The 72,089-nt window shown below is 40.5% G+C and overlaps 1 protein-coding gene across 1 annotated transcript; it reads right to left on the bottom strand.

Moving 5' to 3' along the window:
* Positions 1 to 14,308: 14,308 nt before the first annotated feature.
* Positions 14,309 to 56,434, bottom strand: LOC140195360 (protein SPMIP7). The gene is made up of 9 exons (XM_072253541.1): positions 55,749 to 56,434; positions 40,486 to 40,583; positions 40,248 to 40,324; positions 34,014 to 34,152; positions 18,162 to 18,235; positions 17,038 to 17,079; positions 16,843 to 16,950; positions 16,350 to 16,457; positions 14,309 to 15,878 (listed from the first exon to the last, which is right to left on the bottom strand). The coding sequence occupies exons 1-9, from the start codon at positions 56,161 to 56,163 to the stop codon at positions 15,746 to 15,748; spliced, it is 1,194 nt and encodes a 397-aa protein (XP_072109642.1). The 5' UTR covers positions 56,164 to 56,434; the 3' UTR covers positions 14,309 to 15,745.
* Positions 56,435 to 72,089: the final 15,655 nt, after the last annotated feature.

Raw genomic sequence — 72,089 nt, 5'->3', positions numbered from 1 at the left:
CAATCTTCAAGGTGAATCACTTCACATGCTTCTGAGTTGAACTCCACCTGCTACTTCTCAGCCCAACTCTGCATCCTGTCAATGTCCATTGTAAGCTATGACAATCGTCTATACTGTCAACTCCACCAACTTTTATGTCATCTGCAAACTTACTAACTCACTCTTTCACTTCCGCATACAAGTCACTTTCTAAAAATCACCAACAGCAGGCATCCCAGAACTGATCCCTGTGAAATGCCACTGGTCACCGACCTCTAGGAAGAATATGTTCCATTTACAACTACATCTTCAGCTGAAACAGTGTTTCCTATCTGTAGACGCTGCCACCTGCTGAGTATTTCCAGCATTTTCTGTTATTATTGACAGGAGGATGTTAATACTTTTTGACAGTTTATAAAAGTAGCTTCCATTACAAATATGGACATCAGAACTTATAATAGGCCACAAAACCAATCAAAGTATTGATGGACTAAGATAAGAATGGAATATTGCCTAACTATCATTCACCCTCCAGACATGTTCACCTGAATAATTGCTCTAAATTCTGATGAAGTCAAATTTGCATTCTGGGTGCAATAGACTGTGTAGATGCAAATATTTATTTATTTAGTGATACAGCGCAGTGCAAGTTCTTCTGGCCCTTCAAGCAATGCCACCCCAACAACCCCTGACAAACCCGATTTAATCACAGGACAATTTATAATGACCAATTAACCTACCCAGTATGTCTTTGGACTGTGGGAGTGGAGGAGCTGGAGAAAGCCATGCATTCTACGGGGAGGATGTACAGAGACGAAACTGGACTCTGAACTCTGGGATACCCTGAGTTGTTATAGTGTTGCGCAAATCACAATGCTACTGTGTTGCCCATATTACCCGTAATGTATGACATTACATTATATTACCTATAGCTACATGTTTTCACATTTTTCTTATCTTTCAATTCAGATCAATCGATGACCTGAAATCTGCCAAATACCATTAAAATCAGAAAGAGTTTTAAGAAGTAAATTTACACATTTTATTTAGGACAAACTCAAAATGACACACAGGGCAATATATCTGATCCCTTTCCTCTAATCTTCTCTAAACAACCATATAATTATCATTACCTTACTATCCAATTGCTTTTTGAAAGCTCTGTATTCCAGATTATAAGTGCACACAATACAAGTTTATTTCTTTCCTATTTTCATTGTATATTTACCTTCCCACAGACCCTACTTTGAACGTGTATTTCCCAGTCTTTCATTCAACTTTTCTCTATTTATTGTCAGTCAATGTTTTTCCTCACCTTCACCATATCTATTTCGTACATTCAAACTAGTTTTCTCCAAGGAAAATCCAGTTTCTTTAATTGAACCTTGTAGCTGATACTTATCTTTGCTGGAACTATTCAGGCAAATCTCCTCTGCATTATGTTTAGCAGCTCCATATCCTCCCCAAAGTGTGGTGATCAGAACTGGATGCAATACACCAGTAGTGGCCTAAACAGTGGTCTATTCAGGCTCAGTCTAACTCCGTGCTTTATACTCTATGATATTATCTGCGAAACCCAGCATTCTATTTGCTTCACTAATCACTTTCTCCACATGTATGCATACATTTACATGCTAATCCAGTTTGCTACCAACCTTTTATCTCTCATTACAGTATCTCCAGCATCTTTTTCTATTGGTCCTATATCTACCCTTGACTCTCTTTTACCCTTTATATACTTAAAAAAGCTTTTAGTATTTTCTTTGATATTAGTCGCCAGCTTCCTCTCATAATTCATCTTTTCCTTCTGAATGACCTTCTTAGTTTCCTTCTGCAAGTTTTTAAAAGCTCCTCAATCCTCTATCTTCCCACTAGCTCTGGCTTCCTTGTATGCCCTCTCTTTTGCTTTTACTTTGGCTCTGACTTCACTTGTCAGCCACAGTGGTGTCCTCCTTCCCTTTGAAAATTTATTCTTATTTGGAATATATCTGTCTTGCAATTCCCTGACTTTTTTTGCAGAAACTCCAGCCATTGCTGTTCTGCTGTCTTTCCTGCAAATGTCCCTTTCCAGTCAATGTTGGCCAGTTCACCACTCATGCCATTGTAATTTCCTTTATTCTACTGAAATACCAACGATTAGATTTTATTTTACACCTTTCAACTTTTAATGTGAACTCAATCATATTGTGATATTGTTTCCTAAGGTACCTTAATGTTAAGCTCTCTTATCAGCTCCGGATCAATGCACAACACCCAATCCAGCACAGCTGATCCCCTAGCAGGCTCAACATCAAACCATTCTAAAAACCATCCCTTAGACAATTTACAAATTCTCTCTCTTGAGGTCCAGTACTGACCTGGTTTTCCCATCCCACTTTCATGTTAAAAAATGATTATCATGACATTGCCTTTCTGACATGCCTTTTCTATCTCCCGCTGTAATTTGTAATTCACATCCCGGCTGCTGTTTGGAGGCCTGTATACAACTGCCATTAGGGTCCTTTTACCCTTGCCATTTCTTAACTCAATCCATAGAGAGTCTACACCTTCCAATCCTATGTCATCTCTTTCAAATGATTTAATATTATTTTTCATTCACAGAGGCACACCACCCCCTCTACCTACTTTCCAATATACCGTATCTCCTTGGATGTTCAACTCCCAATGACAGCCATCCTTTAGCCGAGTTTCAGAGAGAGCCACAACATCATATTTGCCAATCTGTAGCTGAATTTCAAGATTGTTCATTTTATTCCTTATGCTGCGTGCATTCAAATACAACACTCTCAGTCCAGTACCTGTTGCTTTCTGTTTTAATTGCACTATGCGTCTATTGCCCTCTAACTCAGGCCACTGGCTTTGATCAAGCCTCATCTCCTGCCTGTTCTTTCTATAATCTCTGTTGCATGCTATCTTTGACTTAGTTCTGTTTTCCCCTTCCTCAGCCCTATTATTTCGGTTCCCATCCCCCGCCAAATTAGTTTAAACCCTCCCTAACAGCTCTATTAAATATGCCCACTAGGATATTGGACCCCTTTGGGTTCAGGTGTAAGCCATCCTTTTTATACAGGTCGCACCTCCCCCAGAAGAGGCCCCCATGATCCAGGAATCTGAAGCCCTGCCCCCTACACCAGTCTCTCAGCCACACATTAATACGCCTGATCATGCTATCCTTGCACTTGCTAGCACGTGGCACAGGCAGCAATCCTGAGATTACCACCCTAGAGGTCCTGCCTTTTGGTTTCCTACCTAACTCCCTGAATTCTCTCTTTTTCAGAAAATATTTGATGCCCTACATAAAAGGCTGGTAGTAAACTGGTAGCATGTCAATTAAGGGAATATAGTTTATTAAGGAATACAGAAGGTGTTGTCAATATGGCTTTTCAGAAAATATTTGACAACATCTGCTGTATTCCCTCAATAAACTTCCTCTGTGACTGCTTCAAAAAATTGTATGAGATTAGTCAAGTATGCCTTTAACAGATTTGAGCTAATTCTTTTTTTTTTAAACTCATACTTCTACAATTGCCTATTATTTGTATCCTGGATTTTATTTCTAAACTTTTTCCAACTTTGACATTAACCTAATCAGCTAGCACCTGCCTTGCATTTCCTTTCACTTGAGCTCTAGAATCTCCAACCAGGGAGATTACTAAAATGAAGGAACTGAGTATGAGACATCTAAGGTTGTTGAAGATACAAGGATATAAAGATAAATTGCAAAGGGATATCAACAGAATGTATGGGCAAAAAGAAGACATACCCCACAATGGTGGGAAGTGTAACCTTACCCAGTTTGGTATGTACAAACCTTGACCACATCTGAAGAACTGCAAAAAGTTTTGGTACAGTATGTAATTTAAGGAAGGAATACACTGCAAAGTAGTTTAATCAAACAGATTCCTGAAGTGGAGGGAAGGGATGGGGTTGGCTTCTTATGAGAAAAATGTAAATAGAATGAACCAAAACGCTGGAGTTTAGAATGATGACCTACAAGTACCTGGGTGTGTACCTGGACGATAGACTTAAGTGGAGCACCAACACAGAGCCTGTGTACAAGAAGGGCAGAGTCCCCTCTACTTTCTGAGGAGTCTGAGGTCCTTTGGAGTATGCAGGCTTCTTTTTCACATGTTCTACCAGTCTGTTGTCGCCTGTACAAACTTCTATGTGGTGGTGTGCAGGGCAATGGCATCAACAGGCTCAATAAACTGATGAGAAAGGCTAGCTCTGTTATAGGAGTCAAATTGGACCCACTGGAGGCTGTGGTAGAACAAAGGACCCTATGGAAAACCCTGGCAATTTTGGACAATGTTTCTCACCCTCTGTATTCCACCTTGGCTGAACAGAGGAGCACTTTTAGTGATAAACTAAGACAACTGCATTGCTTCAAAGAGCACAAAGAGATCATTCTTATTCTTGTCCATTAGGCTCTATAATGAGTCAACCTATAGCCAGGGAGTGATGAAGCACTGGAGTACAAACTCCACCCTAATATAGAAATGCATTTTTGCTTAAGATCGATCAACAATATTAATCATCATATCCAGATCATTGTGAGGTGATACATTATTCAGACAAAAGTGAAGTACTTTGGGATGTCAAGTACGAACAGGACATGCACATTCATTAGCAGGAACCTCAGGAATGTTGATGTACAAAGGGACCTGCGGGTGTAAGTCCATAGCTTCATGAAAATGGAGATACAGGTGTACAGAGTAATGAAGAAGGCATTTGGCATGCTTGCCTTCATAAGCTGAGGTACTGAGTACAAGTGCTGGGAAAGCACTTTGCACCTGTACAAAACATTTGGTCAGGCCTCAGAGTACTGTGTACAGTTCTGATTACCACACAACAGAAAGATTGTGTAGCATTAGAAAGAGTGAAAAGGAGATTCACCAGCAAGTTTTTTGTAATAGAACATAGAACATGGAATAGTACAGCACAGTACAGGCCCTTCGGCCCACATTGTTGTGCTGACCCTCAATCCCTGCCTCCCATATAACCCCCCACCTTAAATTCCTCCATATACCTGTCTAGTAGACTCTTAAATTTCACTAGTGTATCTGCCTCCACCACTGACTCAGGCAGTGTATTCCACGCACCAACCACTCTCTGAGTAAAAACCTTCCTCTAATATCCCCCTTGAACTTCCCACCCCTTACCTTAAAGCCATGTCCCCTTGTATTGAGCAGTGGTGTCCTGGAGAAGAAGCGCTGGCTGTCCACTCTGTCTATTCCTCTTAATATCTTGTATACCTCTATCATGTCTCCTCTCATCCTCCTTCTCTCCAAAGAGTACCTAGCTCCCTTAATCTCTGATCATAATCCATACTCTCTAAACCAGGCAGCATCCTGGTAAATCTCCTCTGTACCCTTTCCAATGCTTCCACATCCTTCCTATAGTGAGGTGAACAGAACTGGACAAGTACTCCAAGTGTGGCCTAACCAGAGTTTTATACAGCTGCATCAATACCTCGCGACTCTTAAACTCTATCCCTCGACTTATGAAAGCTAACACCCCATAAGTTTTCTTAACTACCCTATCTACCTGTGAGGCAACTTTCAGGGATCTGTGGACATGTACCCCCAGATCCCTCTGCTCCTCCACACTACCAAGTATCCTTCCATTTACTTTGTACTCTGCCTTGGAGTTTGTCCTTCCAAGGTGTACCACCTCACACTTCTCCGGGTTGAACTCCATCTGCCACTTCTCAGCCCACTTCTCCAACCTATCAATGTCTCTTTGCAATCTTCGACAATCCTCTACACTATCCACAACACCACCAACCTTTGTGTCATCTGCAAGCTTGCCAACCCACCCTTCTATCTCCACATCCAGGTCGTTAATAAAAGTCACGAAAAGTAGAGGTCCCAGAACTGATCCTTGTGGGACACCACTAGTCACAACCCTCCATTCCAAATGTACTCCCTCCACCACGACCCTCTGCCTTCTGCAGGCAAGCCAATTCTGAATCCACCTGGCCAAAATTCCCTGCACCCCATGCCTTTTGACTTTCTGAATAAGCCTACCATGTGGAACCTTGTCAAGTGCCTTACTAAAATCCATATAGATCACATCCACTGCACTACCTTCATCTATATGCCTGGTCACCTCCTCAAAGAACTCTATCAGGCTTGTTAGACACGATCTGCCCTTCACAAAGCTGTGCTGACTGTCCCTGATCAGACCATGATTCTCTAAATGCCCATAGATCCTATCTCTAAGAATCTTTTCCAACAGCTTTCCCACCACAGACATAAGGCTCACTGGTCTATAATTACCTGGACTATCCCTACTACCTTTTGTGAATAAGGGGACAACATTCACCTCCCTCCAATCCTCTGATACCATTCCCGTAGACAATGAGAACATAAGATCCTAGCCAGAGGCTCAGCAATCTCTTCCCTCGCCTTGTGGAGCAGCCTGGGGAGTATTCCATCAGGCGCCGGGGACCTATCCATCCTAATGTATTTTAATAACTCCAACACCTTCTCTCCCTTAATATCAACATGCTCCAGAACATCAACCTCACTCATATTGTCCTCAACATCATCAAATTCCCTCTCATTGGTGAATACTGAAGAGAAGTATTCATTGAGGACCTCGCTCACTTCCACAGCCTCCAGGCAGATCTTCCCACCTTTATCTCTAATCAGTCCGATCTACACCCTGTCATCCTTTTGTTCTTCACATAATTGAAGAATGCCTTGGGGTTTTCCTTTAACCTACTCACCAAGGCCTTCTTGTGCCCCCTTCTTGCTCTTCTCAGCTCCTTAAACTCCTTTCTTGCTACCCTATATTAATCAATAAACCCATCTGATCCTTGCTTCCTAAACCTCATGTATGCTGCCTTCTTTCACCTGACTAGATTTTCCACCTCACTTGTCACCCATGGTTCCTTCACCTTATCATTCTTTATCTTCCTCACCGGGACAAATTTATCCCTAATATCCTGCAAGAGATCTCTAAACATCAACCACACGTCCATAGTACATTTCCCTGCAAAAACATCATCCCAATTCACACCAGCAAGTTCTAGCCTTCTAGGTTCATAATTTGCCCTTCCCCAATTAAAAATTATACTTTATACTTTATTTTCATTAAACAATTCATACCAGAATGTACAATCATCATAGTGATATTTGATTCTGCGCTTCGCGCTCGTTGGGAGTACAAATCGATAGTAAATATTAAAAATTTAAATTATAAATCATAAATAGAAAATAGAAAAGGGAAAATAAGGTAGTGCAAAAAAACTGAGAGGCAGGTCCGGATATTTGGAGGGTACGGCCCAGATCTGGGTCAGGATCCATTCAGCAGTCTTATCACAGTTGGAAAGAAGCTGTTCCCAAATCTGGCCGTACGAGTCTTCAAGCTCCTGAGCCTTCTCCCGGAGGGAAAAGGGACGAAAAGTGTGTTGGCTGGGTGGGTCGTGTCCTTGATTATCCTGGCAGGACTGCTCCGACAGCGTGCGGTGTAAAGTGAGTCCAAGGATGGAAGATTGGTTTGTGTGATGTGCTGGGCTGTGTTCACGAGCTTCTGCAGCTTCTTCCGGTCTTGGACAGGACAACTTCCATACCAGGTTGTGATGCACCCTAGAAGAATGCTTTCTATGGTGCATCTATAAAAATTAGTGAGGATTTTAGGGGACAGGCCAAATTTCTTTAGCTTTCTCAGGAAGCAAAGGTGCTGGTGGGCCTTCTTAGCAGTGGACTCTGCTTGGTTGGACCAATTTTCCTGTCCTCTCTGATTCTATCCTTTTCCATGATAATGCTGAAACCAGGGAGTGGTGGTCACTGTCCCCCAGATGCTCACCCACTGAGAGATCTGTGACCTGACCCAATTCATTACCTAATACTAGATCTAGTATGGCATTCCCCCTAGTCGGCCTGTCCACATACTGTGACAGGAATCCGTCCTGGACACACTTAACAAACTCTGCCTCATCCAAACCCTTGGGACTAATCAGGTGCCAATCAATATTAGGGAAGTTAAAGTCACCCATAACAACCCTGTTATTTTTGCACCTTTCCAAAATCTGCCTCCCAATCTGCTACTCGGGGGCCTATAGAATACTCCCAATAGAGTAAATGCTCCCTTCCTGTTCCTGACTTCCACCCATACTGACTCAAAAGAGGATCCTGCTACATTCCCCACCCTTTCAGTTGCTGTAATAGTATCCCTGACTAGTAATGCCATCCCTCCTCCTCTTTTTCCACCCTCTCTATCCCTTTTAAAGCACTGAAATCCAGGAATATTGAGAATCCATTCTTGCCCTGGTGCCAGCCAAGGTTCTGTAATGGCCACTACATCACAATTCCATGTATGTATCCAAGCTCTCAGTTCATCACCTTTGTTTCTGATGCTTCTTGCATTGAGGTACACACACTTCAGACCTTCTACCTTACTGTCTTTACACCATTTATTCTGCTTCTCTTTCCTCAAAGCCTCTCTATATGTTAGATCTGGCTTTACTCCATGCAATTCTTTCACTGCTCTATCGCTCCAGATCCCCATCCCCCTTGAAAGTTAGATTAAACCCTCCCGAACCATGCTAGCAAATCTACCTGCAAGGATATTGCTCCCCCTCGAGTTCAGGTGCAACCCATCCAATCTGTACAGGTCCCACTTTCCCCAGAAGAGGTCCCAATGATCCAAAAATCTAAAACCCTGCCCCCTGCACCAACTCCTCAGCCACGCATTCAACTGCCATCTCCTCCAATTCTTACCATCACTATCACGTAGTACTGGCAGCAATCCTGAGAATGCCACCCTTAAGATCCTGTTCTTTAGCCTTCTGCCTAGTTCCCGAAACTCACACTTCAGTACCTCATCCCTCTTCCTGCCGATGTTGTTGGTGCCAACATGTATCACAAATTCTGATTGTTTTCCCTCTCGTACCAGGATGTCCTGCACCCGGTCAGAGACATCCCAGATCCTGGCACCTGGGAGGCAACAAACCATGTAGGTGTCCTTTTCACGTCCACAAAAATCTCCTGTTTGCTCCCCTGACTATAGAGTCTCCAATGACGACAGCTCTCCTCTTCTCCGTCCCACCCTTCTGCACCACAGGGTCAGACTCAGTGCCAGAGGCCCTGCCACCATGGCTCACACCTGGTCGGTCGTCCCCGCCAACATATCCAGGACGGTAAACTTATTATTCAGGGGAATGGCTACAGGGGTGCTCTGCACTACCTGTCTGCTCACCTTTGCTTTCCCCCCCTCTGACTCTCACCCAACAACTTGCATCTAGCAGCCTAGGTGTGACTACCTCCCTATAGCTCTCATCTATGACTGCCTCATTCTCCCTTACGAGTCGAAGGTCATCCAGCTGCTGCTCCAGATTCCTAACATGGTCTTCCAGATCGCCCAGCCGCATGCACTTCTGACAGAAGTGACTCTGCGGGAGAGGGGAGTTCCCCCACGACTGCTATATCTCACGAGAGGCACATCACCGTCTCAGAAGGCATTGTAAAGACTAACTGAGAACAAGCTCGTCCTCTGCTTCTTCTCGTCAAAGCCTCAAAGCTCCACTCACTCACTGGCCGCCTTCTACAGGCCGCTCCACTTGAGCTACCCCTCTATTTATTTGTTTGAGCTGTTCAAACTGCTTGGTCACCTGACCTCGACTGCCCAATCAGCTGCTTTCTGCTGAGTCTGAGCTATTCAAATCTTGATTGACTTGATTGCACAGACCAACTGCCAAAACTGCCAGAATCTCTCAAGGGCTTTATTTAAAAGGGTTGATTGGATAGGCTGTGTCTACTCTCACTGTATTGGAGGAAGTTGGGGAGTGATATATAGAAGTTTATACAAATTATGAGGGGCATATACAAGGTAAATAGACAGAGTTTCTTTCTTAGAATGAGGGAGTCTTAAACTAGAGCATACAGATATAAATGAGAGGGGAGAAATTTAAATGAGATCTGAGAGGCAAGTTTCTCCACACATGGAGGTGGTAGCTAAATGGAACAAATTACCAGAGGAAGTGATAAAAGCCGATATAATTACAATGTTTAAAAGGCATTTGGACAGGTACTTAGATAGGAAAGGAGTGGGCAGAAATAGGCCTCATGTGCAGATAGAATTAACATTGAGCAATGATTTCAGGTTGTATACTATATATATTCTCTGATATTAAATTGTACTATTGAACCAATATCTAGGCATCACAGCTGGCATGGATGAATTGGGTCAAAAGGCCTGACTCTGTGCTATACAACTCTATGACTTCATAAAATTACTTCTTTGGTATTTACTTCAAATTTTTAATAGCTGTATATTCATCTTTTAAAAATAACTCTATTAGCTTAATTTTCCAGTTATGGTGCTCTAAGCAGCTTTAAAATAAATTAACCTCAAATAGCCCTTTGCTTCAAACTTTGAATGACTCATGAAGTGAAAAACAAAGGCACAATTTTTCAAAATACCAGGAGGTTGATTCCTGTTGATTTACCATAATTACCTTAGATTTTCCTCTCTTTGATATGAAAAAAAACCAGTCTCTCTCATATACACTACATACTTAGTCACTACTTTGTTAGAAGAGAAGCTGGTTAGAACACAATGTCATTAGATTAGATTATGAGGACACGCAGTCCTCTTTTATTGTCATTTAGTAATGCATGCATTAAGAAATGATACAATGTTTTTCCAGAATGATATCACAGAAACACATGCCAAACCGACTTAAAAACTATCAAAAACCACATAATTATAACATATAGTTACAACAGTGCAAAGCAATACCGTAATTTGATAAGAACAGACCATGGTACGGTAAAAGTCTCAAAGTCTCTCAAAAGTACCATCATCTCACGCAGATGGTGAACCTCCAGTGCCAACTTGCTGATGTAGCATACTGGAAGCATCTGAGCACACAAAGCACTGAGCACCATCTCTGCTGAGCCCTTTGACCCCGGCCCTGGCAACAGGAAATAGGCAAAGCCGAGGATTTGGGGCCTTACCCTCCAAAGATTCTCGATCGCACAGTAGCAGCGGCAGCGAAGCAGGCATTTCAGAAGTTACTCCAGGTGTTCCTCCGTGCTTCTCACGGCTGTCTCCATCAAATCCGGATTGTGCACGGCCCCCTAGTTAACACATACGATATTCATTCGGAACGTCCACACGCGCTGCATCAGGCCGCCATCTTCTCCTCCCTCCTTAAGCAACTTAAGTATAAATCTACAGCATGGGGTTCGGCTCCAACAATACAGTGAATATGGCAAACACACTGGTGTCGCATTTCCACCAGCACTTGGAATGCTACATTAGTGGGGGACATTGTGATGGAACTTAGGCTCATCTACTCAGGTGAGGCAAAAGCCTGAAAGCAGATTGGCCATTTTTATTTTCCCTTTGCTGTATTTTAGTCCATGGTCATGACTGGCAGGGTGATAGCAACTGGCAGAATTGGGTTCATTTCTGCTACCCCAGCAATATAATGTGCAAGCAATAAACAAATGACCTTTAAGAGATGTGAAAGAGGATTATAGCAAACAGAACACAGGACTAACTCCTGTGCTAAGCTGTTAAAAGAAGGTGACCCTTCCAAACAGTGCCAGTTCTTTCCTGCAGTAAGACAAATTTGTCTTTGTACCATTTCCCACACTGACACTTCAACCATTTGGGGTGGTCTGTTGCATCCATTTTATGCAAACCTTTAAATTCTTGGAATTCCATATTTCGGGTGATACACGCAGCCAGAGGTCTCCCCTTGAAGGCTTGATTAAGCTCAACATCAATGCATGTTAGGATATTTATTGCTGGAAAATACTGTGTCAGGTGGAGTACTGTATGATATGCTCTAACCAGGGATATGCTTGGGCCCAAAGTATCTACAACAATAATTTAGCTGAGGGATTTAAAGGATAGATTTCTGAATTTTCTAGGAACATGAAACTAACTGTAAATGTGCAATAAGTAGTGAGGACAGTGTAAACAGGATTCAAGATGATGTAGACAGCAGTAATGTAAAGTTGCTTACTTTAGCAGAACAAAACAGAAATACTAGGTATTTTTTAACTAGTGAGAAATTGCAAAATGTAGACCTTCTAAGGGACTCTGTACCAAGTCCCAGAAAGCTAACATGCGAGTTCAGTAGGCGGTTAGAATATACAGTAACTAGTATACAAACGAACACTTGAAACAGGAGCAAGAACACTGCCTGAATCTGGATTAGCGTTTAATAAAATATCTATAATCTAACTCTACATTTTAGTCTATTCCACTAATCTTTCACCTGCCCCCCTTGTTTATTAAAAATATAACAAGCAATGCCTTAATATTCAAGGATTCTGCCACCACCATTATTTGATGAATGTAGTTCCAAAGACTGATGACCCTGAAAGAATTTTGCTCACCTATGCCTCAAATGGGCAAAACCCTTATTTTTAAACAATGACACCCAGTTCCAGAGTCTCCCACAAAACGAAACATACCCCACCGCTCCCACATCATCCATGGAAATACCAAAGAGAGTAGATTTGATTGGAACATGTAAGGTTCCGATAAGAAAGGTTTAGCCAGGGAATTAATGGGGGGGGGGGGATTCCTGCTGAGGTAGGTGCCCTATTAATATAGAGGAACTTGAGCTTCGTTTCAAATCTCAGTTTTCAGTTGCCAATAACAAAATTGATATTTGGTTCTGTCTGTATTTAGACCAGGCAAACAACATTAATTTAAGTCAAGATATAACAGAAACTGAGAATCTTACATGTTTCAATCAAATCCACTCTCTTTGGCATTTACAAGCCAAGACAGTTCAATCTTTCCTCATCAGACAATCTTCCCATTTCAGTAAGCATTCTATAAACTATTTCTAATGCATTCACAGTTATCTTGGATAAGGAGATCAGTACTATACTAGTATTATGCAGACTATACCAGATGTGGCCTCAACAATATTCTAAGTAACTAAAGTATTGCTTGCCTATTTTTGGATCCAAATCACCTATCGATAAATGATTACTTGCTGCAACTGTACACTGGCATTTGTAAATCAGTGGACAGTGTACATTACCTACATCCTTCTGCATTTTCCAAGCTCTCCAATCTCACCATTTAGATAATATGTTTCTACTTTATTTTTCCTGCCAAAGTGGACTATTTGACAACTTTCCCCTAAATTTCTGTTTTCTGACTTAATCTGCCTACACCCCACTACAAAATTTAACAACCTTCCCTTTAGTGCCTTCATTAATTTACACACATTGTGAAAATCTGAGATCCCCTTGGTGCACCACTTCTGACATGCTGTTAACCAGAAAACCTATTGTTGACTGCTGTTTCTTGTAGCCATCAATCTTTTATTCACGACAATATATTACTTCTTATATCGTGATTTCTTAAAAAGCTTTCTGAACCCTAGCAAATGCCTTTTGGAAATCTGAGTATAGTACATCCAGTGGCATGTTGGTTTGAATGGCAGAGCAAGTGCAAGGGACACAGTCATTCAGTAAATATTGGATTGATTTTGGATCTATAATTTAATTTCAGAGTGCTGTGTTCATTAGTCACTAGATGGTGTGGATGGCCATTCTCTAAAACCTTACATTCTCATTTGATTCTGCAAGAGTGACATCAGCAGAGTTGGCTCATACATGGTTTTGTCTTCAAAATAAACTTCAGACTTGGTTTCCATACAACCAAAGGTTGTACTGGAGAAATAGCTGGATTCCCCCATTGTGAGATAATATACTGTAGATAATCTGATCTGATAGCATCATGTCAGACTTGGAGGCACAACATAAGACACTCACAAAATAAATTAAAACAACTTTGACAGCCAGTTGTCAAAACCAATAAAAGTTAATTGAACACTTCTCAATTATTTAATTAAAAACCTCTGCCCTACCATAGTGAGGAGTTACAGTCGACTTCGGCACTGAATTCTATTCAAGAAAATTAAGCAAACTTGGTTATCACAGTAGTGACAGCACATATTAGACTGAAATATCAATTCTTATCAGAGCAGGAAAACTGGAATAATATCCAAAGACTTGATTGACATTGCTTCAAAACAATGAGCTGTGAAAATAGTATCCCAAGGATGGAAAATCTTCTGGGAAGTACTTATATTCTTCTTTCCATAGACAGGGTTCCAATTAAAACCACATTGTAAAGTGCCAGATGCACAAAACAACCTAAAACAACCAGTGCTCAATACAACGAAAATAAATAATATACCATACACAGGACTTCCTATTCCTGTACACTGGAGTGAGTCAAATCTAGTTCCAAAGCATACGGTTAAAAACAAATGGATTCAAATCATAAGGTCAAATAGTCACTGATTGCTATAAACAAGATAACTCTCACAAACATGGAATAGTATCTTCACAAACTCAACTGTTTATTATTGTGCATAGTGGTTGAGTTTATAAGGATTCAAACACAATCACCACCAGGTCAGTGTATACATTTCAACAACCTGCTAGTGTGTTCCACAAAAGTAACTGCTCCTATTATGTCAAGTTCTTTACCAGCATAATAGTATTAATGGTAAGACTCTTGGCAGTGTGGAAGACCAGAGGGATCTTGGGGTCCGAGTTCAAAGGACACTCAAAGCTACTGCGCAGATTGACTCTGTGGTTAAGAGGGCATATGGTACATTGGCCTTCATCAATCGTGGGATTGAACTTAAGAGCCGAGAGGTAATGTGGCAGCTACATAGGACCCTGGTCAGACCCCACTTGGAGTACTGTGCTCAGTTCTGGTCGCTTCACTACAGGAAGGATGAAAGCCATAGCAAGGGTGCAGAGGATATTTACAAGGATGTTGCCTGGATTGGCAAGTATGCCTTATGAGAATAGGTTGAGTGAACTCTTGGAGCGACGGAGGATGAGAGGTCATCTGATAGAGGTGTACAAGATGATGACAGGAATTGATCGTGTGGATAGTCAGAGACTTTTTCCCAGGGCTGAGATGGCTAGCATGAGACGGCACAGTTTTAAGGTGCTTGGAAGCAGGTACAGAGGAGATGTCAGGGGTAAGTTTTTTTTTATGCAGAGGGTGGTGAGTGCATGGAATGGGCTGCTGGCAACGGTGGTGGAGGCAGATAGGATAGGGTCTCTTAAGAGACTCCTGGATAGCTACATAGAGTTTAGGAAAGTAGAGGGCTATGGGTAACCCTCAGGTAATTTCTAAGGTAAGGACATGTTTGGCACAAGGATATGTGGGCTGAAAGGCCTATATTGTGCTGTAGGTTTTCTATGTTTCTGTAACTTTGAAGTCAGCATGCAAGTGAGTAAGACTAATCTTGGAGATACATCAAATGACAAGCAGCTCTTTGGAGAGATTTGCAAATGATGCATATTTCTCCTTCTGTCAAATGTTAACATTGCTCGTTAGTAATGTGCACACTTCTAATATATCATTATCCTTCCAGCAAAATCTGACATTTGTGTTTCTATGTTTTAGTTTGAACATACTCCAAGCTCCATTGTATTGTAGCATATGCACGTAAAGATTTGAAAATCAAGTTGGGCGACATTGCCTCCAACTGTTGAATAAATTGCCCAAAATTTACTACTCAGATTTAGAAATGAAGAATTGGCATTGGTGTAATAACATTAGATTACTGCTGCACTGGTAAAGCTAAACATAGCAAATCTCTTCAGAAACAAAGGAAAGAAAATTGATGGAACAAAAAAGAAAATTTTTAAAAATGAGTAACTTCATTTCCAGTTTTAAAAATTATTAAATCTATATGCAGTTGTAATTGTCATATAAATCTCCTACACAGATGTCATTTCTTATAATAGTTTTAAACGAACTGATTTAGAAGTGCTTTCGGTGTTACTGAATTAAAGGGATTGTAAGGTGGAACTGTTGTCACCATCTTAGATAGTGGTGATTGATGCCTATATTTTGACTGCTTCTCAGTGTCTTGTGGAATTCTGGAAAGAAACAAAAAGCCGTGAGCATTATGAATTTTTGTATTGTGCTTCAATCCTACACTCTCAAAATTATTTATTAGTTCAAGGCTATAGATAGCAAATAAGAAATGCATAAACTTGCATTTACACTGCTCACCATAAACCCTGGGAAGATAAATCACAAGGAAACAAAAAACCTTAAATAATATTCATTTAGGACTATTTTATTGATTGTTAAATTTGTATTATCAATAAGGTTGGGTTCCTAAGGTAGAAATAATTTTAAATAATTCAAGATAAGTCAATGAATAATGGAAAGACACCTGTAATGGTTCAATATTGTGCGGCCTCCAGTCTCTAAAAAATCTTTCAATTCATAAAGCTAGACTTTTCCACCAGCGGATGGCGATATAGCTCTTTCTAAAATCACGAGAATGAAGATGTAGTCCACTATGCAAATAACCATAAGCATCAGTGAAAATAACTACCTACCCTTGTACTTGCTCAGGAGGTACGTGGAACATTCTTGAAACGTTGGATTTATTAGATTCTATGCTAGACCATTGCCTTTTACCTGTATAACCAGGGATATCTGGGCAACTTCAGAAAAAAATTAACAGAAGGCAAAAATTACCACAGTCGCAGGAAGAATTAACTAAACAGAAACACATCTGTTTTTCAGAAAAAGTTCTTTAAACTTCTAAAATGAATCAACTAATAAAATGTCTCTATTTAACACATTTAGCAAATTTCATAATCTAGAATATAATCTTACAGAAATGCAATAGGAAAACTGCTCAATTACATGTTATTAACTAGTTCCATCCTTCAAAATGAATTTTATACTCATGTATCCATACACTATTCCAGATATATAAAATTATCACTGAAATAAAATAACTCAATTCCCAGTACACTTTGGTGAAAGAACACTTTCAGATCACTTTACTTCCTAATGCATAAACAAAACATTTTTGGTACATACAAATTTGCATCTGTTTGTCGTGGTTTTTTGGTTCGAAGAACAGTAAAGGGGATAAATTCAGTGTAGGGATTATCCACATCTTCAAGGTTGTTGCCAGCAATAGAGCCACTAGCAAGGAACAATAAAATTATTACAATTTTGAATCCAGTAATAGGAGAATGTACAGTAATCATCATGGAGCTGCATATGCCTTACCTATAGAGTGGAATCTGTTGAATTCTGGGAAAAGGACTTGTACTGTAAAAAATATTACAGTTATTTTCATAAAACTTCTTTAAAATCAGACACATACATAACTTCATTTTGTATGTATAACAGCCTGGTAAAGATTTTTACTGCTATGCTGTAGGTAACAGTTCTGTAAGAGCAGACTGTACTGCTTTCAGCTGGTTCAGGTTTGAGGTAGGATAAGAAGCTTGTTGTTCAACTTAGGAATGTGCTGTCAGCCCGTCAGGATAGTGGAAGTGGGAGAAGGCTCTGGAGAATGCTGTGTTGAAGGTCTTTGTTGGCGGGAGCTGGAAGAAGACAGGAGGAAAGACGGCTGAGGATGCCACCCCTGTTGCACAAGGTGCAGATGAATGGCTTCAAGGAGGAAGGACCAATACTCCCAAGGGAGACTTGTTTGTTTGAGATGGATTTCAAACGACATTCGGAAGGTGGTGTGTGCTTTCACACAGACTGAGAGTCCGGCGTGAGAGTAACAGAAAAGTTCAAGATGAGCTCCAATTTAAGTGCACATTTTACTGTTAATAGTAGTTGGCCCTTTTTGTTTTTTTCTTTCTTTCATTTAATTACTGTTTGCTTAACTTAACATTTTTGAATATACTTCTTTATAATTATACGCAGTGTACAATCTGTTAATTCTTTCTGGGGTCAGTAAATCACACAGCATTCACACACACCGGGGTTTGGGTGGGCAAGACATCCCATCCTCAGGGATTTGGCAGGACCAAAGTTGTATACACCCTAGATGTGCGAAGCCTGAGAAAGGTGGGTTTCTCGCCACGGAGTCCAATGGCTGTTAGCAAGGAGCTAATGATGCCTATTTCCAGAGACACCCAATAAAACTGGGTTACATATAAGATTTCTAGAGTTTAATGCTAGATTTGAAAGTAATAAGAAAGAAAGGACTTTTTTCAATGAACCATCTATTTTATCAGCATACATTACATGTAATATATAAAAAAGGTATAATAATATATTAAAATATATAATATATAAAACAAGATCAATGTTATTTACATTATAATATTTATCAGATCAAGGTACTTTAAAAGGTGAAGTGGAAGAGTTTAAGGGTAGGAAGAAGAATTACTCACAAATTGACTGGTTTTGCTAAAGCACTTGAAGGTCGGGATTGAGATTTGTCCCAGATTCCGAGTCCACCCACAGCCTAGAGGTAACAATAAATAACTAAATGACTCATGGTGTCAGCTAATTACATTTGTTTTTAATAAAGCAGAATATTTCTTAACAACTATCTATTAACAGTTAAAAGTTGTTTATGCAAGAGAATAAAAACAGATTTAGATTCAGTTTTATTCCCATCCAACCAAATGTGCAGTCCTAGATCAGCACTGAATATTGGTTAGTTACATCTCAACGTTCAAAGTTCAGTGAATTTATTATCAAAGTACATATATCTCACCGTATACTGCCCTGAGATTCATTTTCTTACATTCACAGTATAACAAAGAAATACAATAGAATCAATGAAAAATTACACACAAAGACTGACAAAGAACCAATGTGCAAAAGACAAACTGCAAATACACTAAAAACATAATAGTAATAATAATTAAGTAAATAATAGATACCATGATTTTCAAAGTTCTTTCCAATATTTTTATTAATTTATATATATAAGAATACAGAGTACAAGAAAAAAAATATCAATACATTAAACTAAATCGCATATAAGGACTCCTTATCCTATATTTGTACAAGTCAATTAGTTTGTAACATTGAAAAGTAATAATTTTATTATATAAAAAAATCTACCAAGACCGAAGCTGATTAGTAGAAAAAAAAGAAAAAAAGATTGTTAGTCATCATCTGTGCTTTAACAGCAAATCAAAGGTTTTGAAGATAATTCAGAAGAGGTCCCCACAATGTTTGAAAGTCTTGATTAGATACAAAGATTGAACATCGAATCTTCTCTAAATTTAAACATGACATCACGTCATGTAACCATTGGGCGTGAATAGGAGGAGCCACATCTTTCCATTTAAGGAAAAGCGTCCTTCTGGCCATAAGAGACATAAAAGCCAAAATGTGCAAATCAGATGGCTCCAAAATAATATCCCTTCCTCCAACAATACCAAATAAAGCAGTACCATAATTTTCAGAGTCCTTGAAAGTGAGTCTATAGGTTGTGGAGTCACTTATGCGTTCAGGTGAATGAAGTTATCTACACTGGTTCAGGAAGCTGATGGTTGAGGTGTAATAATTGTTCCTGAATCTGGTGGTGTGGGACCTAAGGCTCCTGTACCTCTGTTCGGATGGCAGCAGTGAGGAGAGTGTATGACCTGAATGGTGGGGTCCCTGATGATGGAAGAGTATACTGTGTTGGCCATGGAGGAATTAAAATATGGAAGAAAACATCAAACTCGAATAGATCAAGGACTGTGGAAGTAGACAAACCAATTGTCTTTGTTCTTGCCATGAGGTCGAAGGAATGGAGGCTGCCATTTTGTGAAGCTGATCTGCATCCTTCACTTTATGAACTAGTTTTGCTTGGCTGAATCATTGCTTTAGAGTAAACACAATGATGCTCCAGGAAATCTGCTGGACTAGAAATCATTTCCAAATAAGAAATTATTTGTAAGGTGTTCTTTGGTATCCTATAACATATTTCTGCTTCACACTTCAGTCTTGCATACTTTAGGAATATTAAGGAGAAACTTTAGTTTGCACAAAGGGCATCATACACATAGAATGAGCTGAAAGTGATTGAGGCAGGCACAGCTTTTAAAAGACCGTTGGACGGGTACATGGATTTGAAAAGACTTAGAAGGTCACGTAAATAGGACTAGCTTAGATGGTGCCTCTTGCTCTGCTTAGATCAGTTGGGCTGAAAGGGGAGAGGGGAGGTGGAGGTTGGGGAATGGGGGAGAGGGGGAGGGGGGGAGATGGAGCGGGGGAGGAGGGAAGGGGCAGGGGGAAGGGGGAAGGAGGTTCCTGTGTTTTAAAACTCTATGACATCATCTCCTTTTTGACATCTCATGAGATTCAAGTACAGACACTTCCTACATGTTGTAGCATTATCACTAAAAATCTGCATCATGATACAATACAGCAAGCAACTTCACTGACTCAAAGGTAAGGGAGTCAGGCAGTTCTCTGGGATACCAAACTAAACCTAGCACGATGGGAGAAATATTAGCTGCTGTGTATGTGTGTCTGCACATAATGGTTGCCCATAATCAAGTGAATGAAGAAAACATCTCAGGACAGGGTAATGCAAATAGAAGAAAATTTGCAGGTGCTGGAAATGTATGTATTGTTCAGGATAGGGTAAGCTATTTTCTCATCACCAGTTTCAGCATCATTCACATGCCAGGGAATCCAGGATCCAGGGGGAAGTATTATATCTGAAGATGTGATAATCTAGTTAAGGAATGTTAATCACTAATGGAGGGATAGCGCAGCATTAATGTTGAAGGACACCTAATTGAAAGACTGGTAATGATTCATGTAAACACCAGCCTCCCTGACAAGCTAGACTCCTTGCAATCTGCATACATGAAAATGAGTATCCTCTGAAGACCTACCTCCCTTGCATTGCATTCATCTCTGGTTTACTTCAACAATAAGAAATACTGTCACTGATAACAGCTCAGCTTTCAACACTATATAACCCTGAAAGCTAATCTCCAAACTCCTGCACCTTGGCCACAGGACTGCCATCTGCAACTGGCTTCTAGACTTTCACAGGCAACTTTGAAGATTTGGCACATTTGGAGATATTCAAATTCAGCTGAGTTAATGACTCAGCATAATTGCCTGTCTGTGCTTTTTATCTGTCTAGTTGGTGAACTTGTTCTAGTCCCCTCATGTGATGCCATTTACAAAGGTTACAATTTGAGTATTTTCCTTGCATTTTACAGAAAGCCAACACCAGACAAACTTGGTAAGAGTTGGTACAGACTTAACATGTGGGTCAGTTGTGAGAGTGGGCAGCTTCCCACTGCCAAGAAGTTCTGTGTCATTATACAAAATCAAGATACGATAAATCTCAATTTATTAATCCAGCATCTGAAAAGTGATGTTATTAGCTATCCGCCAAGTAATAAATCTTTGGTCACCCATTCAGAGATTTGCAGAGGTTTATTATTTTAATAAATATTCATGAAAGGAATAATTTTCCTGCATGTACTCCTTTCCTTTTTCAATATTTTTATTGATTTCTTACATATAAGAATAGAGTACAGTAAGATACTGTATATAATATATATTGATTACTATATATTGGAATCACAAATATAGTTTCATTACCCCATATCTGTATACATTAAATTTAAACATAATATTGAAAAGATATACTTTGTTATACAAAAAAATCCAAACTCACTACCAGAAAAAAACTTGGTTTAAAAAGGAAAAAATCCTTATCATATAATAAAACATATTGTTATCCAACATCTGTGCTTAACAGCAAGACAAAGATTTTGAAAATAATTCAAAAAAGGTCCCCGCAATGTTAAAAAATCTTGTCTAGGTTCAGAAATTGAACAGTGAATCTTCTCTAAATTATGAGTATGAGTAGGCAGAGAGGCATCCTTCCACTAAAGCAACAATGCCCTCCTGGCTGTAAGAGAAATAAGGGCCAAAATATGCAGATCATGTGTCTCCAAAATAATATTTCCTCCAACAATACCAAATAAGGCAGTCAAAGGATTAGGTTTAAAATTTACTTTAAAAAGCACCGAAAAAGTTTGGAACACTTCCTTCCAATATTTTTCAAGACTCAGACAAGTCCAAAACATATGAATTAGTGAAGCTTCTCTATTGTTACATCTATCACAATCGGGAGATATATCTGAATAAAAACGAGAGAGCTTATCTTTAGTCATGTGGGCCCTATGAACCAGTTTAAATTGTAGAAGGGAATGAGGGACACATAACAATGAGGTATTAACCAATTTAAAAACTTCATTCCAAGTATCCTCAGAAATTGGAATCTGTAAATCTTGTTCCCAGAGGTTTTTAATTTTGTCTAAAGGAATATTTCTCATTCCCAACAACATACCATAAATATTAGATATAGATCCATTATGGAAGGGTTTCAAATTAAAAATTGTATCAACTAAATTCTTATCTGGGCTATAAGGAAATGTATGTACTTGAGAACGCAAGAAATCTCTAATTTGTAAATACCGAAAGAAGTGGGTTTTGGATAGGCTATACTTAGCTGACAATTGTTCAAATGAAGAGAGACTATCTCCAACAAACAAATCCTGAAACACTTAATACTAAATCTATTCCACTCTTTAAAAACTACATCAGTCATGGAAGGTTTTAGAACATAGAAAAAATGGGATTTGAAAGTGAAAAACTCAATAACCAAAATATTTTCTAAATTGTACCCAAATCCTTAAGGTGTGTTTAACTACAAAATTATCAGTTAAACTACTTAAAGATAAAGGAACTGAGGATCCAAGAAGAGAAATGATAGAAAATTTATTAACAGAATTAGCTTCTAAAGAAATCCAGACCGGACAGTCCTCTCGATTAATATAATATAACCAAAACATAAGATTCTGTATATTGACTGCCTAGTAATATAACCTAAAATTGGGTAAAGCTAAACCTCCATTCTTTTTAGCTTTTTTAAGATGAACTTTATTTAATCAAGAAATTTTATTTTTCCATATATACAAAGATATAATAGAATCCACAGAATCAAAAAAGGATTTAGGAATGAAAACAGGTACAGCCTGAAATAAGTATAAAAATTTAGGCAAAATATTCATTTTGATAGAATTAATTTGGCCAATCAACAATAAAGAGAGGGGTGACCAAATTGATAGTGCCTTCTTAACATAATTCAGAAGTGTAAAAAGATTTTCTTTAAAAAGGAATTTATAATTCCTAGTAATTGTTATGCCTAAATAAGTAATTTGATTTCTTACAATTTTAAAAGGTTAGTGTTAACTAATACCAAATTATTCAAAGAAAAAAGTTCACTCATAAAGTTAAGTTTATATCCTGAAAACTGACTAAAGCAGGAAAGTAAAGGAAGTACGGAAGGTAAAGAAGACTCCACATTAGAGCAAAAGGTCATCAGCATAAAGCGACACTTTGTGAGTAATACCCCTCCTTGAAATACCAGTAATATCATTAGATTCCCAGAAAGCAATAGCTAAAGGTTCTAAGACCAAATCAAAAAGCAAAGGACTCAAAGGACAACCTTGTCTGTTCCACGTTGAGTTTAAGTGGTTTAGAATTCTGAGAGTTAGTAAGAACCTGAGCGTAGGGAGACAGATAAAGTAATTTAATCCATTGAATAAAATCGGGCCCAAAGTTAAATTTTTCTAAAATTTTAAATAAGTAATTCCATTCAACCCGATCAAAGGCTTTCTCAGCATCTAAGGATATCACACATTCTTATATCTCTTTAGAAGGAGAATAAATAACATTCAATAAATGACGAATATTAAAGTGGGAGTATCGATTTTTGATAAATCCAGTCTGATCATCAGAAATAATAGATGGCAAAAAATTTTCAATCCTACGAGCCAAAAGATTAGATAAAATTTTAGTATCAATATTAAGTAAGGAAACTGGTCTATAAGAAGAACATTCAGTTGGATCCTTATCCTTTTTAAGAATAAGTGAAATAGAGGCTTCGTAAAAAGACTGTGGCAACCTACCTAATTTAAAAGAGTCCAAAAGGACTGAGTATAAGTGAGGTATAAGCAAGGAGGAAAAAGCCTTATAAAACTCTCCAGAAAATCAGGACCTGGAGTCTTCCCTGAGTGCAGAGAGTGAAAAACCTCGGCAATTTCCTCATAAGAAATGGGTTGATCCAGCAATTTTTAATTATCATCAGAAAGTGTAGGAATGTTTAATCAATCTAAGAAATTATTCATTACAGTATTATCTTTAGGAGGATCAGAACTATAAAGTTTAGAATAGAATTCTCTAAAAGTATCATTTATTTCTAAATGATCAGATGCTTTATCACAATTAGCTTTACAAATTTCTTTAATTTGGCGTTTAACTATAAAGGTCTTTAATTGGTTAGCCAATAGTTTACCCGCTTTATCTTCATGAACACAAAACTGACTTTTATCTTTTAAAAGCTGAGTTTCAATTGGATAAGTTAAATGCAGATTGTACTTAGTTTTAATTTCATTTTTAATATAAAGCAGGATCAGCAGCCAAAACATATTTTTGGTCTAACTGTTTCAACTGATTGGCTAATTCAATTCTCTCCTTATTAGCTTTTTTCTTAACACTTATGGTAAAAGAAATAATTTGTCCTCTAATGTAAGCCTCAAGAGCATCCCATAAAATAAGATGAGAGGTCTCTTCTAGCGTATTCTCTTCAAAAAAAGAGTAATTTGTCTCTCCAAAAATTTTTTAAAAATCCTTAATAGATAACAGAGTTGGATTAAAATGCCAGAATCTGTTTATTTGGGAGACACCTGGAAGATTTAAAGATAAAAACACAAGAGCATGATCTGAAACAGCAATTTCTTTATATTCACAGGATCGAACTAATGGAATCAATTGGCTATCAACAAAAAATAATCAATCCTGGAATACGTATGATGAACATGAGAAAAAATGAGTACTCTCTATCTATTGGATGCAAAAAATGCCAAACATCAACAACATCACATTTCATTAGAAAAGATTGGATAAAGGAGGCAGATCTACTACATGTCAATCAATTAGAAGAAGAACAAGCTAAAACATGATCTAATAACAGTTGAAATCTCCTCCTAAAACCAAAGAATATAAACTTAAATCTGGTAAAAGTGAAAAAAAATGTCCAAAAAAGCCTGGATCATCTATATTTGGAGCATACAAATTAGCAAAAACCATTAATTTATTATCTAATTTCCCTGAGACTATAACAAAACGCCCATTGGTATCAGGCACTACATTATGTTGAATGAAAGAAACTGAATTGTCTGTAAGAATTGAAACTCTTCTTGCCTTAGCCTGAAAGGAGGAATGGAAAAATAAACCCTTCCAACGGCTGAAAAGACATAAATTACCACATTTACGAACATGTGTTTCTTGTAAAAAAATAATTGAGACATTCAATTTCTTAATATAATTAAATATCTTATTATGTTTCACAGGATGGTTTAATATTTTCACATTAAAACTAAGTAAATTAAAAATATGGTCCATTTTAAATATTGCTTAAAGGAGATGTTTGAATAAAAACCTCTGGAATATATATTAAATCCAAACAATGAGCTTTAAGAAAAAGTAACCAAGCAAGAAATGAAGCTAAGAGAACCAAACAGCTGATAGAAAAAAAGGAAAACCACCCCCTACGCCCCGCCCAAAGAGAGAAAATCGACCAAAGGGCAGTCGACAGCTAAACCTACCATCCCTCCCAAAACAATCTGAGCTCCAAAAAAAAATTTTTACAGCAAAACTGTGTTCCAACAAAACACAACAGAAAAACAGAGCAAAATTGAATATATTAAAAAAACCTCAAAAAATTATAGTATAAAAATATTAGAAAGAAATATGAAAGTTCAAAACATATTAACTTAGAAAGTATTAACTCAAAGAAAGCTTACTAATATTAAATCCTTAATTTTCTAAACAAGGAAATAAAAGTACAAATTAGATAAAGGCATACCAAAAGTAAAAAAAAATTGTTCACAAAAGAAAGTAATGAACAGTTAGACTGCCGATTCTAAAAAAAGGATCCATCAGGCAGACGCAACATAAATTTGTGTAAAGAGTTACTGAACAGTTAAACTTCTGAAATTGATTCGGCACTTAAGAAATCCTGCACCTCCTCGGTCGAGCAAAACCATCTCTGAGAACCATTTTTCAAAATGATTCTAAGATGAGCGGGTTAACAAAGAGAGGGTTTAAAACCTTTATTATACAGCTCAAACATGACTTCTTAAAACTTGAAGTATTCATTCAACACCTCGGGTGAAAAATCTTCCACAATTCTGAACTTCTGGTCTTCATAATCAATCACACCTTTCCGACGATATTCACAAATTAGAGGTTCCTTTGTTCAAAAGTCGAGAAGACAAATTGTCACTGAGCGGGATCGTCCTCCCGGAGGAGGTCTTGGTACAGGCGATCTGTGAGCTCGGTCTATTTTAGGTGGAAATTTTAAAATATTCTGAAATAAATTAGCCAAAAGGTTTACAAAAAATTCCCAAGGATGATTGCCTTCCAATGACTCTTTAAAACCCAGAATACGTTGATTATTTCTTCTGTTTCTATTTTCTAAGTCAATAATCTTCTGTCTTAATATTTCATTAACCTTTAACTGTTTATCACAGATCTGTTCCAGGTTGTCAATCTTCACGTCAAACATCGTCAAAATGTCTTCATTCTCTTTTATCCGTTTATCGTGTTCACTTAAAATTTTTTGAATGGAATCCAATTTTCCATCCATCCGTTTAAATTCAGCGCTGAGTTGCTGAAACTCCTCTGAAAGTTCATTTTTATGTTGCCGAATGGTTACCATAATAGATTCCAAAGTTGCCGGAGGGTCCTCTTCCTTTTAAGTAGCTTTAGCATGACTCATCATAAAGCAATATTGCGTTTAAAAGTAAGTTTTCAAAACAAGTTGGAAGCAGTAAATTAAAAAGAGTAGGAGCACCTATAAAAGCACTGCTACTCCATCAACAGCCAGTAGGATCTGCATGTACTCCTAATTTTTTAGAAATATTCAATAGCACTTATGCTTCAATTAACTATTTCTAAATACATTTCTCTGTTATCAAAACAAATGCATCAGCCATTAATAAGATGCCACATCAAAGGTTACCACAGAAAATAAAAGTGCAGGAAATAAGAAATTGACATGAATAGAAGTGACTAACATAAAATAGAGTGTACACAAATAGATCTCTCTCTGGTTGGTGAGATGTGTGAATGGTGTATCACAGTGATCTGTTCTGGGGCCTCAACGTTTCAAAAAGCAAATGGCCAAAGGTCTGGCAACTAGAAATATAATTCAGGAAAATGTCCATTTTTGCAGTAAAATGTTTAGAATTAGACAAGAATTTAGAATTTATCTAAATCTTACATCCATCCCATAATGTGAGGGAGTAAAAATCTTTGTGTTATGACTCCATTGCAATGTACAGACATGTGAATTTCAACGTCTAATGGCTTGTAGAAAGAAGCTGTCCCATAGCCTGTTGGTCCTGGCTTTAATGCTGCAGTGCCGTTTGCCAAACGGAAGAAGCTGAAGCAGTTTATGGTTGGGGTGATTGGTACCCCCAATGATCTTCCAGGCCTTCTTTCTGCACCTGCTGCTATAAATGTCCTCAGTGGAGGGAAGTTCACATCCACAAATGTGCTGGGCTGTCCGTACCACTCTCTGCAGTGCCTAGAGATCAAGGTTGGTGCAGTTCCTGTACTAGGTGGTGATTCAGTTAGTCAGGATGCTCTCAATAGTGCCCCTCTAGAAAGTCTTGAGGATTTGGGGGCCCATGCTGAACAACTTCAGTCGCCTGTAGCTGTTGTGCTTTTTTTGCAAAAAAGCCGGTGTGTACAGTCCAGGTGAGATCATCGGTGATGTGTATATTGAGGAACTTGAAACTACTCACCCTCTCAACTGCAGACCCATTGACGCTGATCGGGTTTGAGCTTGTGTGCATTCCTCCTGTAATCCACAATCAGCTCTGTTGTGTTTTGGATACTGAGGGAGAGGTTGTTATCCTGGCACCACTGTGTCAGGGTGTCAATCTCTCTTCGTAGGCTGTCTCATTACTGTTAGAAATTCGTGTCATCTATGCATTTGATCAGCAGATTGGAGCTGTGTATGGCAGTACAGTCATGGGTGTAAAGAGAGTACAGAAGGGGACTCAGAACACAGCCCTGGGGGGGGGGGGGGCACCTGAATTGAGTGTCAGAAAGAGCCCATCTTTACCATCTGTCAGTGATCTGATAGGAAGTCTAGGATCCAGCTGCACAAGGTGGGGTGCAAACCAACATCTCAGAGTTTCCTGTCAAGTCTGGAGAGAATTATTCTGTTGAATGCTGCACTGTAGTCCAGGAATAGCATTCTAACATATGTATCCCTCTTCTCCAGGTGAGTGAGGATGGTGTGCAGTGCTGTGGCTATGGCGTCATTGGTAGACCGGTTCTGTCGGTAGGCGAATTGTAGGGGTCCAGTGTGGGTGGTAGCATGCTGCAGATGTAGTCTTTAACTAGCCTCTCAAAGCATTTGCTTACAATTGGGAGTGTGACAGGGTGCCAATCGTTCAGGCATACTAACTTGGTTTTCTTAGGTACAGGGACAGTGATGGACGATTTGAAACAGGAGGGCACTACACACTAGGAGAGGGAGAGATTAAAAATGTCCACAAACACACCAGCACACACTTTAAGGACGCGCCCTGGGATGATGTCTGGCTCGGCAGCCTTGCGGCTGTTGATACTTGGTATGTTCTACATACCTCAGCCTCGGAGATGACCAAGGTGCAGGTCTCGTCAGCGGCTCTCCTTGAAGGTTCAGCCCTATCAACCTCGAATCAAGTGTAAAAAACATTTAGCTCGAAGGAAGCAATGAGGCCATGTTGGCTGTACTGCTGTGCTTCCTCTTGAAGTCCGCAATGGTGTGCAGACCTTGCCATTGTCATTGTCACAGAGTTGTGACCGGATTTTGTCCCTGTGTTGCCGTTTTGCCACCTTGATGGCTTTAGGTAAATCACAGTGGCACCTCTTGAGCTCCTGTTGGTCTCCGGAGGTGAAGGCTTTTTCCCTTGCACTAAGAGCATCATGTATATTATGTAACCAATTGCTGAATTTTGAGTCGATGAGGGATCTGGCTACTGTCCGACAGCTTCAGGTAAACATCTCTCTCCTTGATTTCTATTATCATGCTTGTGTCCATTTCTTGCTTTGTTTTCATTTAAAAAAAAGTCAGTACTCATGTTCCTAATTACCTGATTACCTTAACTAATTTCCAAGAAGATTTCTTTGTCATATCCTTCACTCCTCCTAACTCTGATTTCAAAATCGATGCTCCCCCACCTCCAATTCTGATGAAGAGTCCCTGACATGACACGTTAACAAGTTACTCTTTCCACAGAAGCTGCTGGACTACCTGAGTTATAGTCATAGAGTAATACAGCATGGAAAAGAGGCCCTTTAGGCCAACAAGTCCATGCTGACCAAGATAACCATCTCAGCCAGTCCTATTTACCTGTGCTTGGCCCATATTCCTTTCCCACCTCAGTCCAAGTGTCTTTTAAATGTTACATAGAAACATAGAAAACCTACTGCACAATACAGGCCCTTCAGCCCACAAAGCTGAGCTGAACATGTCCTTACCTTAGAAATGATCTAGGCTTACCATAGCCCTCTATTTTTCTCAGCTCCAGTGTACCTATCCAGGAGTTTCTTAAAAAACCCTATTGTATCCGCCTCCACCACCATTGCTGGTAGCCCATTCCATGCACTCACCACTCTCTGCATAAAAAAAATTAACCCTGACATTTCCTCTGTACCTATTTCAAAGCACCTTAAAACTGTGCCCTCTCATGTTAGCCATTTCAGCCCAGGGAAAAAGCCTCTGACTATCCACACAGTCAATGCCTCTCATCATCTTGTACATCTCTCATCCTCCGTTGCTCCAAGGAGAAAAGGCCAAGTTCACTCAACCTATTCTCATAAGGCTTGCTCCCCAATCCAGGCAATGTTCTTGTAGATCTCCTCTGCACCCTTTCTATGGTTTCCACATCCTCCCTGTAGTGAGGCAACCAGAACTGAGCACAGTACTCCAAGTGGGGCCTGAACAGGGTCCTGTATAGCTGCAACATTACCTCTCAGCTCTTAAACTCAATCCCACGATTGATGAAAGCCAATGCACCATATGCCTTCTTAAACACAGAGTCAACCTGTGCAGCAGCTTTGAGTGTCCTATGGACTTGAACCCCAAGATCCCTCTGATCTTTCACACTGCCAAGAGTCTTACCATTACAGGTGTCCCCCGCTTTTCGAACGTTCACTTTACGAAACCTCACTGTTACGAAAGACCTACATTAGTACCGTTTTCACTTTCAGAAGGTGCTTTCACTGTTACGAAGAAAGGCAGCGCGCGATAAAAAATCAGCATGCGAAAAAATCAGCGCACGATAAAAGGCAGCATGCGCCTCGAGCAGCCGCTCTGCCCTGGATTCGGAACGGCATTGCTTAAACACGTTGCATTGAGCAGCCGTTAGCAAGATGAGTTCTAAGGTGTCAGAAAAGCCTGAAAGAGTAAGGGTGTTACACTTAGCGTAAAACTAGACATAATTAAGCGTTTCGATCGTGGTGAACGAAGCAAAGACAAAGTGAGTTTGGCTTGTGGAAGCTGACGAAGATGATGTTGAAGAGGTTTTGGCATCCCATGACCAAGAACTGATAGATGAAGAGCTGATGCAATTGGAAGAGGAAAGGATAACAATCGAAACCTAATGCAGTAGTGAAATGAACGTGAAGCCGCTGCGTGAGATTTTCGCTGCAATGATAAAGTACGACTTCAATTTTGAAAGGGTACGTAGGTTTACGGGATATTTGCAGGATGGTTTGAGTCCTTACAAACAACTGTATGATAGAAAAATGCGCGAGGCTCAGCAGTCAAGCAAGCCTTCCACATCAGCCACAGCAAATGACAAACCTCGACCTTCGACATCGAGGCGGGCAGACATAGGAGAAGATGAGCTGCCTGCCCTGATCGACGATGAGATGACACCCCCATGTCCCACCATCCCAACCCCCGGGCCCCAGACAGATACTGTACCAATTTGCAAAGAATGCAACAGTAGCCGGGAGGCACACAGCACATCTTTAAGAAAAAAAATGAAATAAACATGCTAATTAATTAGGTGCTGCCGACAGTCGGCCCAGATCAGTGCCGATTTCCGATTGCATCGCCTCTGACCTGGGCCGACAATTACGTGTCAGCGGCACCTAATTAATTAGCATGTTTATCTCGGCTTTTTTCTTAAAGATGTGCTGTGTGCTTCCCGGCTACTGCTGCGTTCTTCGCGGCAACGTATCGGGTCGGCGGCCCGGAGGGTGGGGGCCACTGCACCACCCAACCTGCGACGACTCAGTCTAACACACCATCATTAATGTGCTCTGCGCTGAACCAATTCTGGTAAGTGGTACTATGCTGTACATACATTATTTCTACTTTATATAGGCTGTGTATTTATACGTGTTATTTGTTAGATTTGGCAGCTTCATAGCTTAAAGATTACTGGAAAGCGCATTTATGCCAACAGCGCTTGCGTGAGATTTTCGCTACGGAGATCTGTGCAGGCAATCGTTGTAGAGAAGTATTTCTACTTTATATAGGCTGCGTATTTATCATATCATTCCTGCTTTTACTATATGTTACTGTTATTTTAGATTTTATGTGTTATTTGTCATGATTTGGTAGGTTATTTTTGGGTCTGCGAACGCTCACAAAATTTTCCCATGTAAATAAATGGTAATTGCTTCTTCGCTTTACGACATTTCGGTTTACGAATCGTTTCATAGGAATGCTCTACCTTTGGATGGCGGGGAAAACCTGTAATACTATATTTTGCCATCGTACTTGACCTACCAAAATGAACCACCTCACACTTAGTTGGGTTGAACTCCATCTGCCACATCTCAACCCAGTTTTGCATCCTATTGATGTCCCACTGTAACATCTGACAGCCCTCCACACTATCCACAACAGCCCCAACCTTTGTGTAATCAGCAAATTTACTAACCCATCTCTCCACTTCCTCATCCAGGTCATTTACAAAAATCACGGAGGGAAGGGGTCCCAGAACAGATCCCTGAGGCACATTTCTGGTCACCGACCTCCATGAAGAATATGACCCATCTACAACAACCCTTTGCCTTCTGTGGGCAAGCCAGTTCAGGATCCACAAAGCAAGGTCCCCTCGGATTCCATGCCTCCTTACTTTCTCAATAAGCTTTGCATGGGTTACCTTATCAAATGCCTTGCTGAAATCCATATACATTACATTTACTGTTTTACTTTCATCAATATGTTTAGTCACATCCTGAAAAAATTCAATCAGGATTGTAAGGCATAACCTGCCTTTGACAAAACTATGTTGACTATTTCTTATCATATTGTGCTTCTCCAAATACTCATAAATCCTGCCTCTCAGGATCTTTTCCATCAACTTACCAACCACTGAAGTAGGACTCACTGGTCTATAATTTCTTGGGCTATCTCTGCTCCCTTTCTTGAATAAGGGCATGACATCTGCAACCCTCCAATCCTCCAGAACCTCTCCCGTCCTCACTGATGATGCAAAGGTCATTGCTAGAGGCTCAGCAATCTCCGCCCTTGCCTCCCACAATAGCCTGGGGTACATCTCGTTCGGTCCCAGAGACTTATCCAACTTGATACTTCCCAAGAACTCCGGTACATCCTCTTTCTTAATGTCTATGCTCAAGCTTTTCAATCTGCTGTAAGTCATCTCTACAATTGCCGTAGTGAATACTGAAGCAAAGTATTCATTAAGTACCTCTGCTGTCTCCTCCGGTTCCATACACACTTTTCAACAGTCACACTTGTTTGGTCCTGTTCTCTCACGTCTTATCCTCTTGCTCTTCATATACTTGTAGAATGTCTTGGGGTTTTTCTTAATACTGTTCGCCAAGGCCTTCTCATGGCCCCTTCTGGCTCTCCTAATTTCATTCTTAAACTTCTTCCTGCTAGCCTTATAATCTCTATCATTACCTCGTTTTTTGAACCTTTCATAAGCTTTTCTTTTCCTGACTAGATTTTAAACAGCCTTTGTACAGCACAGTTCCTGTATACTACCATCCTTTCCGCCTCATTGGAACGTACCTACGCAGAACACCACACAAATATCCCCTGAACATTTGCCATATTTCTGCCATACATTTCCCTGAGAACATCTGTTCCCAATTTATGCTCTCAAGTTCCTGCCTGATAGCCTCATATTTCCCCTTACTCCAATTAAATGCTTTCCTAACTTGTCTGTTCCTATCCCTCTCCAATGCTATGGTAAGGGAGATAGAATTGTGATCACTATCTCCAAAATGCTCTCCCACTGAGAGACCTGACACCTGACCAAGTTCATTTCCCAATACCAGATCAAGATTGTTGTTATTGTTCCTGACTCAACCACTCCTTGGGCAGGTCCTTTCATATACGCATCACCCACAAATCCTAAGAACTTTCTACAGGGGCACAATTGGGAGCATCCTGACTGGCTGCATTACTGCTTGGTACAGGAACTGTACTTCCTTCAGTTACAGGGCTCTACAGAGAGTGGTGTGGAAAGCCCAGAGCATCTGTAGATGTGAACTTCCCACTATTCAGGACATTTACAAAGACAGGTGTGTAAAAAGGGCCCGTAGGATCATTGGATACTCGAGTCACCCCAACCACAAACTGTTCCAGCTGCTACCATCCAGGAAACGATACCACAGCATTAATAGCCAGGACCAACAGGCTTAGGATAGCTTCTTCCACCACCAGACCATCAGACTGATTAATTCATGCTGACACAACTGTATATCTATGTTATATTGACTATCCTGTTGTATATAATATTTATTATAAATTACTATAATTGCACATTGTACATTTGTATGAAGATGAATCGTAAAGATTGTTATTCCTCATTTTTTTATGAAAGATGTAAGCAAAAAAAAGACAATGCAATACAATTCAATTTTAAACCTTTTACCTCTCATCTTAAACCTCTGCCTTCTAGCCTTTGATTCCCTTTCTTTGGAGAAAAGACTGTACATTCACCTTATCTATTCCACCTTGTGACTGTATACACCCCTGTAAGGTCAGAAAATCTGTGGAATCGTTCTCCCGGCATTATCTGTTTCTGTTTCATTGCATGCTTTCCCTAAAATTTTCCTGTGAGAACATACCATTTCAGTAAGTAACAAACATGTTAAGTGAAAGTTTCTATACTAAATCTTAATTACATATGCAGTCCAATGCAAATACTTACTTGCCACACATGAGGACTTGGATCAAATCTTTTTAGAGTAGAATGCCGAGACAAAGGGTCAGATTGTACATCCTGTGTTGCCTCTGCTAGCTTGACTTTGGGTGGTAACTTACAGTCCCAATTAACATCCTCATAACTCCTATATATTAAAAAAAAGACAACCATCCCGCCCACATTAAAATTTGAGAAATATAAATACATGAATATCACCAAATTCACAACAGGGAACCAAAAGGAAACATTATGAAGTAGTGTTCAAGTTGAATGGTGATTAAGTCATAGCTATCAACATCAAGAAACACAAGCATGTTATTTTTGTAATATAAATGGACAAACATAGCTCGAGTGTTCTGATGGATTTCAATAAACTAAAAATTCCCCAAATGTAGGATTTTATGGTTAAGAAAAGATAAATGGCTGAAGGAACCCAGTGTCCATGGAGGAAAGAAAGTATTGACATTGTGGGTCAAGTCCATGCATCAGGACTGAGAGAGAAGAGAGAAGGTAGAGACTGGTAAGCTAGGGGCCAGTGGGTGATAGATGGACTGAGGTGGGGTGAAGAATGACAGGCAAATCTAAACAAAGTGGGAGAGGGAAGGGGGAAAGTTGAGACAAAGGATGGAGTGTGCTTACAACTATTTGAGTCCATGGAAGGGAAAGGTGCAAGAACAGAGTTTAAAACTCCTGTGGTGACATGGGAGATGTTTAAAGATGAATATTAAGCTCTATTTGCCACAAATAAAATAGTTAGAAATGCTATACCTGCTTATTCACCTCCTCCCTTACCTCCATTCAGGGTCCCATGCAGTCCTTCCAGATGAGGCAACAGTTCACCTGCAAATCTGTTGGGTCATCTATCGTATCTGGGTGCTCCTGATGCTGCCTCCACTACATTGGCTAGACCCAACATAAATTGAGGGACCACTTTATCGAGCACCTCTGCTCCAACCGCCAAATATCAGAATTTCTTGATGACCAACCATTCTAGTTCCTATATTCATTCCCAGTCTGACATGTCAGAACATGTTTTCCTCTTCTGGCACGATGAGGCCTCATATTCTGTCTAGGTAGCCTCCAACCTGATAGTATGAACACTGATTTCTCCTTCCAGGCGTTTTTTTTTTTTATCTTTTCCCTTCCTCCCACCCTCTCCTCCTATTCCCCACTCTGACCTCTTGCCTCTTCTCCTCACCTGCTTATTACCTCCCCCTGGTGCTCCTCCTCCTTCTCTTTATCCCATGGTCCACTCTCCTCTCCTATCAGATTTCTTCTTCTCCGGTCCCTTATCTCCCACACCTAACTGGCTTCACCTATTATCTCCAAGCTTGTCCTCTTTACCCTCCCCCACCTTTTTATTCTATCATCTTCTCCCTTTCTTACCAGTTCTGTTGAAGGGCCTCGGCCAGAAATGTCAACTGTTTATTCATTTTCCTAGACACTGCCTGACCTTCTGAGATCCTTCAGCATTTTATACCTTTTACTCTGGAATACCAGCATTTGCAGAATTTCTTGAGTTTCTTTGTCACATGTACATTGAAACAATAAAAACATACAGAGAGTTATATTCTTTGTGTCAATGACCAACACAGTGCAAGGATGTGCTGGGGGCAGCCCATAAGTGTTGCCACACTTCTGGTGCCAACATATTATGCCAACAACCTACTAACCCATTTGTCTTTGGAATGTGGGTGGAAAGCAGTGCACTGAGAGGATACTCACAAGGTCATGGGGAGAATGTGTAAACACCTTACAGACAGTGGCAGGAACTGGACCCTGATCAAATAGGGGTGGAAGAAGAGACACAGGAAGTAGATGATATGCAATCAAATACTCTCATTGGTTCTGAAATGCTGAACATTTTGAAAGGAAGAAGGTATCTCTTAAAAGATATACATTTTAAGTTCACTTTGTTGAAATTTGCATCATGCATCAGTTTTTCCTTTATTTCCTAATAACACTTCAATATTCTTTGATCACTGTTAGACTGGTGGCAGCAAGTTGGCACCAGCAACCAATGGCAACGTTTTGCAGACAGCTCAGAAAACTACTAGATACTCTGCAGTCTGCAGCCTGTAATTTCCCTCTTAAGGAGGTACTTTTGAACCAACTAAACAACCTGATGCTTTTGCTACCTCCTGGGGATTTCAGTGAACTAGACTCTCAAGCGTGCAGACATAGCTGGGGCAGCCGTAGCGGGTTGCGGATGCTGCCTCGAGACCTGATAGTGAAAGATGAAGCTGCGGTCGGCTCCTTACTCTGGGCCGACTAAAGCACTGAGCAAGATTAAAATCATCAAGGACAACAGCGGAAAATGAACAGGTACCATGTTCAGCACTATCTGCCTGCATTTGAATGGTTTCCCTCTCTTCTCGCTACTACCATTCGGCAGGAGGTGCCGGCATCTTGAGTCCAACGCCGCCAGGTTTGGGAACAGTTTTGCCCTGCAAGCATCGGGCTACTGGACAGGCTTCATTTGCCTCAGTACTGAACGGGCTCCACACCTGTGGACTCAATTTCAGGGACTCTGCCATTTGTGTTTCATGTGTTTTTGTTCACTTTCTTTTTACTGTTTGCATGATTTGTCCTCTTTTGCAAATTGGATACATGGCAGTCTTGTGTGTGCTTTTTAGTGAATTCTATTGCTTTTGTTTTGTTTTGTGAGTGCCTGCAAAAAGATCAATCTCAAATTTATAGTATACATAATTTGATAATAAATTTCAATATTGAACTTTGAAAATATCAAAGAGAATAGAACTGTTATTCCTTTGGGGTTCTAAACATTGCTACATGAGTGAATTCAGGAAGAGGTGAATGCAAGGACCCAATGACTGCAGGTACAGCCATTCTATGGACAACTCTCAAATGTGCAAATGTATGCATAATACTTCTAAAGGCATCAAGAATCTTCAAATGAGCTCCTTTATGAAGAAAAAGGAGCTATTTTGCTTTCATATTTGAATGAATCTGACTACAGAAACAAAAGCAGTGGAGGGCAGTGTTCTTGCCTCACAGCACTAGCAACCCAGATTCTACCTGGATCTCTGGTGCTGTCTGTGGAATTTGCATGTACTCTTTCTAAAGGTATGGATTTTTCCATGTCTCCAGATTCCCTCCCACATCCCAAAGTTGTAACAGGTGATGGGTTAGCTAGCTGTTATAAATTATTACAACTAAGTGGTAGCAAAATTACAATGGAATTGATGGGTATACGTGAGCGAATATGTTATAGGAAGATAAAGGGGAAATGAGATTGCTCTGAGAGCCAGCATAGATTCATTACACTGAATGGTCTTCTACTGTGCAGAAAATATGAAAAGCTAAGAACTTAATGACTTGTTTACAGCAAGCAGCTTTTATTAATGCTGCATTATTCAAAAGAATAGAAATACTGGGTAGATTAGACCTTGGAGAACAATGATTTCCAGTATACCCAAGGATTATAACCTTGCTGAGAAATAAAGAAAAGCATCTTGCATTTGACACCTCAGGATCTTTTCCACATATTTCAGTGCAGCTTGGGTACACTGAAAGAGTATGTGGAAAAGGTCGATGTGGTACAACACTCAAATATAACCTTCATACAATAAAATCCTGCCAAATTTTAGTTTGTTATGTAGAAATTTGCTGTAATATATTTCAAAGACATTATTATTTCCCAACAAATCCCTACTGACTGCTCCTGATTAATTTGTGCCTTTCTAAGTTGAAAAATCAAAGCACTACAGATGTCAGAAATCTGAAGTTAGAACATGAAAATGTTGGAAAAACTCAGCAGGTCTGGCAAGACCTGCAGTAAAGAAAAACAAGAGTTTTTCATGTTGAAAATCCTCTGTCGGCTTGTGCACATTGTTCTTTTCTAAAGCAACATCTATAGTGTTCCTTAGAATGGATTCAAATTATTTTATTCACACCTAAGTTACTTGGTAAAGAATTACTTAGGATAGAATATTATATCTGCATTATTTCTAAACTTTTCTCCTCCAGAGACACTTCATGACCTGTTGGCTTTTCCTGCATTCTCCTTTCGGTTTCAAATTTAAGCAATAGCATTTAATAGCCTTTACATGTCTCTTTATTTCGTTTCTCTGATTTTTCTCATTAATCTAGCAACCACATGACTTTATAAACAGAGGAATCGCCTTGGCAATCCTGGTCTAACACCAATACTTCCCTTCTCCACTCTCTCTGCTTGCTTTCTCACAAAGGGTTTCTGACCTGCAATGTTTACTACAGGTTAGGCAATCCTTATCTGAAATACTTGGGACCAGAATGCTTCGGATATCAAATATTTTTGGATTTTGAAATATTTACATATATATTGGGATAGTTTGGGGATGAGGCCCAAGTCTAAACATGAAATCCATTCATATTAAATATACAACTCATACATATACCCTGAAGGTAGTTTTTTAAAATAATTCTGTGCATGATGTGTACACTGAACAATCAGAAAGGTAAGCTATCACTATCTCAACTGCCCAGGTCGACAGTCAGTGGCTGTTATGCATTACCAACAAATTGGTGCCATCAGGGCCCCACTCAGGATATGTGACGTCACTTCTCAGAATATCTGTGGTGTGCAAAGACAGATATCCCACCTCTCCCAGAAGTTCCAGGAGTCTCCCGCATATCGATAGTGGCTCCCTGACGCCCAGAAATTATATACAATATCCCGGAAATAGATTTTTTTGAGAAAGAGGGAGAGGGAGAGCGAGCATCCTGATTGGTCTCTCTTCGTGCAAAGAGGGGTCCCCATCCACCGGGCTGCGAGGGAACGATATGATTTGGCGATATGAGTCAGCAGCACCTTTCCTCATTTCCTGTCACCCACTGTTGAGCTTGAACTCATGCGAGCTCATTACCCACGCGTTATCCATGTCAGCGTGAGAAGAAGATCAACTCCTCGAGCTTGCAAATGACAGTGGGCTGAAAAGTATGTTTGACATAACATCTCTGCTGGCACTCTGGATCAAAGTCAAGGCTAAATATCCTGAGATAGCCATGAAAGCACTGAAAACATTGCTTCCATTTCCAACATCATATCACTGCGAAGCAGAGTTTTCTGCAATGAATGCAACAAAAACTAAATTGCGGAATAGACTGGACATAAGGAACCCCGTTTGAATATCGCTGTCTCCCATCACCCCTTGATAAGACTGTCTTGTTGCAGGGAAACAAGCCCAGGGCTCCCACTGATTCAGCGATATTGGTGTGTTGCAATGATTTTATATGTTCATACAGGGAAAATATGCACTGTGTGTTTAATATCCAAACATTACTTAAAATGTTATGATGCTATTGACTTATCACCTATATTCCGGTCGTGATTAACAACCCCACCACCCCCGGGTTGGCCGGTCCACAAGAATGTTGTCAATATTAAACCAGTCTACGGTGCAAAAAATGTTGGGGACCCCTGCTAAGTAGACCTATCAGTTTTCTCTGTGGGCGGGCTTTACAGTCGACCTCAAAAATAATGACAGTGCTGCTCGCTGCACTGTTTGCAAAAGTGACTTTTCTATTGTCCACGGTGGGTTAAAATGTAAAAGACATGTTGAGGTGAGTTTAACAGGTGTCATTCATTCATTAGCATAGCTAACGTTATTTAAACTAGCTGGCTGGCTGCTAAGGAGCTACGCTATTGATGTCCTATGTGTTGAGGCCAAACTCCCTGTAGACTTGCTTAAAGTTGTAATAGAATAAACATGATCATATAATATAAGTACATATTTTAATGTCACATTTTCGCATATACCCAACTTGGTTTACAGATTAGACAAAATCACTAAACAAAATATTACATACACCCTTGGAGGTCGACGGGGGGGGGGGGGGGAGGGATATGGAGTTGCGGGGGGCAGGGGTGCTACCTCCCTGAAATGAGTTTTTGCAGGGTTGGATGTCTGCAAAGACCTGCGCATCACCTGAGAACTTCCCAGTGCCTTGTGGAATTTTCCATTTGTGGTGCCATGTCAGGGGTCAAAAACATTTCAGAGGTTTTCAGATTTCGCATTTTCTGATAAGGGGTGCTCAACCTGGATTATATTTTCTATAGGTGCTGCCTAGCCCACCAACTGCTTCTGGCATTTTTAGTTTTTTTTAAAATTTTGTAGTTTTTTTTTAAATTTTGCATCACTATTGGTGTTTGTTCCTAAATAAAACCTATATGGAGTTTAGGCAGTCACACGATCTGATAACATATAGAAAAATGTGAAATTTGACAAAATTCCTCACCTCTGAGTAGTTGTAGTGTACATGTATTTTTTTGCTTTTGTGTCTCTTGTACTGTCAGATGTTGGATCACTGGTAGTCTATAATGACAGATAATGCACATTTTACATTTATAAAAGATCAGAATTAAAAAATGCATGGATAGCTACAAATTTATTTTCTGTTGGAAAGACAAAGTTTGTATTAAAGTACATATGTTTTGTGTTGTATGTTATATTACATTGTACTGAATGATACATACCTGATCTGTAGGATCCACATTGAAACTTAAAGTATGGGTTTGCAGATTAACAGGAGATGAGTGTGGTGTTGGCGTCACTCTGACTGGGCTCGTCCAGCCTTGAAAAAAGAATAAGAATGATTGAATCAATAACTCTCAATAAGCTAACATGCTATTTTGTCTAACATTCAGCTCCCAACTACAACCATCCTTCAGCCACAATTCAGTGATGGCCACAACATAATACCTGATGAAATGTAATAGTGCAACAAGATCATCCACCTTATTTCTTATACTCCATGCATTGAGATATAACACTTTGAGTGCTGTATTTGCTACCCTTTTTGATTTTGCATCCTTAATGCACTGATACTCACCCTTTGACTGCAATTTTGTTCAATCATCTGCATGCCCTTCTTGACAGCCTGATTGTACGTTATCTTTGCTTTATTACCATCTGTCCTATCCCGAGACCCTTCATTCTTGTTCCCACCTCCCCCCTGCAAAATTAGTTTAAACCCTCCCCAACAGCCTTAATAAACCTGCCCGTGAGACTATTTCTCCCCCTCAGATTCAGGTGTAACCCTTCCCTTTTGTTCAGATCATACCTTCGCCAGAAGAGATCCCAACATTCCAAGAACCTGAAGCCCTTCCACCTGCACCAGCTTCTCAGCCATGCATTAATCTACCAAATCATCCTGTTTCTACCCTCCCTAGCATGTGGCAAGGTATTACTATCCTGGAGGTCCTACTTCTCAGCTTTCTACCTAGCTCTCTAAATTCTCTCTTCAGGACCTCATTGCTTTTCCTTCATATGTCATTGGTACCAATATGTACCAAGACATCTGGCTGCTCTCCCTTCCTCTCTAAAATGCTGTGGACCTGATCCAAGATTGCCCCTAACTCTACCACCTGGGAGGCAACATACCATCTGGGTGTCCCGTTCACATCCACAGAATCTCAAGCCTGTTTCTCTTACTATTGAGTCCCCAATAAATACTGCTCCCCTCTTCTCCCCCTTTCCCTTCTGCACCACAGACGCATGCTCCGTGTCAATAACCTGGTCTCCGTGGCATTCCCCTGGGAGGTCATCTCCCACAACAGTTCCCAAAACTGTATATTTATTTTTGACGGGAATGGCCACAGAGGTTCTCTGCGCTAACTACCTATTCACTTTTCCAAATCTCCTGACAGTCACTCAGCAACTCACCTCCTGCAATTTCGGGGTGACTACGTCCCTGTAACTCTGATCGATGTAACCTCACTCTCCCATACAAGGTCATCCAGCTGCTGCTCCAGATCCCTCACACTGTCTTCAGGCAACTGTAGTTGGAAGCACTTCACACAGATGTAGCTTCCTGGGAGACCTTGGGTCTCCCAGGACTCCAACATTTGGCAGGAAGAACACACAACAGCCAGTTACTAGACTAAGTTTTGCAGGAGAAAGATAAAAGGGGACCTTAACAGAAATTTACCAAGAGCCAATGCCTCTTTTGTGCCAAAGCTGACACTCCTACTTTCACCACTACTCCCAACAATGGCCCCCCTGCTAGTCCCTTCTCTACTTTTACCTAATTCACTGTGTTCTGCTCCCATCGCTGATCGGGCCTCCAGAATATCAGAATGCCCATGAAGCTCTCCTTTTAAACAAGCGACCTGCGAGAAACCTCATCGCTGTGCTCTGCTCTTACCACTGACTGGGCTCTGGAAGTCCAGCAGCAACAGTACAGTGTAAGATACAAAAATTACTGCATGCTTCAAAAATAAACAAACAGTGAAAAGGATGAATAACCAAAGCAGTGTACATGGACCTTTAGAAATCTGATGATAGATGGGAAGAAGCCATGCCCGAATCATTTAGATGGGAGTAACACAAATGGCATGTTCCAGGTGGTGAGGGTCTTCAACAATGGATGCTGCCTTCTCTTGAAGATGTCTTCCAGAGCAGGGAGGGTTGTGCCCATGATGGAATAGGCTGAATCTACAACCCAGTGCAGCCTCTAGATACACCATAGGGGCCTTATCTCGTAATCCTGTGATCTCTGTCTCGGAGGCCAACTAGAACAGCTTTCAAAAGGGTTAATGCTTGCTGGTGTGCATCCAGTTTGTGCCTCTAACTTCAAATGGAATTGTCTCCGATGGCCTTCCGGAGGTTGTACCTGGACTACTTGCTGTGTTTTGGATCACTGCTGATCTTGAATGTCACAGATCTAATCCTCAACAGACAGTTAATCTCCTATTTATCCAAGGCATCTGGTTTGGGAAAACTAGGTATTTTCTTAGACACATAGTTATCCACATAGGTCTTGAAATTGGTGATAGTGACAGTGGCTCTGATGACATTCAACCAACCATTTTTTTTGTGTGAGACAAACGATTACAGTTCTGAGTTGGACCAATGAGGCCATGTCGTTGGAATAAAATAAAAGCAAAGGGGAGAATCACACTACAAAGGATTTACTCTGCATACCTTCTTCAAGGGAGATACAGGCAAAGAAACATGTTAGCATATTTCTGCAATTGAAAATCATTGGGGCAGTAACAGTACAGGGTTTCAGCAAACCTGTTAGTAACTGTGTCAACAGTATTCAGGATGTAGTTCTTAAAATACTTTCAAGATAAAGATTTTAATCAATATGCAGCAAGTCTAATCATATCCAAGGCTCAGTCCTGAACTTAATTTTAAGGAATGGCACTGGTAACATTGCAGAGATAACAAGAAGAGAGGACTTTAAAGGCAATGTATGGATCTTGCAATTCAGTGCGAGTAACCTATTTAACTGTCTGATAAGAGTTCACCATCACCAGTCCATGAGTTTCAAAATACAGTCAGACATAACGCAGCTCCAGTTAGTATTACCTACTATTCTAAACTACTTCATTCCCCAATGCCTCCCAACCCAGGCTTTTGCCAAAATGACACAATAGCATTGCATGGCTGAAAATTTCAAAGAGAAGGAAGCAGCACCATGGAGGATTTGAAAGCAAGGAAGAGAATATAAAATCCACTGTATTGCTTAACCTTAAGCCAATATGGATCAATTAGCAGATGGATTTGGATGAATGGAACTGTACAAATGACAGCAAAAGCCCTCATATTTATGTTTAATAAATCAAGGAAGGCTAGTGAGTATTTCAGAATAAGCCAGTTAACTACTAGGTGGCAAACCTTACATCAATGAGACATTATTGGAGAAAATTCTAAGGGATAGGATTTATGTTAATTTGGGAAGACAAAGATTGATTAGACATTCAGCATAAAGGGGAGATCCTGCCTCACTTATTTGATTGAATTTCTGAAGAGGTAACCAAAGAGCCTAATGAAGACAGAGTGGTAGATGTTGTCTATAAGGACTTTATTACGGAATTTAACATGGTAGGCTGATGCAAAAGGTTAAGGTTCCTGGAATCCGAGGCAAAAAGGCTCATTGAATCCAAAATTAGTTTAGTGATAGAAGGCAGTGGTCTATGAGGTATCATAGGAGTCAATGTTGGGACCTTTGCTATTTGTGACAATATATCAATGACTTGTTGATGTTATGGATAGAGAGAAATTTTATCTAAGGTTATAACAGAAATAAATTTGGTGAAAAGTTGACGGAGAGTGGACAGGTGGAATTTAATCTTGACAAATGCAAAGAGATGTGCTTTAGGAAGTCAAATGGGGGAGAAAAATACAGTAAATGGTACAGCACAAAAGAATGTTGAAGAACAGAAATCTTCAGGGTCCAAATCCATAGTTCCCTGAAGTTGCAACAAAGGTGAAAAAAAGGTATATGACATGAGAGGAAGCACAAGTTACATACATCAGTATTGCAATGGAATAAAGAGAATTACAGAGGCATGAAAGAGGAGCTTGCCCAGGTGGACTGTGGGGGTGGGGAATACTGGCAGGGATGACAGCAGAACAGAGGTGGCTGCAGTTTCTGGGAATAGTTCACAAGGTGCAGGATAGATAAGTCCCACAGAAATTGTTCTCAAATGGCAGGGGTGGGCAACCATGGCTGACAAAGGAAGTTAAGAACTGCCAAAGACAAGGCATAGAAGGTAGCAAAAGTGAGTGGAAAGTTGGATGATTGGGAAGTTTTTAAAATTCAACAAGAGGCAACTAAAAAAGCTATAAGAGAAAAGATGAAATATGAGGGCAAACCAGCCGACAATATAAAGAAGGATACCAGAAGTTTATTCTCAGCTATGTAAAGAGTAAAAGGGAGGTGCGAGTCGATATTGGACCACTGGAAAATGATGCTGGTGAACAGCAATGGGGTGACAAAGAAATGGCGGATGAACTTAATGGGTACTTGGCATTTGTCTTCACTGTGGAAGACACGAGCAGTGTGCCAGAGGTCCATTAGTGTCAGGGAGCAGGAGTGAGTGCCATGCTATTACAAAGTAAAAAGTGCTAGGCAAACTCAAAGATTGATAGGTCACCTGGACCAAATGGACTACATCCCAGAGTCCTGACAGAGGTTGCAAAAGAGATAACAGATGCACTGGTCAGGATCTTTCAAGAATCACTTGATTCTGGCATGGTCCCGAGGGACTGATAAACTGCAAATGTCACTCCACTCTTTAAGAAAGAAAGAAGACAAAAGAGAGGAAATTATAGGCTTCTGTCACTGGGACAGTGTTGGAGTCCATTATTAAGGATGAGGTTTCAGGGTACTTGGAGACTAATGATAAACTAAGTCAAAGTCAGCACAGTTTCTGTAAAGGGAAATCTTGCCCTGACAAATCTGTTAGAATTCTTCGAGGAAGTAATAAGCAGGGTGGACAAAGGAGAGGCAGTGGATATCATTTATTTAGATTTTCAGAATGCATTTGATAAAGTGCCTCACATGAGGCTGCTTAATAAGATAAAATCCTATGGTTTTACAGTGAATATACTGGTATAGATAGAGGAATGGCTGGCAGGCAGGAGGCAGTGACAAGGAATAAAGGGGGCCTTTTCTGGTTGGCTGCCAATGACTAGTGGTGTTTCTCAGGGGTCAGAATCAGGACCACTACTTTTCACATTGTTTGGCAATGATTTAGATTGTGGAATTGATAGCTTTGTGGCAAAGTTTGCAGATGATAATAGATGGGTGGAGGAGTAGGTAGTGCTGAGGAAGCAATGTGAATGCAGCAGGACTTAGACAAATTGGAAGAATGGGCAAACAAATGGCAGGTGGAATACAGTGTTGGGAAATGTACAATAATGCATTTTGGTAAAAGGAGCAATGGTGTGGACTGTTATCTAAATGGGGAGAAGGTTCAAATGTCAGAGGAGTAGAGGCACTTAGGAGTCCTCATGCAAAACTCCCAGAAGGTTTGTTCATAGGTTGACTCTGTGATAAAGAAGGCAAATGCAATATTGGCATTTATTTCAAGGGGAATAGAATTAAAAAGCAAGGAGATAATGCTAAAGCCTTATAAGACACTAGTCAGGCTGCACTTGGAGTACTGTCAACAGTTTTGGGCTCCTTATATCAGAAAGGATGTATTGTCATTAGAGAGAGTCCAGAGGAGTTTCACGAGGATGATTCTGGGAATGAAGGGGTTAACATGTGAGCAGCATTTGGCAGCTTTGGGCCTGTACTAACTGGAATTTAGAAGAACGCATGGAGATCTCATTAAAACCTACCAAGTGTTGAAAGGACTAGATAGGTCCTAACATAGAATATCGGATATACAAGAGTTGACACATTATGTTGCAATATAGAAAGCATTATTTAGAGTACTGTTCAACACACTGTTTAGGCCTCATTCCCACATGTCGGTCCATGCCTCCTCAACTGCCACGAAAAGGCCACACACACGTTAAGGGAGCAACATCTCATAGTATGTCTGGGTAGCTTCCAACCTGACAGCATCAACATTGATTTCTATACTTTTGGTTATTTCTAACCCCCCCCCCCCACACACACACACACACACACCTTCTCTCTTTCTCTATTCCACATTCTGGCTCTCCTTTCACCACTTCTTTTCTCAACTACCCATCACTTCCCTCTGGTACCTGTCCACCTCCACTTTCTTCCATGGTCCACTGTCATCTCCTATCAAATTCCTTCTTCTTCAGCCCTCACCTTTTCCATCTAGCAGCTCCTAGGTTCTTACTTCATCACCTGGTTTCACCTGTCACCTGCCTGTTTGTCATCTTCTCCTTCCTCCACCTCCTTATTCTGGTCTCCCCCCCCCCCCCCCCCAAACCTTCCTTTCCAGTCCCGCTGAAGGGTCTCAGCTTGAAGCAGCTACAGTTTATTCCCCTCCATAGAAGCTGCTCGAATTGCTGAGTTCTTCCAGCACTTTCTGTGTATTGCTCAAGATTTCCAGTATCTGCAGCACTGTGTTACTGCTTAGGCCCCATGAGGAGCATTGTGTACAGTTCTGAAGCCACATTTAAGAAAGGATGTGATTGTGCTGAGCATTTAGAGGGGAAATTTAATAGCATTCAGATTAGTTTTATTTTTTCATATACATCAGGGTATAATAAAATCCCTTGCTCACATGAAGCTTGCAGAGAAAACAGTATACATGGTAATGATAAATACAATAAATACCGCTATGAATGCAAAAAACAACAGAATAATGCAAAGATTGCAGTGCAAATTTATAGCAAAAAGAAATGAAGCAACAATAATGGAATAACTAAGAAAGATAGAATTCATAGTACGAGAATGTGGCAGCACCACTGGGAAGGGAATGTGAAAAAGTTAATTGGTTCGGAAGTCTGATAGAAATAGGGAAAAAGCTATTCCCAAGTCTGGGTGTCCAGACTTTCAAGCTCCTGTATCTTCTTTGATCATATTTGGTATGGCTGAGATGCAGTCATTGACAAACATCTTAACACAGGTATTGTTATTGTCCTAAAGTTAACTTTATGTCAGAGAAGCCACAATGCAATTATCCACATCTAATTACAACATATCCAGTGAGAAACTTGCTCAGGAGGAATAGGCCTGAAGTTAGGAGAGAGAGAGGGGAATGGCTAAGGAGAAAGGCATCCTTGACAATACAATTGGCCTTTCTGAAGCAATGTATCATATAGATGCACTGGCTGGAAGGAAGTAACGAGCCTGTGGTGGACTGGGCAATTACTTCTAACAGTTCAAGGTAGAACAGCTGCCAGACCAAATTGAGGTGCAAACCCTCAGGAAAGTTTCTATGGAGTATCTGTAGAAGTTCAAGAGAATTCACATGGCCAAGCCAAATTTTCCCTGCATGCCTAAGAAAGTATATATGCTGATGTGCCTTTTATTGCCACATCAGTGTGATGATACCAGATGAGGTTACTGATGATATGGATGCCAAGAAACTTGAAACTGTTGACCATCACAATTGTAGCTCTGTTGACGGGGAGCCAGTCATATTCTCCCCAGGTGTTCCTCACACCATAAAACCAACAAGCAACTCTCAGGTCTTCTGAACTTTAAGGGCAAGATTGCTATCATGACATCATAACACAAGGTTTGTGATCTCTTTCTTGTACTCTGTCTCATCACTCTTGATCCAGCCAATAACAATGGTATCATCCAAGTGGGTATCTGGACACACAGTCATAGATATAGAGGGAGCAGAGCAGGGAAATGAGCACCAAAGTTGAGGACCAGGATAGATGAAAGGTTATGGCCAATTTTACTGAGATCTGCTGTTCAGGAAGTCTACTGGGGGCCTCAAGACCAAGGTCCAACAGCTTAGGGGTGATCATATTTGGTAGGGCTAAGATGCAGTCAACAACAAACACCTTGACACAGGTATTTTGTGAGAATACAAGAACAATGATGAATAAAAGGGCCAGGAGAACAGCAGCCAGGCTTGCATATGAAGGTTCCTCCCAGTCTCCATCCAGCTAATAGGAACACCTGCCAGTCATTTCTAACTCGTCATCTGCAGCCCATTTAAGCCCAGCACTCACCCACATCTTGTTCACTCATATGAACCAGCCATCTTCAACCAGCTGCTGCTCCTAGTCTTCAGTTACCTTGCTGCCTTGCCATGTTAAGTATATGTTCTCTCATGTTTAGTGTCCCCTTGTGGCTTGTTAATTTGCAGTTTATTATTAAGGTTATTGCTCACCACTAAATTTTCTCCACTGTTCTATGTTTGGGTCAAGCCTCCTCTACACTTCCTGACAGGATGAGTGAACCAGTAATTGACCCAGCAGAGCATGCCTGCCTAAAGGAAGTCATCCGTTGACAGAAGCATATGATCCAGAAGCAGCAGGAAACCATCACCATTCTCAACCAACTCTCTATCTCAATATAGCAATCCCATGCCAGTCAACCTCCTCCTTCGGAGTCTAGAATTCCAGTGCCCAAAGGCTTTAATGGATCCTGAACCCAATGCCACAACTTCCTGTCCCAGTGCGTCTTACACTTTGAGCTCCAACCACCTCTCTATGCTATAGACTGAGCCAAGATTGCCTTCATCATTTCTCTCTTAACTGAATGAGCCCTGACCTGAGCCATCACTAACTGGGACAATAAATCCCCATTTACAACCAATATGAGGATTTTACCACTAAGATGTGCTGGGTTTTTGACCATCTGGGAAATGGAAAGGAAGCAGTGGATTGGCTGCTTCGCCTGTGTCAAGGCTTACATTCTGGTGGATTACACTGTAGAATTCAAGACCCTCATGGCAGAGTACGGCTGGAATGCGGAAGCACTGTTGGCCCATTACCACGATGGCCTCTCAGAGCACTTGAAGGATGAGCTGTCTACTGACCTCAAATGCTTTATTACTTTGGCCCTCCATATTGAATAGTGTCTTATTGAACAACCCTCCAGGTCATTAGCCAGAAAACCAGTTCTGTTCCCAGAGCCATTTCCGGCTGAAAGACTCTCATCATCAATGCAAAGTTTGTGAGAACTCCCTTAACCCCACCCCACCAAGAGCAAGAACGATGGGGAAACAACCTGTGTGCTTAGTATAGAGCAGATGATCACCCACGCATCAAATGTCCACTGTTTCCAGGGAAAGAGTAGAGGAGCTAGTAGAGAGAGAAGCTTTCTATCTGGTAAGCTCCCCTGGCCCCTCATTCCAGCACTATGGCCTGACTCACTCTCTCTGTCCTCCACAACCGGAAGGCTCTGCGCAGACAGAAGGTCTGGTAGATTCTGGTGCATCAGTCAACTTTCTGACTGAACTCTGTGTGCAACTTGGACTCCCCTCCAAGCCTATCTCTCACCCCTTCTGCATCACAGCTATTGACAGACATCCCTTGGGGTCTGGGATGGTCAGAGTGTGCACAAGTATAGGAAAGCATCGCAAGACCATCTAATTCCTCCTGACCGACTCATCCAACATTCCTCTGATGTTGGGTTACCCCTGGCTCTGTACTCATGACCCACACTTCGCCAAGTCATCCAGTTCACTGCTGAGCTGGGGACCCAGTGGCCAAACCACCTGCTTGCAACCTCAGCTGATTTCACCCCATAATCCATAGAGACAGGGAAAACCCTCGACCTCACCAAACTCTCATCAGAGTACCATGAATTAGCCATTGCCTTCAGTAAACGGGGAGCCAGCGCCCTGCTGCCACACAGACTACACGATCAACCTCCTCCCAGGCACCATCCCTCCCCAAGGTAGTCTGCTCTTCCTCTTCCCTCCTGAGATCCATAAATGACTATATCACCGATGTATGCTACAGCATGGCTTCATTCAACCATCCCACTCCCCAGCTAGTGCAGGATTCTTTGTCAAAAAGTAAGATGGGGTTGGGGGTTTCTCTATTCCTGCATCGACTACCATGGACACAACAAAATCACCTTGAAGAACCATGCTATTCCCTTGATGGATAGCCCATTCAAAACACTCTCAGATCTTCAAAACTGGGTGTACAGAATGCATACAATCTGATCCACATCTGCCAGAAGGATGAGTGAAAGACAGGGTTCATAACACCCACTAGCACTTGGTGATGTTTTTTGAACTTTCCAATAGTCCAGCCATTTTCCAAACCTTCATTAATGAGATCCTCTCAGACAGAGTACACAGGTACGCATTCGTCTACCTCAAAAATATCCTCATCTTCTCCAAGGACCCTCAAGACCACGTCTGTCACATCCATTCTGTCCTTCAGTGTCTCCTCAAAAAAAACCAACTCTACTGCAAGCTAGAGAAATGATAGTTCCACACCCCAGTATTTTCCTTCCTGGATTATGTTCTTTTGCCTCAAGGCATAACCATGGATCCAGAGGAATTGTGTTCTATTGTTGAATGGTCCTAATCATACTCCCTCAAACAACTACAGCACTTCTTGGGCTTCTCCAACCTATACCACCATTTCATCAGAAACTATGGCCTCTCACCTCCCTCAAAGATCAAAGTTCAAAGTACACCTCTGGAGCCAAGGAAAGTGGAAGGTGGTCCACTGTACACAGTTTGCCAGTTGATGGATCCACTTCATCATGGACAAGGTGTTCAGTACCTGGTTGGCTCGAAAGGGTACAGCCCAGATCTTCAGTGCTGACTAGTTACATCTTGGATCCAGAGCTCATTGAGGAGTTCCACTGGAGCCATTCAGAACATCCTGGACCATCGGGGGCTGGCCCTGGGGTTAAGAGGGGATTGTCCTGTCTGTCCCACGTGCAGGCTCCTTCCAGTCTGCATCCAGTTAATATGACTACCCTGCAGCCCATTTAATCCTAGCTCTCACCCACAGTCCTTGTTCACTGATACGAGCCAGCCAGTCTCAGTCAATTGCTCCTAGCCTTCAGTTACCTTTTGCCTTGTCGTGTTAAGTATCTGTTCTCTCATGTTTTGTGGCCCACGTGGCTTGTTATTTTGCAGTTTATTATTAAAATTATCACTCACCGCTAAATCGTCTCCACTGCTCAGTGTTTGGATCAAGCAACCCCTACATTTCCTGACAGCAGCAGCATCTTCTACTCATTTACTTGCAGCTGCTTTATACTCAAATAAATATGGTTTTAACAAACGTGGAAACTTGTATTCATAAACTTAAACAACTGACACCAGAGGAATAAGATATTTTTGTTTAAATTTACTGTACAAATCAGTACAGAGAATTCATTTAAACTCAAGATGAGACCTGGTGCACGGGGAGGGCTCTTCCTGCAGCTAAACACCAGGTTTCTCCCATGTGATTAACACATGATGGTGAATCATCACAGCCTCATTTGGCAGTCCTGATTTTTTTTTTTAAAATGCATGACTTGCATCATCAACATCCAGCTAACATTAGTTGCTGAGTAACAAAGTCACTGTGGTGAAAGTTACATTAAAGATGACCGCTCATGATTCACCATTGAAACTTGCAGCAAATTGACTTTCAAGACAATTAGAAAAACTCGTGCTTCATGGCCCAATTTTGTTTTCACTGACTTTGTGGAAGTTACCAATAAGGTACTTGGCAACACTCAGAGAAAGGCCACAGAGGCAATATATAAAGGCACAACCTGACGTCTTGGTGATGTGATCTTTCAAACTTAAATCCAGTCAGACAGTGCAGTAATCCCAATACCCTGAACAAAATAATCTACAACAAAATAATAGAATAAAATCAAAGAGAAAAAAAAAATCAGAAGGGAACAAACCAAGAGCAAAAAGTAATTCCACTGGTGAACAAATGAAATAAAAATATTAATGACTTAAATCACAATTAGAAGACCAAAGGAGTGATACTTAAATGGTATCAGAATCAGGTTTATTATCACGGGCATGTGACGTGAAATTTGTTAGCTTAGCAGCAGCAGTTCAATTCAATACATAATCTAGGAGAGAGAGAGAATAAAAATGAAACAATGAAAATCAAACAATAAAAATCAAACAATCAACAATGGGTGGGCATCACCAATGGCTTTGCAATATGACAGCAACAGATTAGCACTGGAAAATTCTAGCCCACTGCCTCTAATTACAAATTCTAACCACAACACTACAAAATCGAGCGGCACCAACCACGTTATCCTGAGGTTACATTTCATCAGAAAGGCAACTGGACTAACCACTGGAGAACCCAAATATGCTGCACAAGAGGGGAGACGTTTTGGGTGCAGCTCTCAAGGGAATCTAAAATGCTCCCATTTGCAACTAAAATCTTCAGCCACCGACATTGCAGTAAGTAACATCATTTCAAGTCTTTTAAGAGAACTAGTGATTTCAGGACTGGCAGATTCCATTCACAACACCATCCAGGGAGTGACTGCAGCACCTGGAAGCTCAGGAGATGTCTCCATTGCTTCAGAAAATGCGGCTGCTGGGAAGGACTGCAAGTAAAACTGAAGCAGCGGGGCCTTAAGCTGCCCCCTCTCCTCCTCCCAGATGAACAGTCTCTGGAAAATACAACTGAAGACCTCAAAGCAAGACAGCCATCCCAGAGGGATACCAGGGACTGTTGTGTATTCTGCTTCACTGAGACATTGCTCACCTCCTGTAATCCAGACACAGCACACCAAGCCGAGAGCTTCACCATCTAGCTGACGGACCAGGCAGTGGCATCAGGTAAAGGCAGAAGTGGTGGCATTTGCTTCATGATTTATTCATCGTCTTGCACAGACCCTTCTGTCTCAGTCCTGCTACTCCAACCTGAAACACCTGGCAGTCAAGTGCCGTTCATTCTATCTGCTGAAGGAAATTCTCCACCATCATTCTGGTAGCAGTGATGTTCTGTTCTTAGAAAATGTCACGCTGGCACTGAAGGAGCTGCGGGTGAACAATTTTCATGAGACACAGCACCCTGACACTTTTCCAGACATTGCAGGAGGCTTCAACTGGGCTGGCTTGAAGAAGTATCTGATAAACTACCACCAACATGTCACATGCAGAAACAAAAGAGCCAAAACACTATCACTGTTACATCACCAAAACACTTACCATACCATCCTGCACTTTGATAAGTCCCATTACTTGACTGTTGTTGCAACGAACGAGGCGAACCCAAACGCAGGACACAGGCACGGAGACTGAGTTAGGATGCAGACGCGGGCATGAGCGTTGAATGGCAAACAGGAGAGAGTATAGGAAAGTCGGAGGCAGGCAGAACTTATCTTGACACGGAGCATAGGAAGGAAAGCTGCAGACAAAACTTTTCCTAGCATGGAGAGACTGAGTTTCACAGGTAGACCCCCAAACTGGAGTAGAATTTAGAAAACTTACTTTGACACGGAGAGACTGAGTTTCACAAGTAAATATCGGTACTGAAGCAAAACTTAGAACACGCGATCCTAAGTGACCGGGAAACATTAATTACCACACTGGCAAAACCAATGATCTGGCCACTAGTGGGTGCAAAGCCAGGGTTCTTATGCTGCAGGTCTTGATGAAAACCAGGTGTGTCGCCATCAAAGAAAATTAGGAGAAAATGGGGAATTAATGGTCGGAACCACAGCACAATCAAAGGGAATTTGGAGAAAAGGGGGAATTAATGGTTGGTACCTTGACAACTGTACTTCTACTCCTGGCATCTGGACAGTGTCTGAGGGCCACAGCACCAGTTCTTGCACTGTATTGCTGCTGCAAAGCAACTATTTCTCACATCATAAGACAGTGAAAATAAACCTGATTGATTTTCAGATAAATATGAAGACTACAGAAGGTGAGGTGCTAGGTATTTTGTGGTGAATAAATAACTTTCCTCCTCATCAAATTTTTGAATTCCCTATAAAGGACAAATCAAATACTACAATACTCTTATTACCTGGATGGGTTCAAAACTAATATTCATTCAGCTCAGTGCTATTTAATAAAGCTGTCCACGTGATAGACACATACAAAATGCTGGAGGAACTCAGCAGGTCAGGCAGCCTCTATGGAAATGAATAAACAGTCTAGACATTTCCATTCCCAGTTTAAACATAGAAACATAGAAAATAGGTGGAGTAGGCCATTTGGCCCTTCGAGCCTGCACTGCCATTTATTATGATCATGGCTGATTATCCAACTCAGAACCCTGCACCAGCCTTCCCTCCATACCCCCTGATCCCCCTAGCCACAAGGGCCATATCCAACTCCCTCTTAAGTATAGCCAATGAACTGGCCTCAACTGTTTCCTGTGGCAGAGAATTCCACAGATTCACCACTCTCTGTGTGAAGAAGTATTTCCTAATCTCAGTCCTAAAAGGCTTCCCCCTTATCCTCAAACTGTGACCCCTCGTTCTGGACTTCCCCAACATCGGGAACAATCTTCCTGCATCTAGCCTGTCCAATCCCTTTAGGATTTTATACGTTTCAATCAGATCCCCCCTCAATCTTCTAAATTCCAATGAGTACAAGCCTAGTTCATCCAGTCTTTCTCCATATGAAAGTCCTGCCATCCCAGGAATCAATCTGGTGAACCTTCTTTGTACTCCCTCTATGGCAAGGATGTCTTTCCTCAGATTAGGGGACCAAAGCTGCACACAATACTCCAGGTGTGGTCTCACCAAGGCCTTGTACAACTGCAGTAGTACCTCCCTGCTCCTGTACTCGAATCCTCTCGCTATGAATGCCAGCATACCATTCGCCTTTTTCACCGCCTGCTGTACCTGCATGCCCACTTTCAATGACTGGTGTATAATGACCAGTCATAATGACAACCAGTTCCTAACGGGGAAGTATGTACTATCCAAAGGAAGCAGTGAAGCTGGATTTCTTTTTTTTAATCTATATAAAATATATATTCCACTGTCCTGGATGTGGACAATACTTCCACAGAACCATCAAACTGTCTGTTACTGTTTCATGCTTCATTGTAATTCTGTCACCTTTCCCTGCCCTATAACGTTCAGCCAAAATCCTGGGATTATGTACCAATGTGGACTTCAGCAGTTTAAGTCAAAAGTCCCTACCATCTCTTGGATGCGCAATAAACGCTGGTCTATCACGTTCATTAACCAAAAATAACTTAAAACAAATATTTGAGGTTTTGTAGATCAAAGCTTCAGACTATGTTGAATTTGGGGTTGCCGGGATGCATAGGCTGCTGTAGGTCAAGAGGGACTTAATCCAGAGTCCAGAGATAGAAAACAGGGAACTGGCCACAAATAATCCCTCTAGTAATTAAGGTCAACATTCAATTTGCCTTCTGGATAACCTGTTGCACTTGTAAACCAAAATGTACTATTAAAACCTAAAAATTATGAACCACCTCCAAAAGCCCAGCACTCACTGAAGGGTCTCGCCCCGAAATGTCCACTGTACTCTTTTCCATAGATGCTGCCTAGCACGTTGAGTTCCTCCAGCATTTTGTGTGTTACTGAAGTTCCTTATAAATTTTAATCTGGACGCTCTGAACTCAACAGGCAGGATTCCGGCAGCCAATGAGGACGCGGAATCCAGGGCGCTTTCAACTATACCTCCCACTCTCGCTCGGATGGCTGCAGTCGACACCGATTTCGAGTTCCAGCGGGCCTGGGCCGCTACGTCGCGTAGTAGAGGTCGCATGCTAACGGGAATAGCGGTGCGAGCTCGGCAGTCGCCGCCCAGTACCGTGTTGAAAGAGGCGCCAGGGAGCCGGGGGCTGCCTGACGCCGCGCTCCAGCCCACGCTCTTGAAGCCCGAAATGGGGTCGAGCAGTGGCACATCTTGCCGGTGAGGCGCCAGCGGATACAAGTCTTCAGTCGGTGCTGCATGAGGGGTCCACTTGGCGAAGGCGACGTTGTTCTGGTCCTGGAAGCTGGTGAAGAAGTGTCGGTCCTCGGGCCCCTTCACGAAGGGGATCACAGTCTGGCCCGTTTGGGCCGGCCGCGCTAGACTGACAGCGGCCGTCATTGCCGCTCGCAGCGTTTCCCTAATGTGTTATTTCTTCAGACTTCCCGAAATGAACCCTCCTGTTCGCAGTTCTTGATGGCAGCGGATCCCGGACAGCTTTCTCCACCTCACTCCCTAAGTCAGACGGTGTTGGTTGTGCGGCCGAGGTGCGGAGCGCCGTGTCCTGTTGCTGCTTGGCAACCGCGGCCATAAAGGAACGTCCACCACCCCGGCCGGCGTCTCCGGGGCAACCGGTCCGCGCCTGGAGCTGGGCTCCTCCATGCCCTGCCCCGGCGCAACTCGTCCCCTAAAGCCTGCGAAATATGTCAGACCTCTCTCAGACACCCTTCTCTCTACCAATTCTCACATCCCTTAATTCCTCAATGGCCAGAAATCTACTCCTCTCCGGTTTGAATTCATTCGGTGAGTGAGCTTCTAAAGTCCCTTGAAGTAGGAGATTTCAGATAAGCCACTCTCAAAGAACAAATCATTCCTCATTTCAGAATAAGATCGCCTACCTGTTAATTTGAATCTGACCCTTAGTTCCAGTTCCAATCTCTTCATAATTGATCAAGAGATCTAGAATGAAGAGAGATTGAATAGATTGGTCTCTCTTCATTAGATTTTAGAATCACAGGTGCCATAACTGGCATACAAAAATTCTGTTCACTCACTGCACTTGTGATTCTAAAATCTAGTGAATAGAAGCCAGCCTATTCAGTCTCTTCATGATAGATCTATTGAATCAGCAGTCTAGTGAATTATTGTCAGATTGGTGAATTGTTTCTCACAATCTAGTTTTTTTATTTTTAAAAATCTTGTAAAATACCAAAGAAAGTTACTTTTGTACTCAAATACTGTTAGTAATAAACACCAACATACTAATCGCATTCCATATTTCCTGCTGCATCTGCATTTACTTCCGGGTCCTTTTGAAGATAAACACTTCCCAATCACTCACTATTTAAAATATACTCAGCATTTGTTTTGTTTGACAAAATGGATAACCATTTTCCACATAGTACTTCATCTGCATGTTGTTATCCACTTATTTAACTTAAATCTGTTTGCCTTCTCAGCAGCATTCACATTCTCAGATCTGCATAATCAGCAAACATGAAAATATTATATTTGGTCCCCTCAACTAGATTGCTATTACACCAATAACACAGGAAATTCTGCAGATGTTGGAAACCTAAAGCAACATACACAAAATGCTGGAGGAACTCAGCAGGTCAGGCTGCATTCATATACCAATCTTAACTACTATGGTTTGGTAACATAAGAAAAACCTATTAACATAAACAAGGATTAGGAGTCGAAAACCATCTGATCCTTTGAGGCTGTTTTGTTACTTGTCAAGATTTGGCTGATCTTCCAACTGGGGGTCAAGTTCCTACACTATTCTTGTATCTCTTGATTGCCAAAATTAGAAATGAATTGATCTTTTTTTGAAAACAAAGGGTAGAAATAATCACTCAATCTATTAACCAAGTCTCAATCCATACCAGTATGTTCTCCTTTGTGGTGTATGCTCTGATCTTATTTCCTGAAAGGTCAGGATGTGATGGTAAATAAAGGAGAAAGGCAACCAGAAGCTTACGTGTTTTGCAATTCCTAAGCTACACCTGGTTTCCTCACTAGGGCAGGTCACATTTTGCCACTATACTAAACCATCCCATTACCACTCAAGTTTTTCAATCTGTGACAAACTTCAGTTTTGTGACAAGGCACAACACAAACGAACAAAACCATATGTGCTGAGCACATTACAGCCTTCAGGACTCCTCCAACCTTAAGATAACTCCCACTTTTGGTGTGTATCAGAAGAGGGCATTTCAGTCTGTCAATTTTTTTCCTTTTTTTATGTAATCTGGTTTCCTGGGCAAGTCCCATAACCTTGCCATCAACAATATGTTCCACAGCCAAAGAAACTTAATCTCAACTCCCACATTAGGTCATCTGGTTTCACACTCCAGATATGCTCCCTTTACTCCTTACATTTTCCCCTCCCATCTTCTTTGCTATCTAAAACCAACATGTTTCTTGCTTTCCCCATTGTGAAATTCTGGACCTGAAATATTAGCTGCCTTCACAGATGCTGCCTAACCTGCTAAATATTTCCATCATTTCTGTTTTCATTTCACATTTAAAGTATCAGCATTGATAATTTTTTATTCACTAACTTCCCAAGTGGGATTGTATCAAAACCCAACTGAAAAGCTAGATGCACCACATCAATTAGTTCTCCTGTTATCAAGTCTGGTGGTGGCATCTGTTAGTCTCACGAAACCATGGATCTGCGCCCGGAATGTCTCCAGGGCGCAGGCCTGGGCAAGATTGTATGGAAGACCGGCAGTTGCCCATGCAGCGAGTCTCCCCTCTCCACGACACCAATGTTGTCCAAGGGAAGGGCAAGGGCCAATAGAGCTTGGCACCAGTGTCGTCGCAGGAGTTGCCAGAAGGAGGTTGAAGGCAACGTCAGACTGCCTTAGGGACTCCAGCTCCAGATTTATCCTCAGGGTTTACTCCAGAAGCCTTTCCCACGCGTGGGTATGGCTGCAAGGCAGCAGAGGTTTGAAATCAGAGTTTTCCCTCTCTTAGATGGACTGCCATCCCAGGCTGACGAGCTCCATCTACCCGAAGCACTGGTTTTAAGGCACCGGGACCTACTTTTGCCCCTTCTCCTGTCAGCAGAAACAGTTCCACCGGGCTTAGAGACTAAGCCATATGAGAAGGCCAGGAGCTGGACTTGGTTGTCAGAGACTATTTGAGGCAGATGCCATGAGGAGCACATTTAGGTAGTGGGAGTTTGTGCCCACTACCACTCCTTGGCTTGACAACCTATCCAGTCTATTCGATACTTTAATACAATAAATGCAACATTAGTCATACACAATTTCCCTTTCATAAATCTACATTTTTATGTTAATTGTGCTTGATCATACTTGTTTACATCATAATATACAGTAAGAGCAGGAAGGTTAGGATATAACTGTACAAAACATCAGTTAGGTCCCAGCTGGAGACTGTGTTCTATTTGCAACAATATGGAAAGGATATAAATGCATTGAGAGAGTGCAGAGGAGATGTTGCCTAGTATATTGTGTTTCAGCTCTGGGAGATCATATTGGATGGGTTTGTTTTTTTCTGGAGCAGGCTAGATCATGAGTGAGAGAAAGAAACTTTTTCCCCTTAACAGAGTTGTCTTTTACTGGAGGACACGGGTTTACATTAGTGGCAGGAGAATTATAGAAGATCTAAGGAAGATTTTTTTTCATCCAGAGGTTGGTTTAAGTCTGGAATGCACTATCTGAGGGAGTGCAGGAGGTAGATAGTCTCATAATATTAAAGAGTATTTCAATTAACATTTGAAACAATATAGTGTATTAGGGTAGGGGCTGAGTATAGAATATTTCTGTGCTATTTGACTCCATAATTATTCTTTTATAAGTGTCTTGATATCACAAATCATACAGATCCAGCATTTTTCTCACTCTTAATCTTAGCCACTGGAGGGAGTATGCATCTGGATTTGAATTTAAACTTGACTTTTCATATTTTCTTGTACTCAAATACAATTTGCTGCTTATCTTTGTCACTGCTGCTGCAAATAAACTTGCTTACTTCATCTTTATCTTCCACATTTGGGTCTATTTCTCTCCTTCACTGTCCTCTCAGGTTGTCAAGCTCTAATGAACAGTGAATCAGAATCAGGTTTATTATCGGCAGCATGTGACATGTAATTTGTTATCTTAGCAGCAGCTGTTCAATGCAATACATAATGTAGCAGAGAGAAAAAAAAAATGATAATAAATAAACAAGTAAATCAATTACGTATATTGTATAGTTTTTTTTTTAATGGCGAAAACAGAAATACTGTATATTTTTTAACGTGAGGTAGTGTCCAACGATGCAATGTCCATTTAGGAATCAGATGGCAGAGAGGAAGAAGCTGTTCCTGAATCACTGAGTGTGTGCCTTCAGGCTTCTGTATCTCCTACCTGATGGTAACAGTGAGAAAAGGGCATGCCCTGGGTGCTGGAGGTCCTTAATAATGGACACTGCCTTTCTGAGACACCGCCCCCTGAAGATGTCCTGGGTACTTTATAGGCAAGTACCCAAGATGGAGCTGACTAGATTTACAACCTTCTGCAGCTTCTTTCAGTCCTGTGCAGTAGCCCCTCCATACCAGGCAGTGATGCAGCCTGTGAAAATGCTCTCCACGGTACAACTATAGAAATTTTTGAGTGTATTTGTTGACATGACAAATCTCTTCAAACTCCTAATAAAGTATAGCCACTGTCTTGCCTTCCTTATTACCACATCGATATGTTGGGACCAGGTTAGATCCTCAGAGATCTTGACACCCAGGAATTTGAAGCTGCTCACTCTCTCCATTTCTGATCCCTCTATGAGGATTGGTATGTGTTCCTTTGTCTTACCCTTCCTGAAGTCCAGAATCAGCTCCTTTGTCTTACTGATGTTGAGTGCCAGGTTGTTGCTGTGCACCACTCCACTAGTTGGCATATCATGCTCCTGTATGCCTTCTCATCACCACATAAGATCCTAACAACAATGGTTGTATTGTCAGCAAATTTATAGATGGTATTTGAGCTATGCCTAGTCACACAGTCATGTGTATATAGAGAGTAGAGCAGTGGGCTAAGCACACACCCCTGAGATGTGCCAGTGTTCATCGTCAGCAAACGTTGTTGCAAGAATAAGTGTATGGCTAACAATATGGGAAGAGCTATTTTTGCAGTTATGAACCACAGAGGTAAACAGCAGAAAACATTGGGAATTCATCACAGCCTGCCCAACAATGGCGTCTCCTATCCATATTATTATTTCTCTGGACATGGTTGATCAAAATGGCTACTTCTGAAAGTCTTCAGCCAGATAACAATAGATCTGTGCAAGGTGGAACAGCAGTTACGAATAGCTAATTGGCAGCAGCATGATTCATTGCAAATTATATGAGCATGGATTCCAATGATAATTTAAATGCCTGCTTTGTCCTTCAAAGAACAATAGTTTCAGCAGACATTAGAGCTTCTTTGAGAAATCTCATTAAGTTGGCTCTGAAAATGTAAATGCATTTTTCTATGCCAAGATAACGCTTGGTAATGATTGTTGATCTTCATTTAAGAATAATCTGTCATCAAAGAGTTGTAAGAACCTAAACAGATATGTTGTATTGTGATCATTTCCTTGTATATCAAGTATCTTTGTACACTAATTCATTAAACCAGATGGTCATAATGGTGTTTGACAAAAAGATTTGTCTAGCAATAGACTGATTTTCTCTTCCAATACATTCAGTCTCAGGCCTCCCCACGTAATAATAATTTCCCTCTATTTTCAAAAGCATCTGACAGCTCGATTCCTGATTTAGCATGTGAGCTGAAGTCTTTTTGATATAGGGTTTGGGTTCAGAACCACAGTAGAGGTCTTCCTGAACATGTTTGACAGAAGCTAAAGGTACCTGGGGAGCTTGCCTTCGCTGAGAAAGATGTAAGACATCAAAGTGTCCTTTATCATTTCTCAGTCCTTCTTATCTCGCTACCTTCAAAGGACTCAGCAGGTTAAAGTTCAGATCAAGCAGCATTTCAAGTATTGATTTGAATCATTTCAATTGAATAGGAGTCTTGTTTGAGACCTACGTAACACAAAAATTATTATTTAAAATGACAAAGAAAATGTAAACTCTGTAAATGTTTAGTAAATTATTAGGACTGAAGAAAAGGAAATAAAAAATAAGGAACATGATGTTCATGCAAGTTTTCAATTTGAAAATAAGTGCTGGCAAGAACAATCCAGGATAATTGTTCTGGTCTTGTTTTTACTTTTTATGTAATGCCGCTCTGCAATCAAAGTATTCAGTACAACAAAGTGGCTTTGTTTTTATTTTGCTTGAAGTTCTTATGAACCTGGATGAAATTGAACCTGTTAGGTACAAGGTATTTGGATCAAATCTTTAGATGTTGTTTGGCTCCTATGTGGTCTTTTGGCTTTAAATATATACTGGTTGCCAATGTTTTCCCTGAAATAGGATCAGAGAAGTCCAATAGGGGAAAGCAAGAGTTAGATATGAGGATGATTCTTTAATTAGGAAAACTTTTCTGTCTCTGGGATAGATTTTCAAGAAAAATAGTTCTTTCAAACACAAGTACTGTGGTTTTAAAAGTTAGGTAATTGTAACTCTAAACTTTTTTCCATATGTTTCATAAATAAAATTTTCTTAATTTTTAAGTGAGCTAAAAACTTGAATGTGCCATAATTTCACTATTCTGGATTGTCCCCTATCCAGATTCTGTAACTTGGTCTTCAAATAAAGTAATAGTAAGAATTAAATACATGAAACTTTTAGTTTGTATTTTCTCACAAGAACTTTTAAAATAGATGTAAAATTCATATGGGTTTTTTAAAAATAATTTCTACTTTGTTATGACAAAGAATTGTTGGAAGTCCCCAACACTTCTGTCATTACCAACACACAACGTGTTTTAGAGACCAGTCAAGTATTTTCGAACATCTGCTTATGTGGTTGCCATGGAAATATGAAGTAACGGAACATGTGTCTGTCATGGCAGAAGCCTGACATTTTTGTGTCCAGAAATGTGAGTAATTTAAAGATTTATACCTTCAGATCTGAAGGCATGTCTATTCCATGACATATCAAATGAGTTACTATTTGAGTGTTTTAACTGAGAAATAAATAACTTCACTTTATTTCTGTATATTTAAATTACATTTACAAGCTAGTTATGCAGTCAAGTTGGCAAGAGCAAGTCTTAGCGAACTTTTTCTTTAAAAAGTAATAAATGTCATTACAATCACTATTCTTTACCGTCACACAACTGGCAGTTAAGTTGTCAAGATGGTCCCAAAATCAACAGCAGATCGAACAAAAAAATACAGAGATACAATTGAAGAAGTCCCAGTGAAGTATCAGCAGTACCTTGAAAGAGAAAGAGAGATACAAAAAAAGGAGAGAGGAAAAGTTAAGATCATCTCATAATTACCAAAGCACAAATAGAGACTGAAGAGACAACAGTGGAGAGTTAATCAAAGAAACAAAAAGCGTTGTTGATATAAAAGACAGGCAGTACAAAGTTTTATCGCAGGGAATACCCTGCCAGAATCTCCAATAGACCAGCAATAAGAACAGAATGACTTCCATTTTCCTGGGACTTCACCAATACATTAATGGAGACTATAAGAAGGTGCTTTAAATTTCAAGTGTTGCTCTTTGCAGAGTTGTTGAGATTTCAGTGAATGTTTCATAAGTCTTACTGATTAAAAAAAAGTTTGTAGAGGGTTGAATAAATATTTTGTCAGTGTTTAGAAGTGTTCTCTCTTATGGACAGTTGAAAAATAATGATCTCTATAATCTGTTTGAATTTGAACTGCTGCTTATTCCAGAGTGGGGGAAGGTTTGGCAAATGTTTCGTAAGCTTTATTGTTTTTTTGACAAGACTGGACCATGCCCAGTTTAGCTGGGCTGCCCATGTTCATGTTTCACGGGGATGTTTTTAACAAAGTTCTCTGGCCGGTTACCTTAAAAAAATGTGGTCTCTTAGGGAATTTTGATAAATAGTGCAGACTGTAAGGATGTGTTTTTAATTGTAAGTGTTGCTTCTTCTAGTTGGACAGATCTTTGTCAGAGTTAATGTTAAACTAAAACCATTGTTTGTGACTGTCAAAAGCATTTTATCATTACCATTACAGAGCATATTGTGATGGGAAATCAAATTTTGTTTAGTGCTATTGGTCTGAACTGATTTGCTGGAGTCAAGTGCTTTGATGCCAAAATCAGCATTCTGTTAAAAAGGGTTAAAATTCCAACAATATAATTAGTAAACAAATGTTTCGTTATTTAGCCAAGGAAAATATTGATGCGCTTAAGAAAGTGTGTCTCAAAAATATATTCTGAATGTACTTCAAAATGAATTAAAACAAATTTATTAAAGGGCATGGTTTTTATTTGCAGGATTGACTTTGAAATTTGTTTGTCATTTCATTTCATTTAATTCATTTTAAATTAAATTCAGTATTTTGATGGTGTAATGGTAATAACACTCATCCATGAAAAGTGATGATGAAATTCAATAAAAAATAAATTACAAAAAAATGTAAAAGTTCACTTAAAGGCTGATTAATGCCAAGATCTGGTCTTCATTTCAGAGCCTAAAATAAATGTTATAACATAAACAAAACAGAGTTTCAAGAAATTTCATTTTTCAGAATTTCAAGTAGTCAAAAGTGCCTCTGATTGACGAATCACCCATATGAAAGTGAGAGCAGGGGAGAAACTGACAATAACAGTAATTAATTTTTCAAATTTCATGTGAGTGCAGAAAACAGCACCATTGCAGTCATCAACACACTGGATTGAGATAAGGGAAGGATCCGGAACTGGACTAAAACTTAGACTCATCCAACATAGCCCATATAGCCATCTCAGGGTCATCTTTGTGCACTGCATAGAAATGTTCTACAAGGTGGCTGCAACCACAGGAGATACAACTCCTGCCCTTCTATCTTGTCCCTCTCCACTACTAAATGGTAAAAGCAGCAGTTCATTTGCACTTGTTCCAGTTTATTGTGTTGCATTCTGTCTCCTCTGGAGAAACCAAACACCATTTTGTTAACTGCTTTACAGAACACTACTGCTTAGTCTGAAAGGTTGACCTGGGCATCTGGTGAATGCAGCAGGCCAGGCAGCATCTCTAGGAAGAGGTACAGTCGACGTTTCGGGCAGTTAGTCCTGACAAAGGGTCTCGGCCCGAAACGTCGACTGTACCTCTTCCTAGAGATGCTGCCTGGCCTGCTGCATTCACCAGCAACTTTGATGTGTGTTGCTTGAATTTCCAGCATCTGCAGAATTCCTCGTGTCTGGGCAGCTGGTTGCTTTCTCTTTAATTCTCCATCCCACTCTAACTGACCACTCTCCCTTTGTCCTCCAATAGTGTTCTAATGAAGCCCACATCAGCTTAAGGAACAGCACCATCTTCCATCTAGGCATGCTGTGCGCCTTGGTGCTCAAGTATGAATTCTGAGAATCATTTCAAACTCCATCCTTTCATAGATATGTCCTTTGTTCTCCCCACTTAAAGCACTGCTGTTTTTATCCAACATTTACTGCTTTTATATTTCTATTGCAGTTTTATAACATCTGCAGTTTTTTTTTTGTTTTTCAGATAAGAAAGAAATATGTAAAGAGGTCATAAGAAGGGTAGATAGACTAAGTGAATGGGCACTGATTGGGCAAATGGAATACAGAGCAGAAAACTGGAAAAGGCAGAGCACTGTACAATACTAATCTCTATTTGTAAAGTAGGGCGCAAGCTGTTGAAAGGTTACTACGCTAAAACCTGGAATGGATGAGTTATGAGGAAAAGCTGCATTAGATTGACTGTTTAGAAGAGAGAGAGAGGGGACTTGTTTGAACTATGTAAAAACCTAAGGGAACTTAATAGTGTGGATGCAGATTAGATACTTCCTTTTCTGAGAGAATCTCAAACAGAGAGTCACTGTTTAAAAATAAACAGCCACTCGTTTAAGGTAGAAATGAGACAAAGTTTTTTTTTCTCGCAGAGGGTCAGGATGCCCTGCAGAGTCTTTGACTATTTTTAAGGCATTGGTGCATAAATTCATGCATGATAAGCTAGGCAATTACAGTTACCATGCATAAATGAGAATGCCTAGTAGCAATTGCAGTTTGATCAACCACAATCATTTTGAAATGCTGAAGGAGCTAGTTTCAAATTCAGATATACCTGTGTTCATATCACTATAATGGACCATTAACATTGAGTAATTGTTAGGAATTTTATGAAGGAAAAGATTACAAATTTAAGTTACGTGATGTTTTATTTGTACCTGTTATGCAATTAACCACATAGATAAAACATCTCACCAGAAATGTCCTATTGACATAATCACTTCGATCATCAATTCCATTTCCCCAGTGATATATTCAGTCTGTCCCTCACAATCATCTGATGCAACTCCAGACATCCCTTATCCCTACTGGATGATTCACCCAATTTTATTCTTCTCAGGCCTTGTTTCTCCACAGCTGATCACCTTTACTTGCAAAGTGCTGGCCAATACAAATATTCCATGATGCTATTCTACCCATTATGTCAAAAGGTAATTAATTTAATCAGCTATGTAGAAAATGAGATTATGTCCGAAGTGTCAGAATATTTCAATGCCTTCAAATAACCTATTATAATGCTGTTGTACTGGAATATTTGTTCTTCCAGCTTAACCAAAGCATCAATGGTGTCTCTTGAACCAGAGGGGATAACTTCATAACTTCACTCAACTTTATTCACCCCAACACAGAATTGTTCACGCAGTATATGGATTTATTTTCAAGGACACATCGTCTCATATTCTCAATATTTATTGCTTATTTATTTAATGCTATTTTTTTTTCTTTTTTGTATTTGCACGGTTGATTGTCTTTTGCACATTGGTTGTTTGTCATTGATACCAATGTGTTTCTTTGTATTTACTGTAAATGCCTGCAAAAGAATGAATCTCAGGGTAGTATATGGCTGAATCAGAGGTGGTGACAAATCAGCATATAGGAGGGAGACTGAAAATCTGGCTGAGTGGTCCCACAACAACCTCCCACTCAGTGTCAACAAGACCAAGGAGCTGATTATTGACTTCAGGAGGAGGAAACCACAGGTACATGAGCCAGTCCTCAAAGGGGGATCAGAGGTGGAGATGGTCAACATCTTTAAATTCCTTGGTGTTATCATTTCAGAGGATCCGTGCTGGATTCTGCATGTAAGTGCCATTATGAAGAAAGCATGACAGTACCTCTATTTTCTGAGACGTTTACAAAGATTCAGCATGTAATGTCATCCTGGGCACCACAATATCATAATGTTTAGTGCAACACTATTACTGATCTGGGCATTCCAGAGTTTGGAGTTCAATTCCAGCACCATTCTGTATGAAGTCATTGCAAATTGTACCATGACTGGGTTAGGGTTACTCAGGGTTTAGGTGTTGCTGGGGCAGTGTGGCTTGAAGGGCCAACTCCAAGCTGTATCTCTAAGTAAATAAAACTTTGTCAAACATCATAGACACATGATGGAGAGTATATTGACTGGTTGCATCACAGCCTGGTATGGAAACACCAATGCTTTTGAATGGAAAAGCCTATAAAAACGAATAGATATAGTTCAATCCAACACAGGTAGAACTTTCCCCACCATTGAGCATATCTACATGGAGAACTGTTGCAGGAAAGCAGCATCCATCATCCAGGCCATACTCTCTTCTTGTTGCTGCCATCAGGAAGAAGGTACAGGACCAACTTCAGGAACAGTTCTTACCCCTCAATCATCAGGCTCTTGAACCAGAGGGGATAACTCCACACAATTTGCTCACCCCTTCTCAGAACTGTTTCCACAAGCTATGGACTCACTTTCAAGGACTCTTCATCTCATGTTCTCAAGATTTTTTTTATTTACTGCCCATTACGCCACTGGTGTTTAAGGCAGCAATGAAGGTTTTCCAATTCTGACAGTGTTCAGGGCTTCCTTCATCATATCAGTAGGCTCCTCTCAGTTTTCAATACTGTCAGTTATACAAGTCCTGGGTGGAGACTCAGGAATACCATCGCACACAGATGTAGAAGGATTTCTCATTGCTGTTTCCATAACAATTTTGTTTTACCAATCAGGGTTGTTAGCCCTGAACTGAACCCCCAATCCTGGAGAACAGGTAAGCCATTTTTAGTTTGGCCTCTACCCTTTGATCAGTTTGGCATGGGTGACCCTACCAAGAGCAAAAGCATAAAGCCCTGACTCCAGCAAGCATGGCTCTCTGCGTCACTGAGGCAAGCAAACCTCCAAATCCAACGACAAGGTTGTGGTCCTCTTGGAAATCCCAATATTTATTGCTTATTTATTTGTTTATTATTATCAGTTTTAAAGTATTTCTTCTAACCAATTGGGTGTGGTCTTTCACTGGTTCTGTTGTGTTTCGTGTATTTACCGTGAATGCCGCAAGGAGATGAATCTCAGGGTTGTACATGGTGACATATATGTACTTTGATAATAAATTTACTTTGAACTTTGCTACCAAGCTGTAATGCTCTGTATAGGATTAATAAAAATTGATTAGAGTCAAAAGAGTGATGCCAAGTTTCCTTACCCTCCTGGGAAAGTAGAGTTGCTTTTGAATTTTCTTGGTCATGGTAGCTGGACCAGAAACAACTATTGGTGATGTTCGCTCCTAGAAACATCACCATGACCAAGAACCTCAACCTCAACACCATTTATGTAAACATAAGTATGGCAACCTCTCTCATCCCCCACTTCCTGAAGTCAATGACCAGTTCTTTCATTTTGCTGACATTGAGGGTAAGATATTGTTGAGGATAATTGTGGCAACTGTGTTGCTGCCTATCCTAACTGATTGTGGTTTGTTGATGAAGAACTCAAAGATGCAGTTGCAAAGGGAAGTGTTAACTCCCAGGTCCAGGAGATTAGAGATAAGTTTGCTTGGAATTATAGTATTGAAGATGGAGTTGAAGTCAATAAACAATAGTCTAATGTAGTACACATAAAGTGCCGCAAGAACTTAGCAGATCAGGCAGCATCAGTGGAGAGGAATTAACAGTCAACATTTCAGGCCATTTCAGAAAGGAAAGGGGAAGACACCAGAATAAGAAGGTGGGGGGAGAGAAGGACAACAAGCTGGCAGGTGATAGGTGAAACCAGATGAGAGAGAGGGTGGGTAGGTTGGGGGGGGTGAAGTGAGAAGCTAGGAGATGTTAGGTGTAAGAGGTAAAGGGCTGAAGAAGGAATGTGATAGTAGGGGAGAGGGGGCCATGGAAGAAAAGGAAGGAGGAGGGGCACATAAAGGAAATGACGGGCATGTGAGGAGAAGAGAAGGGGTAAGAGGAGGGGTTTGTTGCTCTGGATTTCCAATATCTGCAGAATCTGTTGTGTGTATTCAGACATACAGTAGGACTCTTTAATGTCAACGATTGTGTGGCTAGGCACAGCACAACATCCATTTATGTTTATCAATGACACAGCTATTGTTGGCAGAATTTCAGATGGTGATGAGGAGGTGCACAGGAGTGAGATCGATCAGCTGGTTAGGTGGTGTTGCAACAACAACCTCGTATTCAACATCAGTAAGACCAAGGAATTGATTGTGGACTTCAGGAAAGGGAAGTTGAGGGAACACACACCAGTCCTTGTCGAGGGATCAGAAATGGAAAGGGTAAGCAGTTTCATGTTCCCGGTGTCAACATCTCTGAGGATCTATCCTGGGCCCAACATATTGATACAATTATGCAAAGAAGGCATGACAGCAGCTATATTTCATTAGGAATTTCAAGAGAATAGGTATGTCACTAAAGGCGCATGCAAATTTCTACAAATGTAGCATGGAGAATGTTTGCTGCTTGGCCTGCTGAGTTCCTCCAGCATTTTGTGTGTGTTGCATGGAGAGTATTCTAATTGGTTGCATCTCTGTCTGGTTTGGAAGGGCCACTTCACATGATTGGAAAAAGCTGCAGAAAGTTGAAAACTCAGCTGGCTCCAGTGTGGACATTGGCTTCACCAGCATCAAAAAAGTGGCATCCATCAATAAGGACCCCCATTACCCTGGACATGACCTCTTCTCATTGTTATCATCAAAGAGGAGCCTGAAGACGCACACACATTGTTCAGGAACAGCTTCTCTGCCATCAGATTTCTGAATGGACAATGAACCCATGAACACTACTTCTGTATATTTTTCCTCTCTTTTTGCACTACTTACTTAATCTCATTTTCTTATATATAATTACATTCTTATTCTAATTTATAGTTTTCATTATTATGTATTGCAACCTACTGCTGCTCCAAAACAACAATTTCACGACATATACCAGTGATATTAAACCCCCTTCTGATTCTGTACACATGCTCCAGAGAAGAGTGTAGGGCCAAGGAGATGGTGTCTGATGTGGACCTGTTTTGGGTGTAAGTGAATTGCAGTGGGTCGAAGTTGGCTAGCTGCCATTAATGTTTGCCATGTACAGTCTCTCAAAACATTTCATGACGGTGAATGTCAGAGCTACTGGGAGATAATCATTAAGTCATGTTGCCTTATTCTTCTTAACTACTGGAATGATTGTAGTCTTCCTAAAACAGGTGGGAATTTCAAATTTAAGTATGGAGAGGTTAAAAATGTATACAAATTCCCCCACTGGCTGATTTGTACAGGATCTGAGAACGCGGCCAGTAACTCTTTCTGAGCCAAATGCTCTCCACAGCTTCACTCTCCAGAAGACGGAGATCTAATGTCTGCAGAAGTGACTGTGGGTTCAGGTGCATTGAAGGCTGTTGGGATGGGTGCCAACCTTCTGTTCAATATGGGATTAGAATGGATTTTGTTTTTTTTTGTGGTCTATTTTAATATGACCTTCTATATTCAACCCTTTTGTCACTTTCATATGAAGGAAGCTAGTTTAGTCAGAAGTATTGAAGAGTCGATACATTTAATTCTGTTGCCTTCTCCAGACATACAGAAAATAAAGGAAAATGAAAACATCTCCTCCTAACTTATCACATTGTTAATATTTAACATTGTACAAAGAGTCTGTAAGTTCATTTAAAATTAAAGCTTATTTGCACAGGGAAGCATTATTCATTAGAGTGCAGTATCTAATTGAATTTATATTGTTTATTTATGTTCCATAGTTTGAAAAGTTTAAAACACATTTGTCGGCCCTAAGCAATTTATATTGAGATCATAAATTAATTATTTGTAGTTAAAATCTGATAAGAGTGAATTCTTAATATTATTTTCTAACCCCCTTGGGAAAAATACATTTCATTAGCTATTTTGATTACTCTTTGTAACCAGTGTTTGGTGATTTTTGTACATTAGTTTTTCTTCTTTCTGAGCTGTAAAATCAAATTACTGTTTAACAAGTTTTCCATTTCCCTGTGGTCTATTATAATCTCAACTGCATCCTCAATATGCTCATATCCCTTTTATGACTTTATTTCTCTTTATCTTATAACCTTTGCCATTAACTTTCTTATCCCTTGCAATATCTTTCACATTCAATTTTGTCCCTGTGTGGGACAATAATGGAGTCACCTTAATATGTTTGGATTATTAAATTGGAAGAGCAATCTCATAGCTTCTTAATTGAATAAAGACCCTTAAAGAATGTATTTGGCCAGGGTGAAGGAGGACCAAATATTGTCAGGTAAAACTGTATAAGTACTTTGAGTGATTTGAAATAGAATATGTTGCAAGTTCAGGATGAGTAAATTCCCAAAGGAAGGAAAACAAAGGCAGAACTCCCTGAATGACAAAAGACACCAAATATAATAAAACAAAAATAATAGATGTCTGATGCATGGCAAGTGAGAACCTGAGTAAATATATGCAGATGGGGGGGGGGGGGGGGTTCCCAAGAAGGGAAAATAAGAAGGGCAAAGAGGGAATTGAAGTTAACAAACAAGGGAAGCCTGGAGCCTTTTATAAGAACGTAAGTGGCAAAAAGGAGGACTATGGGGGATCAGAGACGAACAAGATGTGCGACATTCTGAAATACCAATACTAAATATTTTTAAAGTATGTCACGCACACCTTGCTGGTCTACTTAAAAATATATATATTGTATTGATTTTCAGCAAGGAACAGAATGTTGCCAAAAACTCAATGGGGATCAGGAGTATAGATAGCAGATGAAGTGAAAATTGATAAGGAAGACAAAAGGCTGGCCTTGGAAAAATTATGTCATCTAGTTCAATTGGAAATGAGGCTAGTTCATAGCAGGAAGTGGGATGGAAATTATTACAATTCTTGCCAGACCCCTGTTATGTTTCACTCAATAGTTTATATCATCAATGATTGGAATTTAATTCTTACCGCTGTCTATAATGAATGTGTATTTT

This window comes from Mobula birostris, chromosome 3, assembly GCF_030028105.1.
Source record: "Mobula birostris isolate sMobBir1 chromosome 3, sMobBir1.hap1, whole genome shotgun sequence".
In the NCBI taxonomy this organism is placed as follows: Eukaryota; Metazoa; Chordata; class Chondrichthyes; order Myliobatiformes; family Myliobatidae; genus Mobula; species Mobula birostris.
Note: the sequence above shows the minus strand (reverse complement) of the source record. Positions and strands in the feature narration are given on the sequence as shown.

Excerpts from the sequence above, each read along its gene's own strand:
- LOC140195360 (XM_072253541.1), bottom strand. The coding sequence starts at position 56,163 with ATGACGGCCGCTGTCAGTCTAGCGCGGCCGGCCCAAACGGGCCAGACT. Across the intron at positions 40,584-55,748 it reads CATCCGAGCGAGAGTGGGAG|GCTGGACGAGCCCAGTCAGA; the intron begins GTATAGTTGAAA and ends TCTTTTTTCAAG. Across the intron at positions 16,458-16,842 it reads CGACAAACAGATGCAAATTT|TTGCCCAGATATCCCTGGTT; the intron begins GTATGTACCAAA and ends TTTTTTCTGAAG.